The 72,089-nt window shown below is 44.4% G+C and overlaps 2 protein-coding genes and 2 pseudogenes across 4 annotated transcripts; all 4 read left to right on the top strand.

Annotated features, from left to right (window-relative positions):
- The first annotated feature begins 9,458 nt into the window (after positions 1-9,458).
- On the top strand, positions 9,459-17,014 carry LOC136547256 (3-ketoacyl-CoA synthase 11-like; annotated as a pseudogene).
- Positions 17,015-49,650: 32,636 nt separating this feature from the next.
- On the top strand, positions 49,651-52,990 carry LOC136547255 (palmitoyl-acyl carrier protein thioesterase, chloroplastic-like; annotated as a pseudogene).
- Positions 52,991-55,063: 2,073 nt separating this feature from the next.
- LOC136544564 (uncharacterized) lies at positions 55,064-65,335 on the top strand. Its single transcript, XM_066536683.1, has 13 exons — positions 55,064-55,276; positions 58,243-58,400; positions 58,505-58,678; positions 59,647-59,930; positions 60,072-60,163; positions 60,273-60,524; positions 60,829-60,983; positions 61,084-61,260; positions 61,820-61,978; positions 62,100-62,270; positions 62,740-62,754; positions 64,193-64,348; positions 64,919-65,335. The coding sequence occupies exons 1-13, from the start codon at positions 55,186-55,188 to the stop codon at positions 65,333-65,335; spliced, it is 2,301 nt and encodes a 766-aa protein (XP_066392780.1). The 5' UTR covers positions 55,064-55,185.
- Positions 65,336-67,044: 1,709 nt separating this feature from the next.
- On the top strand, positions 67,045-71,871 carry LOC136542627 (alcohol dehydrogenase-like 2). 3 transcript variants are annotated; one of them, XM_066535144.1, is made up of 11 exons: positions 67,045-67,123; positions 68,959-69,096; positions 69,192-69,328; positions 69,716-69,762; positions 69,851-70,188; positions 70,283-70,365; positions 70,551-70,626; positions 70,732-70,799; positions 70,947-71,042; positions 71,153-71,314; positions 71,423-71,871. In XM_066535144.1, exons 1-11 carry the CDS (start codon positions 67,060-67,062, stop codon positions 71,570-71,572), a joined length of 1,359 nt encoding a protein of 452 aa, XP_066391241.1. In that variant the 5' UTR covers positions 67,045-67,059; the 3' UTR covers positions 71,573-71,871. The 3 variants fall into 3 exon arrangements, with proteins under 3 accessions (XP_066391241.1, XP_066391240.1, XP_066391242.1); XM_066535143.1 differs by lacking the exon at positions 67,045-67,123 and adding an exon at positions 67,443-67,689 and having other exon boundaries at positions 70,295-70,365; XM_066535145.1 differs by lacking the exon at positions 67,045-67,123 and adding an exon at positions 67,443-67,689.
- The last annotated feature ends 218 nt before the right edge of the window (positions 71,872-72,089 follow it).

Genomic DNA, 72,089 nt, shown 5'->3' with positions numbered 1-72,089 from the left:
TTTGAGATCATGGAGAACAGTAAGAGATCTACTGAGGTGGCCCTCAATGGATCTGCATCATCACGCCAGCGCCTTCATCGCCAAGAAGGTGCAACTTGGGATGCTCCCATCATTCCAGAGCAGAGGGCCGACTCTGCTCAGCTTTTGGGGTCATCTTCAGTACCAATTCGCCGCTAGCTCCCCCGCTATCCGAGGAGGCATATCGACAATGACGATCTGCTAGCCTCCATCGATAGGACTAACCAGAATCTAGCCAGCTACCTCTCCCTTGTAGAATCGGCTTTGGCCATGATTCAAGGCCAATCTCCCCCTAAGGCTAGCCCGGTGGGGGAAAGGTTGGACATGGCTGAAGCCAGAATCATAGGTGAGACGTCTACCACAATTTCTCTGTCTTCTTCTTAATTTTTCCCTCAAGATTTCTAATCATTCTTTCCTTAAATCTCTTAGATCTAACTGCTCAGTTGGAAAGCCTTCGATCAGCCGTGGATCATGTGGTGGGATTTGTTAATGCTAGGGGCACCGTTCCGATGGTTTGCTTGCACGACATCCTGAACCGTGTTAGGGAGGTCGCTCTTCATGGTGTTTGTCATGGTGCTACCATGGCGTTGGCTGCTGCATAAGCCCGCTCTGGCCATAATCTTTGGCTTCTTCCCCATGGTTTTGCAGACACGGCACACCCTAGGGATCATGAGCGCTTAGTTGAGGATTTCTTTAATGCCGCCAACTCTGTAGCCTTCAACACCCTGGTCGATGATATAGTAAGCAAAGTGTTTTTCGACCCGTAGCTTGTAATAGGTGATATTTAGCAAACAATTTCCTCGTCTTGAGTGATTTTCCTTTGTTTCGTACTTCATATTATACGCATCACTCCGTCCATGTTTGCTTTGCTCCTATAGGTGATACACATCATACCGGCTTTTACCCCTTTGGGTTTATTTTTGCACTAGAGGCGATACCTTTCTGATATCGGTTATTAGAGCTGACGACCAAACAAATTGGTTATTAAGTACTAATCCAAACGCTAGGGTAATATTTCTTTAGATATTTCCCATTGATTGCTCGGTCAAATTCTTCCTCTCCTCTTAGTGTTTCCAAAATATAAGCATTACCAAGCGCATAATGTTTGATCCGATAAGGTCCTTCCCAGTTAGGTCACCATTTGCCGAATTTACTGTCCTTTGACCTGATCGGCAATTTCACTTTCCAGACCAAGTCTCCTTCAGAAAATTGCTTAATCTTGACCTTTTCATTATAATATTTTGCATTCCTTAGTTTATTGGCTTCGATGTTTTCAAGAGCACACAGCCGAAGGCAACTTAAGTCCTCTAAGTCATCTATCATAAGATTCTTGTAGACTTCGGCTGATAAATCATTTTGCAATGTAACACGCCTCAATCTAGTCTAAACTTCCTAAGGAAGAACTACATTATGGCCATACACAAGTTCATAAGGCGACATTTTAATCGATCCATGACAGGCCATCCTGTATGCCCATAGTGCTTCATTAAGCGTTGAATGCCACTTCCTTGGTTGTTCTTTAATCTTTTTCTTGATTAGCTTAATCATAATCTAATTGGACGCTTCTACCTAGCCATTAGCCTAAGCATAGTAAGGAAAAGAATTTAGTAGCTTGATTCTCATACTGGCAGCAAAATCTCTAAACTCTTCTGATGTGAACATTGTCCCGTGATCGGTAGTTATAGTTTGAGGAATCCTGAAACAATACACAATGTGCTCCCTGATAAAATCAATCATGTTCTTTGAGGTTACCATCTTCAAAGGAATTGCCTCAACCCATTTAGTAAAGTAATATGTTGCTACCAATATGAACTTATGTCCTTTGCTTGAGGACAGAAAAGTATGGCCAATTAAACCAATTCTCCAACCTCGAAACGGCCCTGGCTTGATTATTGGATTCATGGCTGACGCAGGCGATTTCTAGACATTATCAAAACATTGACTAACCTGTCACCCCTTGTAATATTCAAAACAGTCTTTCAATATCGTTGGCCAGACATATCCAATTATGCGAATAATCCACTTCATCTTATAAGCCGATTGATGGGCACCACATATTTCTTCATGCACCTCGCCCATCAACACCTTAGCTTCCTCTTGGTTTAAGCATTTGAGCAACACCCCATCGGCTATTTTATAATATAGCTGATCATCTAGTAAAACTTAGTCGATTTATACCTTAGCTTTCTGGTAACTTTCCATGTTGGATTCCTAAGGTAGTCGGCTATTTCAATTCTCCAATCATCACTCGAGGTCTCACTACTCAAAACTTCTTAAAACACTCGATAGCCTGAAGCACTTTGATCTAGATGATTAGCTTCTTGATTCTGTGTTCTCAGAATATTTTGAAAAGAGACATGAGGAAACTCTTTCAGCAACCTTTGACATTCATCATAATATCTCCTCAAAGTATCTGCTTTGCACTCATATAGGATGATCAACTGATTAATAATTAACTATGAACCTCCAAATACTTCAATTGCTTCAACCTTTACTTCATGAAGAAGTTAAAGTCCCTTAAGAATAACTTCATATTCTGCTTGGTTGTTGGTAATCATTGATTCAATTAGAAGAGCAAACTCAAAACTTGTCCCTAGAGGCGAAATAATAACATGTCATTGATAACATGTGCTTAATCACATCAGCCTTGGAAACAACCGTACACTAGGCTGATAATAAGTAGTGTCGCAACTTAGTGCAAAAGAAATATAAGCACAGGCATAACTTTTCGGTGGGAGAATATCTTGTCTCTAGATCTAGTGGACTTCTACTCAGATAGAAAACAACTCTCTCTTTTCCTTCAAATTCTTGCATCAAGACCGATCCAATTGTCTTGTCATCAACTGATATGTACAATTTAAAAAGGCTTACCTTGCTGAGGAGGGACTTGCACAGGTGGGCATTTTATATATTCTTTTATCTCTTCAAACGCCTTTTGTTGTATGTTGCCCCACTTAAATTCTTGATCATTTGTCAACTTCACCAAGGGAGAAAACGGCAAAACTCTTTTCGACAAATTTGAAATGAATCTCCTGATGAAATTAATCTTACCAAGTAAAGATTATAACTCTATTTTAGTAGTCAGGGGAACTGCCTCATCAATTACTTTTATGCTTTTTTGACCAACTTCGATTCCTCTCTCGTGGACCATAAAACCCAAGAATTATCCAGCTGACACTCCAAAAGCACACTTATTAGGATTTATCATTAGACCATGTTTTCTTGTGCATTCCAGAGTCTCTCGCAAATAAGCTAGATGCTCTTTGTACCCTTTGGATTTTATCATCACATCATCAATGTAGATTTCAACAATCCTGCCGATCAACTTTTGAAAAGTGTAATTCATCGCCCTTTGATAAGTTGCACTGGCATTCTTCAGACCAAAGGTCATCACAACCCACTCGAATAAACCGATTGCACCGGGGCACCTAAAAGCGGTTTTTGCTATGTCTTCCTCAGCCATGAAAATTTGGTTATACCCTGCATTGTCGTCCATGAAGCTAATAACCTTATGCTCGGCTGCTGCATCTACTAACATATCAGCTATCGGCATCGGATAACTATCCATGGGAGTGGCTTTGTTCAGATCCCTGAAATCGATGCAAACTCTTAATTTTCCATTCTTATACACCGGGACAACATTCGATATCCACTCTGCATATCGGCATGGTAGGATAAACTTTGCTTCTAGTAACCGTTCAGTCTCATTTTTGATATCATCAAGCACGTTCAGGTTGAATCTCCTTGGAGCCTGTTTAAATGGCCGATATCCAGGTTTGATTGGCAACCGATGTTCGATAATTGACAGGTCTAGACCAGGCGACTCATAGTATTCCTAAGCAAAATAGTCTTTAAATTCCTTTAACAAATCAACTAACTCTCGTTTATACTCAGGATCCAACTTGGCACTTACATACGTCGGCTTAGGTCTATCTCCAGAACCAATATCTACTTCTTCTAATTCATCGGCCGATGTGAAACCATGTCCTAGTTTGCCATCTGTACCATCTATTAGATTATCCAGTAAGACAAATTTTCAAAGTCGACTGCTCGGATCGGCTGTTGGCTTTCATCGTTGATTCTAATGAAGCCTCCTTCCCATAACTTGCCAGAAAAGCATTCAAAGTCTCCTAGTTCCTAGAATACTGGATCGGCTGTTGCAATGCTCACAGACTCATCAGCGCGAACTAGTTCGACATCATCTCCATGCCATTGAATCAAACACTAATGCATGGTTGATGGTACACAATAGTTCGCATGAATCCAATCACGACCAAGGAGCAAACTATACGACCCTTTTCCATCGATGACGAAGAATGTGGTGAGCAGAGTCTTACTCCCGATTGTTACTTCGATGTTTATTGCCCCCCGGGTCTTAGATGCATTACCCCCAAAGTCTTTAAGCATCATGTCGGTCTCAATCAGATCTCTTGGTCCCTTGCCAAGCTTACAAAAGGTGGTGTAAGACATGAGATTGACAGAAGCACCTCCATCTACCAACATCTTGTTCATCGGCTTCCCATCAACCAAACCTTTTACATATAAAGCTTTTAATTGCTGATGCTTGACTAGTTTATCAAATATTGCTTGTTGTATAATCGTCAACTTAGCAACTATCTCCTCATACTCCAATTCATCGAAATCTGAATAAACTTCTTGATCTACTGGAGCTTTGAACTTTGATGGCAACAGAAAAGCCATTTGAATATTAGCCGATGGTTGCTTTCTATCGGCTGTTCGCTTAGCACGCCATACTTGAGGATGACCGGATGCCTGAGCCTGTTCCAACTCTCTATTCCTTAGGCGTTGCACCCTTCTCTTCTGGCTTCTTGTCAAACCTCTTGGACATCATTGGCCTTCCTGCCAAACATACTTTCTCTCGTTGCCTTCTTCTTCATAATCAGCTCAGTCTTGATCAACAACTCTTTTTCCAAGCTGATTATGAATATTTCCATTTTTAAGCGCCGATCCATGTTATCATGATGATATGCATTTTGAGCATGGATAGACCGGCGGTTGGCTTGAGATTGCCTAAACTCCCAATACTGATCACTGCACTCTAGATAGCTATTCCTGGTAGGCAACTTCAAACCTTCATTCTAGCAATATTTGAAGAAATGATAATTTCAATGCAATTTAGCTTGCTTTCTTTCATACCTTTCTCTTTCCTATTGACGTTGGTATTCTTGCTTTTCTAACCAACGCTGATAATCATTTTCCTTCTGCCACTGCCATTTATTCAACATAATTCGAGATGTGACCCGTAGCTTTGTTGCCCCACCTTTTGATATTTCTCCCTACTCATATCGGCTCTTTTGCCTGTCGCGATGTCTTCTAATTTCTCTATATTCGTCAGCCGATATTTGCATATCAGGATCGACTGTTCTAGCTTCCCTTCATTTGGTTGATGTTAGGACCTTAGTCTTTCCTTTGAGCAGCCTAGCATCGACCATGTTTTGATCTCCTGGGAAAGGATTATCATCAACTTTCATTTTTCGAGGCGTATTAAATTTGAGTCTTCCTTGCTGAATAGTCCTCTATATATGCTGCCAAAAAATTCTACATTCATTAGTGGAATGAGAAGTAGCGTTATGAAACTTGTAGAACTTCTTATTCTTCAACTGATCTGGGGGCAATATAACATGATTATTGGGCACCTTAATTTGTCCCTTCTCAAGCAAAAAATCAAAGAGCTTGTCTGATTTTGTGACATCAAAGTCATAGCTCTCCTGTTCTCCAAGGATTTGACACCATTACTGTCTTTTTGCCTCAATTCTATTCAGCCATAGCAACCTCTTCTTCTTCATCTTCATAGCCGTCATCGACTGAGTATGGATTATAAGCTTTGGCCACTATGGTACTTTTATGGAATCGAGTATCTCTGTGCATACTCTAGAATTGGTTATTGAGCGCTGCCACTCGTTGAGCCAATTGACCCAAGTTGCCAAATTTATGTCCCAGCAGCTTTTCTTTCTGTGTTGGCAACATCCCTTGAACGGCCAAAGCAGCTAGCTGATCATCAGCCAAGTTTAATGAGAAGCACAAATTTCTAGTCTCCAGGAACCTCTGAAGAAACTCAGTGCCCAATTCATTAGTTTTCTATCTTATAGTTGTTGAATTGGTAATCTTCTTTTTTCTAGTCCCAGTATAAAAATATATATGAAATTTCTTTTCTAGGTCAGCCCAGTTGGCGATGGAGTTGACTGGCAATGATGAAAACCAAGTGAAGGCTGGCCTTGATAGTGACAGGGAGAAGAAACGAACTCGATGGGCCTCCTCAACTAATGCCTCGCCCAATTGTATAAGATATCGACTAACATGTTCTATCATGCTTATGCTGTCCTGGTCAGTGAACTTGGCAAACTCTAGGAGCCTGTAATTTGTAGAAAGGGTGACCAAATCGTACCATTCTGGATATGAGCGTTTGTACAAGAAGGTCAGTCCTTTTGGCTTCAGACCGAACTAATTCTTCATCATCTCTATCACCTTTAGCAACAACTCATTAGCATGTGAATTTGGATTTCTCTGCACCTGTTGACCCATCTATGGATTGAAATCCCATGTGCCTTGATACCCTGGATTCGGAATCATGTGAAGGGTGTAATAATCTGTGCCATAATAATACCCTTATGGAATCTCTATCTGCTGGGTCCTTTGCTGGTTTCCTGCTTGGAGTCTCTGATTATATACATGAGGATCTATATCCCTACGGATCCTTTGAATTGATGGTGCTATTTTTTGAGCCGACGACGGTATGTGGCCCGATGTGCCAAAATTAATCACCTGGTTCTAACCTTGCCCCGCCGGCTGTTGCACATGTTGCACTGATGATCTAGGATTATACTGTATCTGATTCATAGTAGTATCTTGAGCTTATTTAGAAGAATTCTGAACTGCCTAGACATCATCATTACCAGCTGGTGCTGCTTCTTAATGGTTGGTATCGACTTGATTAGTCCTTAGGTCGATGGATGTTGAATGTTGTAATAAGCTGGCCTGACCTGATCATCTGGAAACCCATGAAACACTTCTTTCATGGCGTTGTGGAATGTGTCCAAGAAAGCTTCATTATGGCTTGATATGACATCATGAACAGATTTGTTAACAGCTTCCGTGAAGAAACATCTGTCTTTAGCTTCAACTGCATCTGACTACCCATGCAATAGAACTCTTGGTAGTGGATATTTCTGAACAATTGTGTTGTCACATGTTTTGGTGTAGGACAACAAACACTTGTTTTGAAATTCTTCTATAGCTTTGCTGATGACACCTTTATCTCCATCAGGTAGGTCTTCGTAATGTACCATAAGGATGTCATTGTTGTTGTAAACCACCATGATGATTATGGGTCCATCGAGCATGCCAAGAACGTGTGTTGACACTAAAATTTTGTCCCGTGCCGAGGGCACACGAGCAAGCCAAATGGGTCTGCTTGATGGAGCTATAGATCCGCCTAGCTTCAACATAGGGGTGGTCGATCCTGCGTACTCCTCCTAAGACATGCCAGTCAATTTGACCCTACAATTAACAAGGAGAGAAAGCTAATTAGTAATTTAAGGCGGAACATGCCTGTGTTTCCAGACAGTCCCGAATGTGCGGCTTTGAGAGCCGATATGAAAGGAGATCGACTAAAGAGTCGATTCCAACATACTCATAAGAATAAATCAGTTAAAGCTCATAGGGTTGTGTAAGAAAAATTAGTTATCATTCAGGATGAATATCGTTATTTAGACAAATATTAGTCAATGGCATCTGAGCTATTAGTTCTCTACTGTGCTCTTGGCCTTGGCTAGCCCATAGTCCATAACATCGAGTGTAGATCTCGTGCACATGTAGGAGGAATAGGCATGACCAAGGAACCACAGCCGACCACCCATAACGCAAAGCGTGGAGCCCGTAGCATATGTAGGGAGAGATCGGAGACTGGGTCTTCTCCATAGAGCACAGAACAAGACATGTGCTGCTCAGCAGTTGGAGAAATATCTTAGAGATTTGGAGAAACGTGTTTGGAGATTTGGAAAAACCTGTTTGGCGAAATACGTTGGAGAATTGGAGAAACGTGGTCGAAGAGTTTATGGAGATCACGTATTGGAGTTCGTTAAGGAGTAGCTTAGAGCTGGCAACCGCAAATCCAGATTAAACCATAATGGAGAAATAATGGAGACAAATTATGGAGACCAAAACTTTACTCATCATGGAGAGGAGGATACATATCTGGAGCGTTTCAAGGATAGAAACGCATAAGGAGCTCGATGTGCCATGAACTAGGAATATTGATTCTGTCCAAGTCACATAGCCGGTAAGACCGTGGTCGGGTAACCTCTATGATGACGTAAGGCCCTTCCTAAGGGGAGGAGAGCTTGTGCATCCCTTCGGTTTTTTGCTTTCTACGGAGAACAAGGTCGCCGACAGCAAGTGAACGACCTTTGATGTTGCGGTTGTAGTATCTCCACAAGCCTTCTAGATATTTGGCTATGCAGACATAGGTGATCAGGCGTTCCTCCTCGGGTCTATTGACGTCCTCAGTTCGAATAGCTGTGGCTTGCTCTTCATCATAGTGTTCCACCCTAGGTGCTCGAAAGGCAATGTCCGCTGGTAGTATGGCTTCTGAGCCATAGATCAAGAAATATGGAGACACACCGGTGTTGCGACTAGCTTGAGTACGTAGTCCCCAGACCACAACTGGTAGCTCTTTGAGCTGTCTGCCCAGATGCTTTTCTTCTTTCTGATATAGCCTCTTTTTTAGGGCATCAAGGATCATGCCGTTTGCCCGTTCGACCTGGCCATTGACTCTAGGATGGGCAACGGAGACGTATTTGATGGAGATGCATCAGTCTTCGCAGAAGTCCCAAAAATGATGGCCAGTGAATGTGGTTCCGAGGTCGGTGATAATGCTGTTTGGGAGACCAAATCTGTGGATGATATCTTCGAAAATCTCGACTGCCTTCTTTGTCATAGCTGAGACAAGCGGTTTATACTCGATCCACTTGGAGAACTTGTTGATGGCGATGTACACATACCGGAAACCACCTGGCACTAGCTTGAAAGGCTTAATCATGTCCAGTCCCTAGCATGCGAAAGGCCAGGAAGCTGTGATGGTCTATAGTTCTTGTGCCGGCACATGTATTTGCTTGGTGAAAAACTTGTGACCATTTCTGTTCTGAATTGCTGTTCTTTGGCACCTAAGATAACTGATAATTCAGATTTAAGGAAAAAATATGAGGGTTACTTTTCATTCATTTTTGTTTGGTCGATTTTTGTGGCAACTTCTTGACTCGGATGTTGAAGAAATTAAGGAAACGCATTGCATTTTTTTAGCTAGCCATATCTCTACTCAGATCCTTTACACAAGCAACAAGGCACAACATTGTGAAGTTTCATCTCGGCGTTGTTGTTTTTCTCGTTTTACTGGCCTGACCGAACTCTGTTACAGAGGGGCCATGGAAAACCCGGCGCCGCCGACCGATCCGGCCGCTACCACAGGCGCCACGCCGTCGCCGTCGCCGTCGCGGTAGCTGCCGAACTTCCAGCAGTCGGTGCGGCTAAAGTACGTGAAGCTAGGGTACCATTACCTCATCACCCATGGCATGTACCTGCTGCTGACCCCGCTGATGGTGCTGGTCGCCGTGCACCTCTCCACACTGTCCCCGCGTGACGTGGCCGACCTGTGGGCGCACCTCTACCTCAACCTCATCTCCGCGGTGGCCTGCTCCACACTACTCATCTTCCTAGGCACGGCTTACTTCCTGACCCGCCTGTGGCCCGTGTACCTGGTGGACTTCGCCTGCTACAAGCCGGGTCTCGAGCGGCGGTGCACGCGCGACACCTTCATGCGCTGCTCTAGGCTCACCGGCTGCTTCACGGACGCTAGCCTCGAGTTCCAGCGCAAGATCCTGGAGCGCTCGGGGCTCGGCGAGGACACGTACCTTCCCCCCGCCATCACGCGGGTGCCGCCCAACCCGTCCATGGACGAGGCGCGCGTGGAGGCGCGGGAGGTGATGTTCGGCGCCGTGGATGAGCTGCTGGCCAAGACAGGCGTGAAGCCCAAGGACATTGGGATCCTGGTGGTGAACTGCAGCCTGTTCAACCCGATGCCATCGCTGTCGGCCATGGTGGTGAACCACTACAAGCTGCGCGGGAACATGGTGAGCTACAACCTCGGTGGGATGGGGTGCAGGCGTGCAGCGCAGGGTTGCTGTCCGTGGACCTCGCCAGGGACCTGCTGCAGACGCACCTGGGGTCGTACGCGCTGGTGATCAGCACAGAGAACATCACGCTCAACTAGTACTCGGGCAACGGCCGCTCCAAGCTGGTGTCCAACTGCCTGTTCTGGAGGGGCGGCGCGGCGGTGCTGCTCTCGAACCGGCTATCCGACCGACGGCGGGCCAAGTACGAGCTGGTGCACACGGTGCGCATGCACAAGGGCACCGACGACCGGTGCTTCAGCTGCGTGACGCAGGAGCAGGATGGCGAGGGCGTCCTGGGCGTGTCGCTGTCCAGGGACCTAATGGCGGTGGCGGGCGATGCACTCAAGACCAACATCACGATGCTAGGCCTGCTGGTGCTGCCGCTGTCAGAGCAGCTGCTGTTCATGGTCATGTTAGACACGACAGTGCTTCTAAACCATAGATCGGGGTAAGCATCTTACTTAGGGTTTTGCTTTCCGTCGTTGGCAGCACTCTTCTTTAGATCAGATTAGGTTTTCCTGTAGGTCAGATCAACCTCGTAGTTAGAGTCATGATCCCTACCTTTTATAGTGCTGTGCGATAGGGATCCACCAACCATATTAGGGTTGGACGCCCCCAATCAGGACGTAGAGACAAGGGTGGGCCTATTGGTGGAGATCGACTAACATTCTCCCCTTGATCTCACTACCATCTTTCATTTCATATCATTTCCTTGTGTTCATTCCATTACAGATTAGCGTATAGAACATGTTTCATCGTCACGATCAATTGTCGATAGATTTAACATCTACAACACACCACTCTGTTCTGAAATAGATACTTGACTTTGGACCTTCTTTTGTCCAGGAATTTTAGGCTTTTCCTTAAGCCCATGCCAGCTACATGTTCTCTGAACACGTTGGGTGGTAAGCCTTTTGTAAGCGGATCCGCGAGTATCTTTTTGGTACTTATATACTCAAGACTTATGACTTGATCCCGGACTTTATCTTTCACAACATAATACTTTATGTCAATGTGTTTGGCAGCACCACTTGACTTATTGTTGTGAGCATACTGTAGTGCCGGATTATTATCGCAGTATAACTTAAGTGGTCTATAGATATTGTCAACCACCTTCAAACTGGGTATGAACTTCTTTAGCCAGTTTACCTGCCCCGTTGCCTCATAACACGCTACAACCTCGGCATATATTATGGACGATGTAGTGACGGTTTGCTTTAAGCTTTTCCATGAAATAGTTCCCCCTGCGAGAGTGAACACATATCCTGACGTGGATTTTCTATCATCTCCCGCATAATCATAATCTGAATATCCCACTATATGAAGTAAATCAGATCTTCTATACGTCATCATGAGGCCTTTCGTTCCTTGCAAATAATGCAAGACTTTCTTTACCAATTTCTAGTGTTCTGTTCTAGGATTGCTTTGGAATCTGCCAAGTAACCCAGTAACAAATGTCAAGTCAAGGCACGTACATACTTGAGCATATTGCAAGCTTCTGACAGCTGAAGCATATGAAACCGCTTTCATTTGATCGATCTCATATTGGTTCCTGGGGCATTGAAAATCTCCATATCTGCCGCCCTTTACTATAGGAGCAGGTGAGGGACTACATTTGTGCATACTAAATTTCTTTAAGATTCTTTCTATGTATGCCTTTTGTGATAGTCCTAATACCCCTTTACTTCTATCTCGGTGAATCTTGATCCCTAGAACGAATGAGGCTTCACCAAGATCTTTCATATCAAATTTTGAAGACAAACACTTCTTTATCTCCAGTAGTAGATTGACATCACTACTAGCAAGTAAGATATCATCCACATACAGGACAAGAAAGATAAACTTTACATTCTTAAACTTTGTATAGGCATAATTGTCCTCTACATTCTCTTTAAATCTAAAATTCTTTATTGTCTAATCAAACTTCAAGTACCACTATCTTCAAGCTTGTTTTAATCCATAAATTGATTTCTTTAGGCGGCATCCCATTCGTTCTTTTCCTTCCATGATAAAACCTTTCGGTTGTGCCATGTAAATATTTTCCTCCAAGCCTCCGTTGAGAAATGTCGTCTTTACATCCATCTGATGTAATTCTAAAACGTAATATGTCACTAATACCATTATGATTCTAAAGAAAATCTTACATGAGACTGGAGAAAATGTCTCATTGTAATCAATGCCTTCTCTTTTCGTAAAACCTTTTGCCACAAGTCACGCTTTATATCTCTCTATATTCCTTTGAGAGTCAAGTTTTGTTTTGTAGACCCATTTATAGCCTACTGTTTTGGCTCCTTTAGGAATTATTTTCAAGTCCCAAACATTATTGGCATTCATAGATTTAATTTCATCTTCCATGGCCTCAAGCCACTTTGATGAATGATCACTTCTCATGGCTTCTTCAAATGAGGTGGGATCTGCCTCAATTTGAAATTCCTCAATGTTGTATACTTCATAGTCAGTAGGAATAGCTGATTTTCTAACCCTTTGAGACCTTCTAGGGGCCTCCACATGTGGCACATCTTCTGTTTGAGGCTATTGTTGCTTCCCCTCATATGTGGCAATAGATTCTATAGGATCCTGAAGAATAGGTTCTTTATCGTCATTCATTGTTGCCACAGATGGAATAACAACAGGTGCTGACATCACAGTATCTTACACTATCGGTGCAGCGACAGCAGGCAGTGAGAAAATTGGCTCAGGAATCATCGGAGTTGGCGCATACACCTGCTTCTCTTCAAGATTAATTTCTCGAGCTACCATGCTCCCCCTCATCAATTCATCCTTTAGGAAGACAGCGTGTCTCGTTTCCATAAATTTTGTATGTCTCTCTGGACAGTAGAAATGAAAATCTTTTGACTTTTTTTGGTAGCCAATGAAATGGCAACTTACTGTTTTGGGATCTAGCTTCCCAATGTTTGGGTTAAATACTTTAGCCTCAGCAGGACTCCCCCACACACGTAAGTGATTTAGTGAGGGTACTCTTTCTGTCCACAACTCATATGGTGTTTTGGGCACCGACTTACTTGGTACTCTATTGAGAATATGAATGGCGGTTTTTAACGCTTTCATCCACAGGCTCAACGGTAAGATAGAGTAACTTATCATACTGCGCACCATATCCATCAGGGTACGATTGCTTGTTTTAGCTACTCCATTCTGTTGAGGTTCGCCCGATGTAGAATACTGGGCTACTATGCCATTCTCCTGTAAGAACCTTGCAAAAGGTCCAGAAACTTGGCCATATGGGGTATGCCGACCGTAGTACTCCCCCCCACGGTCGGATATGACTATCTTAATCTTTAAATTGTGTTGGTTTTCAACTTTTGCCTTAAATATCTTAAATTTATCCAATGCTTCTTTTCTTTCTTTGATTGGATAAATATAGCCATAATGGGAGTAATCATCTGTGAATGTTATGAATGAATCATAACCATCCACACTCTTTATAGGAAACTAACCACAGATATCTGTGTGAATAATCTGTAAAATTCATGTGCTTCGTTTAGCATCTTTCTTAATTTTCTTTACATACTTTCCTTTTATGCATTCTCTGTATTGTTCTAAATCTGAGAGCTCTAATGGAGAAAGAATATTATTCTTAACTAGTCTTTCTATTCTCTCCCTCGAAATATGGCCTAAACGACACTGCCATAATTTTGACGAGGCATCGTGAGCTCTCTTATGCCACCATTTCTAGAGTAACTCTCTGTCACTAGCTGCTTTATCAGCTAGATAGCATATGTCTTTGAAGAGCCAGTGAACTGACTCTTTATTCTATTGAGGTACTGGTGACCGTGTCACACTCTAGGATTGAGCCCACAATTGCAGGCTTAATCGTGTTCTTTATCACAGCCAAACATTTTTTGTTGGCAGTGACCCACTTCCTATGCTTAAGGTCATAGGACATCTTTTGAGATTCAAAATCCCTTTCTTTAGTTACCCAAGCGACATCAGTCTTGTTTGTCTCTCTCATCGGTGCCACAGAATCAGTGGGACACGGTGAGGTGACTACCCAGTCCTCCTCAGTTAAGATGAAGGCCAGGTCAATCTTTTTCTTCTACTCCTTGTAGTGGGGATCTCTAACAATTGCATGTCTTGATTTCGACGTTGGTCAAAATTAAAACATACAACTGTTCTTATACACTAACTCTACATCACCATTGTGCAGAAATAGAATTAATGCATAAATCATTACAATTTACAACTATTCTTATACACTAACTCTACATCACCGTTGGGTAGAAATAGAATTAATGCATAAATCATTAAAATTTACAACTGTTCTTATACACTAACTCTACATCACCGTTGGGCAGAAATAGAATTAATGCATAAATCATTAAAATTTACAATATTGTTATTAACAATGTTGGTCAGAAAATAACAACATCATATTCATGTCAAAATCCCTTTTTCTCCAATTAAATATCACGTTGGTTCAAAATAACTTGAGAATAAACAATTTCTTTAGCAGCGAAAAAACTCTCTTTTTCTCTAATTAAATGTCACGTTGGTTCAAAATAACTAGAGAATAAATAATTTCTTTAGCAGCGGAAAAACTCTCTTTTTCTCCAATTAAATATCACGTTGGTTTAAAATAACTGTAGAATAAACAATTTCTTTAGCAGTGGAAAAACTCTCTTTTTCTCCAATTAAATATCACGTTGATTCAAAATAACTAGAGAATAAACAATTTCTTTAGCAGCGGAAAATGTATACTCAATTTCTTGAATTTTACCCACAGGGAAAATTACTTTTTCTATTTTTGTTTGAGCTATTTTTTCCTTTTTCAGAAATAAGCAATTACTGGAAAATAAAAATGAAAAAACTGATCTTGGGCCGGAACTCGCACAGTGGCCCGGCCCAGCACTGCCCTTTCAACCGTGCGTGCGTGCGCTGCGCTGACCCAGGCCGCAACCTAGGCCTGGGCCGGCAAAGTAGCCCGGTGCGCTTGCCCGCCTGGGCCAAAAGTCAGTCCAATGAATATGGACCGTCAAATTTCATTGGACGGACGCGCGCGTGGGCCGGGTGAACAAAACCTCAGCGATGATGTCGTCACCCCAAACCCTAACACATTCTCTTCGTTCCCTTTCTCTTTCCTCAGCCCACAGCCGGTCGCTTCCTCTCTCAGCCCCGCAGCGCAGAGAGTGAGCACAGAGAACGAAATGGCCATGGCGCCATCGTCGACGCCCTCGCCGGTGCGTGCGTTCCCCAATAGGTGAGCACGCTGCCGTCGAGTGGCCTAGCGGTGGTGCCCTACCACGTGCGTGAGGGCCATGCCCTAGTGGCAGCGATGCCTTCTTCTCGCGCGTCGGTGAAGCGGAAGCGCGCCTGTTCATCCCGCGCGATGGCGGTGTCGACAGCGGCGAGGTAGGCCTCTGCCCTTCCCTTTCTTCTTCCCCTTCTAGATCTAAGTCTTATGATTGGGGATTAGGGTTAGGATTAGGGTTTTGTTAGGGTCAGGATTAACCCGATTTGATTTTTCTTTCGGTTTGATTCGAGATCGGCGAGATAATCCCCTTCCCCTCTTCCCCTTCTTCTTCTTTTGGATCTGCTTTCTAGATTTTCTTCTCGGATTCAACCGATTGGGGATTAGGGTTCACTGTTGTTCTTCCCCAAGACTGATTCATGGGTTAGGGTTCGGCTTTGAGATCATTTCCAAAAACCGACACCCTTTCTCTTCTCTGTGTTTCACCCGATTAGAGTTAGGGTTAGGATAACCCTCTTTCTTCTTAGATCCGAACAGGGTCATTTCTTTTCTTTCCATGCGCCGACGAAGACGGCGGTGCGACACCTTTCCCCACGCGGTGGTGGTTGTGACCGGGAGTTCAGTGACGTCCGCCACCCCCCGGTCTCTTTATAATTTTCTTTTACCCGGTTAGGGTTAGGGTTTCATTCCGAAATGGATCAAAACCTTACGATTTCTTTGATTTCTTTTTAATGCTTTACCCCATACTAGGTCTACACATTAGGCAACCATGGCTCTGATACCATTGTTAGACACAACAGTGCCTCTAAACCACAGATCGAGATAAGCATCTTACTTAGGGTTCCTCTAGTTCACCCTAGCGCAGTTGCGCTGTAGCCTCATGGACGCCGATGTCGAGGGAGCTCGGTGCGATGGAGTCCAGCGTGGTGGTGATGATGCAGAGGCGACAATGGAGTCGGTAGGGCTTCTCATCGCTGGCAGCACTCTTCTTTAGACTAGGTTAGGTTTTCCTGTAGGTGGATCACGGTGGCTCAGATCAACCTCGTAGTTAGAGCCGTGATCCCCACCTTCTTTTATAGTGCTGTGCGACAGGGGCCCACCAACCATATTAGGGTTGGGCGCCCCTGATCAGGGCGCAGAGACAAGGGCCCACCTATTGGTGGAGATCAACTAATAGGCCACACTGGTCGCCAAGAAGGTGCTCAAGATGAAGAAGGTGAAGCCATACATCCCGAACTTCAAGCTGGCCTTCGAGCACTTCTACATCCACGCGGGGGGGCACGCTATGCTGGATGAGCTAGAGAGCAACCTGTCGCTCATGGACTGGCACATGGAGCCGTCGCGGATGACGCTGCACCAGTTCGGGAACACGTCCAGTAGCTCGCTCTGGTACAAGCTAGCCCATAGCGAGGCTAAGAGGAGGATCCACCGGCGCCACCGCATGTGGCAGATCACATTCAGGGCGGGGTTCAAGTGCAACAGCGCCGTGTGGAGGGCGCTCCGCTCGGTGAACCTAGCAGAGGAGACCAACCCGTGGATGGACGAGATCGATATGTTCCCCGTGGATGTTCCCAAGGTCTCCAAGGTTTCTAGCGAGTGAAATGCACCACCGATCATGGTTAGCGATAGTGCTTACTATTCCTTTGGAGTTTGCAATTGTTTGGGTAAAGGATCTGGTGGGAATTTTCTTTAGTTTACATCACTAGGAAAGGCGATGATTGACTTCTCTGAGTTCGGATTATACATAGCATTCATGTTGTTTCTGTATGGCCCTTGGCCCCTAGCCTATCTAGCAGTTGATGGTTCTATGTTCTGACAATTCCACACTCTCTGATGTTTGATCTGAGCCTTTCTACTCTTCGATACATAAACCATCTCAACTCACTAGCTCCGTCTGATTTTAGCTTCATCTCATTTTACCTGAACCAAACAAAGGACATGTCGCTGAGCATCTCAAAACTTTCAAATAGCACCATCGAAGGGGAAGCTTCAGTGTAACTCATAAGAATAAATCAGTTAAAGCTCATGAGGTTGTGTAAGAAAAATCAATTATCATTCAGGATGAATATCGTTATTTACACAAATATTAGTCAATGGCAATAAGATATCAACAATAATTAGTTTATGCTAAGCTAATGACTGCAAGTAACCAAATCCCTTTTATATAAAAGAAATAACTCATCATCATTTAACCATTTAATAAAGATAAATCTAATGAACATATTAGATCTCATCTATCGCTATGACCAGTGGGGCATGAGGCAGAATCATACAGGCTGTAGAAACAACAATAGATTCGACGACCCTAACTTATTACTAATATCAGTGGGGCATGAGGCAGAATCATGCAGGTCGTAATACAATAACAAGATCATGGGGCTAACACATCTTTCGACCTATCTTTATTTCAATGGTCTCGTGACATGAACTGTTTGTGAAAGCACTCGATATCGGCTAAAACAGTCGATTCAGGCATAGCGCACAGTTAAGGTCATGCCCTATCAGGAATAAATCTACCAAATAATGATCCCCACTCAATGGTGCTAATAGTGGGGTGTGAGGCAGAATCACACAGGCCGTGATAACGGGCCATAGAACGGTTTTCGCTAGCCAATAGATCTACTCAAGATCAGATATGTCTTAACCGCACACTATGCATGACCAAGATTGATATAAAACAGCCAATAAAATATAACTCATCATTTAAAGTGCAAATTAGATCAAATTTAGATTAACAAACGATGGGTTAAAATGATATAAGGTCGATCTATATCAATCCCAATCGGGCAAAGTGATATTGCTGTAATCAAATAAACAATGAAAGTAATAAACAATATCGATAACTTAATGAATCTATCTGAAGGAACGCCGCCCTTAGATAGAGCTGATAACTTGACCTTAATCTAGTTCGAGCAGTGGAGGTCGACCAGATCGATGCAGCCATACTTGAACTAAACAAGAGTTGATAACTAACTTATACCAGAGTCACAGTGGAGGTCGACCGGATCGATGCAGCCATACGAATAGAAGTATAAGCCATGACGGTACTTATAGATAAGCTAGAGGTCGGTCGAACCGATGTAGCCCTGCTCGCTAAAGAACTCACCGAGATCTACTCTACTCCTACTCCTAAGGGGTGGCCGGAGCCAAAAAAAAGTAAGTAACTTGTATTGGATTGATTGTGTGTCCTTTACAATAGTTGAGGTCCAATATTTATATCCAGAACCTACGCATGATTCCTACCTAAGCACGACTCATCACAATTTTTGGCCCTAGAGAAAACATTCCGAATTTAAGATAACTTGGAATCTAATCTTTCCCTTTTTGTAGAGTCCAACATGCTTTGTCCCGGCGCCGATCGTAGCCTTTGTCGTTATCTGCTGGCGCTATCTGAAGAAAGTCAATTCTAGTGTTGCATTCGAATCAGCTGATACCGACCTGCACGCAATTGATTTCTTGATGACATAATCTTGGGAGCTTTTGAGTCCCTGCGATTCTTCTTCCAATTTTTGGTGTAAACACATGCCTCCCAATTTTGGGATAAACGTAATTTTATTCCAAAATTATCACGTCCGTATCCCCGATAGGTCCATAGCCATAGGTAGAGAATCTTGATCTGGGGTCTACTATTTGTCGTCGTCTATGTCAGCTCATGAGTCCATGCTTCAAAACTTTTATGAGAGCATCATTGCTTCACGGGCACTTGGATTCATCTTTCTAGGCCAGCTATAAAATGTCTATCCGACTCTAGCTAGAGCAACTCAATAATTCAGCTATGTTTCTCTTCCATCTGCTCCCTTAAGTGCTTCTGACTCTACCGGACACTCCATGGTCTATTCTTTTGCTATGAAGATCTTGAGCGCCTTGTCGAGCAAGAGGATCAGCTACTGCGTTTAAAAGAATTCTTGTGATATCACCTGAGTCTTCTCCCCATGCTCGTAGAGCTGTTCTAGTGTTTGTAATGGCTAAAATGTGTGGACACCTTCCCCTTATTCGTTCCATCAAACACCCACCGGGAAAGCCACATGCTTCTTTCCCACAGTTTCCTAGTCACTGAGAAATCAGCTGGGCATCTATTAGGCGGGTGGCCTTTCCCCTTCTCCTGGCATAATTTTATCAATAGACAATGTGACTCGGTTCACGATGACCTTCGGCCTTGTGGGGACCCAGACTCCCTTCAATCCAATGAAGCCTTGGTGGGTTGATCTCTGGTCAATGTAAATTCTTCGTATCCATCCCATGATATTTTGTAATTTGGAGAAGCAATAAGTCTGAATCTGTTATCTCTTCGTTATCTGTCCCCTAAATTTCTGGAGTGTCGATCCATTTCCATATCTAATTTCAATTTCACACCCCCAGCAAAATCTATCTTCTCGCCTTCCCAGGCTATATATAAGAGCCATGGCTGTGGATCAAAAAACAACCCACTTCATCTCAAACCTTCTGCGTCCTTAGTATAGTTCCTGTTTTTCCGTAGGTTTGAGATCATCGAGAACAGTAAGAGATCTATTGAGGTGGCCCTCAATGGATCTGCATCATCACGCCAGCGCCTTCATCGCCAAGAAGGTGCAACTTGGGATGCTCCCATCATTCCGGAGCAGAGGGCCGACTCTGCTCAGCTTTTGGGGTCATCTTCAGTACCAATTCGCCGCTAGCTCCCCCGCTATCTGAGGAGGCATATCGACAATGACGATCTGCTAGCCTCCATTGATAGGACTAACCAGAATCTAGCCAGCTACCTCTCCCTTGTAGAATCGGCTTTGGCCATGATTCAAGGCTAATCTCCCCCTGAGGCTAGCCCGGTGGGGGAAAGGTTGGACATGGCTGAAGCCAGAATCATAGGTGAGACGTCTACCACAATTTCTCTGTCTTCTTATTAATTTTTCCCTCAAGATTTCTAATCATTCTTTCCTTAAATCTCTTAGATCTAACTGCTCAGTTGGAAATCCTTCGATCAGCTGTGGATCACGTGGTGGGATTTGTTAATACTAGGGGCACCGTTCCGATGGTTTGCTTGCACGACATCCTGAACCGTGTTAGGGAGGTCGCTCTTCATGGTGTTTTTCATGGTGCTACCATGGCGTTGGCTGCTGCATAAGCCCGCTCTGGCCATAATCTTTGGCTTCTTCCCCATGGTTTTGCAGACGCGGCACACCCTGGGGATCATGAGCGCTTGGTTGAGGATTTCTTTAACACCGCCAACTCTGTAGCCTTCAACACCCTGGTCGATGATATAGTAAACAAAGTGTTTTTCGACCCGTAGCTTGTAATAGGTGATATTTAGCAAACAATTTCCTCGTCTTGAGTGATTTTCCTTTGTTTCGTACTTCATATTATACGCATCACTCCATCCATGTTTGCTTTGCTCCTATAGGCGATACACATTGTACCGGCTTTTACCCCTTTGGGTTTATTTTTGCACTAGAGGCGATACCTTTCTGATATCGGCTATTAGAGCTGACGACCAAACAAATTGGTTATTAAGTACTAATCCAAACGCTAGGGTAATATTTCTTTAGATATTTCCCATTGATTGCTCGGTCAAATTCTTCCTCTCCTCTTAGTGTTTCCAAAATATAAGCATTACCAGGCGCATAATGTTTGATCCGATAAGGTCCTTCCCAGTTAGGTTACCATTTGCCGAATTTACTATCCTTTGACCTGATCGGCAATTTCACTTTCTAGACCAAGTCTCCTTCAGAAAATTGCTTAATCTTGACCTTTTCATTATAATATTTTGCATTCCTTAGTTTATTGGCTTCGATGTTTTCAAGAGCACATAGCCGAAGGCAACTTAAGTCCTCTAAGTCATCTATCATAAGATTCTTGTAGACTTTGGCTGATAAATCATTTTGCAATGTAACACGCCTCAATCCAGTCTAAACTTCCTAAGGAAGAACTACATTATGGCCACACACAAGTTCATAAGGCGACATTTTAATCGATCCATGACAGGCCATCCTGTATGCCCATAGTGCTTCATTAAGCGTTGAATGTCACTTCCTTGGTTGTTCTTCAATCTTTTTCTTGATTAGCTTAATCATAATCTAATTGGACGCTTCTACCTAGCCATTAGCCTAAGCATAGTAAGGAAAAGAATTTAGTAGCTTGATTCTCATACTGGCAGCAAAATCTCTAAACTCTTCTGATGTGAACATTGTCCCATGATCGGTAGTTATAGTTTGAGGAATCCTGAAACGATACACAATGTGCTCCCTGATAAAATCAATCATGTTCTTTGAGGTTACCGTCTTCAAAGGAATTGCCTCAACCCATTTAGTAAAGTAATATGTTGCTACCAATATGAACTTATGTCCTTTGCTTGAGGACAGAAAAGTATGGCCAATTAAACCAATTCTCCAACCTCGAAATGGCCCTGGCTTGATTATTGGATTCATGGCTGACGCAGGCGATTTCTGAACATTATCAAAACATTGACTATCCTGTCACCCCTTGTAATATTCAAAACAGTCTTTCACTATCATTGGCCAGAAATATCCAATTATGCGAATAATCCACTTCATCTTATAAGCCGATTGATGGGCACCACATATTTCTTCATGCACCTCGCCCATCAACACCTTAGCTTCCTCTTGGTTTAAGCATTTGAGCAACACCCCATCGGCTATTTTATAATATAGCTGATCATCTAGTAAAACTTAGTCGATTTATACCTTAGCTTTCTGGTAACTTTCCGTGTTGGATTCCTAAGGTAGTCGGCTATTTCAATTCTCCAATCATCACTCGAGGTCTCACTACTCAAAACTTCTTAAAACACTCGATAGCCTGAAGCGCTTTGATCTAGATGATTAGCTTCTTGATTCTGTGTTCTCGGAATATTTTGAAAAGAGACATGAGGAAACTCTTTCAGCAACCTTTGACATTCATCATAATATCTCCTCAAAGTATCTGCTTTGCACTCATATAGGATGATCAACTGATTAATAATTAACTATGAACCTCCAAATACATCAATTGCTTCAACCTTTACTTCATGAAAAAGTTAAAGTCCCTTAAGAATAACTTTATATTCTGCTTGGTTGTTGGTAATCATTGATTCAGTTGGAAGAGCAAACTCAAAACTTGTCCCCCGAGGCGAAATAATAACATGTCATTGATAACATGTGCTTAATCACATCAGCCTTGGAAACAACCGTACACTAGGCTGATAATAAGTAGTGTCGCAACTTAGTGCAAGAGAAATATAAGCACAAGCATAACTTTTCAGTGGGAGAATATCTTGTCTCTAGATCTAGTGGACTTCTACTCAGATAGAAAACAACTCTCTCTTTTCCTTCAAATTTTTGCATCAAGACCGATCCAATTGTCTTGTCATCAACTGATATGTACAATTTAAAAAGGCTTACCTTGTTGAGGAGGGACTTGCACAGGTGGGCATTTCATATATTCTTTTATCTCTTCAAACGCCTTTTGTTCTATGTCGCCCCACTTAAATTCTTGATCATTTTTCAACTTCACCAAGGGAGAAAACGGCAAAACTCTTTTTGACAAATTTGAAATGAATCTCCTGATGAAATTAATCTTACCAAGTAAAGATTATAGCTCTATTTTAGTAGTCAGGGGAACTGCCTCATCAATTACTTTTATGCTTTTTTGACCAACTTCGATTCCTCTCTCATGGACCATAAAACCCAAGAATTATCCAGCTGACACTCCAAAAGCACACTTATTAGGATTCATCATTAGACCATGTTTTCTTGTGCATTCCAGAGTCTCTCGCAAATAAGCTAGATGCTCTTTGTACCCTTTGGATTTTATCATCACATCATCAATGTAGATTTCAACAATCCTGCTGATCAACTTTTGAAAAGTGTAATTCATCGCCCTTTGATAAGTTGCACTGGCATTCTTCAGACCAAAGGTCATCACAACCCACTCGAATAAACTGATTGCACCGGGGCACCTAAAAGCGGTTTTTGCTATGTCTTCCTCAGCCATGAAAATTTGGTTATACCCTGCATTGTCGTCCATGAAGCTAATAACCTTGTGCTCGGCTGCTGCATCTACTAACATATCAGCTATCGGCATCGGATAACCATCCATGGGAGTGGCTTTGTTCAGATCCCTGAAATCGATGCAAACTCTTAATTTTTCATTCTTATACACCGGGACAACATTCGATATCCACTCTGCATATCGGCATGGTAGGATAAACTTTGCTTCCAGTAACCGTTCAGTCTCATTTTTGATATCATCAAGCACGTTCGGGTTGAATCTCCTTGGAGCCTGTTTAAATGGCCGATATCCAGGTTTGATTGGCAACCGATGTTCGATAATTGACAGGTCTAGACCAGGCGACTCATAGTATTCCTAAGCAAAATAGTCTTTAAATTCCTTTAACAAATCAACTAACTCTCGTTTATACTCAGGATCCAACTTGGCACTTACATACGTCGGCCTAGGTCTATCTCCAGAACCAATATCTACTTCTTCTAATTCATCGGCCGATGTGAAACCATGTCCTAGTTTGCCATCTGTACCATCTATTGGATTATCCAGTAAGACAAATTTTCAAAGTCGACTGCTCGGATTGGCTGTTGGCTTTCATCATTGATTCTAATGAAGCCTCCTTCCCATAACTTGCCAGAAAAGCATTCAAAGTCTCCTAGTTCCTAGAAGACTGGATCGGCTGTTGCAATGCTCACAGACTCATCAGCGCGAACCAGTTCAACATCATCTCCATGCCATTGAATCAAACACTAATGCATGGTTGATGGTACACAATAGTTCACATGAATCCAATCACGACCAAGGAGCAAACTATACGACCCTTTTCCATCGATGACGAAGAATGTGGTGAGCAGAGTCTTACTCCCGATTGTTACTTCGATGTTTATTGCCCCTCGGGTCTTAGACGCATTACCCCCAAAGTCTTTAAGCATCATGTCGGTCTCAATCAGATCTCCTGGTCCCTTGCCAAGCTTACAAAAGGTGGTGTAAGACATGAGATTGACAGAAGCACCTCCATCTACCAACATCTTGTTCATCGGCTTCCCATCAACCAAACCTTTTACATATAAAGCTTTTAATTGCTGATGCTTGACTAGTTTATCAAATATTGCTTGTTGTATAACCGTCAACTTAGCAACTATCTCCTCATACTCCAATTCATCGAAATCTAAATAAACTTCTTGATCTGCCGGAGCTTTGAACTCTGATGGCAACAGAAAAGCCATTTGAATATTAGCCGATGGTTGCTTTCTATCGGCTGTTCGCTTAGCACGCCATACTTGAGGATGACCGGATGCCTGAGCCTGTTCCAACTCTCTATTCCTTAGGCATTGCACCCTTCTCTTCTGGCTTCTTGTCAAACCTCTTGGACATCATTGGCCTTCCTGCCAAACATACTTTCTCTCGTTGCCTTCTTCTTCATAATTAGCTCAGTCTTGATCAACAACTCTTTTTCCAAGCTGATTATGAATATTTCCATTTTTTAAGCGTTGATCCATGTTATCATGATGATATGCATTTTGAGCATGGATAGACCGGCGGTTGGCTTGAGATTGCCTAAACTCCCAATACTGATCACTGCACTCTAGACAGCTATTCCTGGTAGGCAACTTCAAACCTTCATTCTAGCAATATCTGCAGAAAGGATAATTTCAATGCAATTTAGCTTGCTTTCTTTCATACCTTTCTCTTTCCTATTGACGCTGGTATTCTTGCTTTTCTAACCAACGCTGATAATTATTTTTCCTTCTGCCACTGCCATTTATTCAACATAATTCGAGATGTGACCCGCAGCTTTATTGCCCCACCTTTTGACATTTCTCCCTACTCATATCGGCTCTTTTGCCTGTCGCGATGTCTTCTAATTTCTCTATATTCGTCAGCTGATATTTGCATATCAGGATCGACTGTTCTAGCTTCCCTTGATTTGGTTGATGTTAGGACCTTAGTCTTTCCTTTGAGCAGCCTAGCATCGACCATGTTTTGATCTCCTGGGAAAGGATTATCATCAACTTTCATTTTTCGAGGCGTATTAAATTTGAGTCTTCCTTGCTGAATAGTCCTCTGTATATGCTGCCAAAAAATTCTACATTCATTAGTGGAATGAGAAGTAGCGTTATGGAACTTGTAGAACTTCTTATTCTTCAACTGATCTGGGGGCAACATAACATGATTATTGGGCACCTTAATTTGTCCCTTCTCAAGCAAGAAATCGAAGAGCTTGTCTGATTTTGTGACATCAAAGTCATAGCTCTCCTGTTCTCCAAGGATTTGACACCATTACTGTCTTTTTGCCTCAATTCTATTCAGCCATAGCAACCTCTTCTTCTTCATCTTCATAGCCGTCATCGACTGAGTATGGATTATAAGCTTTAGCCACTATGGTACTTTTATGGAATCGAGTATCTCTGTGCATACTCTAGAATTAGCTATTGAGCGCTGCCACTCGTTGAGCCAATTGACCCAAGTTGTCAAATTTATGTCCCAGTAGCTTTTCTTTCCATGTTGGCAACATCCCTTGAACGGCCAAAGCAGCTAGCTGATCATCAGCCAAGTTTAATGAGAAGCACAAATTTCTAGTCTCCAGGAACCTCTGAAGAAACTCAGTGCCCAATTCATTAGTTTTCTATCTTATAGTTGTTGAATTGGTAATCTTCTTTTCTCTAGTCCCAGTATAAAAATATATATGAAATTTCTTTTCTAGGTCAGCCCAGTTGATGATGGAGTTGACTAGCAATGATGAAAACCAAGTGAAGGCTGGCCCTGATAGTGACAGGGAGAAGAAACGAACTCGATGGGCCTCCTCAACTAATGCCTCGCCCAATTGTATAAGATATCGACTAGCATGTTCTATCATGCTTATGCTGTCCTGGTCAGTAAACTTGGCAAACTCTAGGAGCCTGTAATTTGTAGAAAGGGTGACCAAATCGTACCATTCTGGATATGAGCATTTGTACAAGAAGGTCAGTCCTTTTGGCTTCAGACCGAACTAATTCTTCATCATCTCTATCACCTTTAGCAACAACTCATCAGCATGTGAATTTGGATTTCTCTGCACCTGTTGACCCATCTATGGATTGAAATCCCATGTGCCTTGATACCCTGGATTCGGAATCATGTGAAGGGTGTAATAATCTGTGCCATAATAATACCCTTATGGAATCTCTATCTGCTGGGTCCTTTGCTGGTTTCCTGCTTGGAGTCTCTGATTATATACATGAGGATCTATATCCCTACGGATCCTTTGAATTGATGGTGCTATTTTTTGAGCCAACGACGGTATGTGGCCCGATGTGCCAAAATTAATCACCTGGTTCTGACCTTGCCCCGCCGGCTGTTGCACATGTTGCACTGACGATCCAGGATTATACTGTATCTGATTCATAGTAGTATCTTGAGCTTATTCAGAAGAATTCTGAACTGCCTAGACATCATCATTACCAGCTGGTGCTGCTTCTTGATGGTTGGTATCGACTTTATTAGTCCTTGGGTCGATGGATGTTGAATGTTGTAATAAGCTGGCCCAACCTGATCATCTGGAAACCCATGAAACACTTCTTTCATGGCGTTGTGGAATGTGTCCAAGAAAACTTCATTATGGCTTGATATGACATCACGAACAGATTTGTTAACAGCTTCTATGAAGAAACATCTGTCTTTAGCTTCAACTGCATCTGACTGCCCATGCAATAGAACTCTTGGTAGTGGATATTTCTGAACAATTGTGTTGTCACATGTTTTGGTGTAGGACAACAAACACTTGTTTTGAAATTCTTCTATAGCTTTGCTGATGACACCTTTATCTCCATCAGGTAGGTCTTCGTAATGTACCATAAGGATGTCAATGTTGTTGTAAACCACCATGATGATTGTGGGTCCATCGAGCATGCCAAGAACGTGTGTTGACACTAAAATTTTGTCCCGTGCCGAGGGCACATGAGCAAGCCGAAAGGGTCTGCTCGATGGAGCTATAGATCCACCTAGCTTCAACGTAGGGGTGGTCGATCCTGCGTACTCCTCCCGAGACATGCCAGTCAATTTGACCCTACAATTAACAAGGAGAGAAAGCTAATTAGTAATTTAAGGCGGAACATGCCTGTGTTTCCAGACAGTCCTGAATGTGCGGCTCTGAGAGCCGATATGAAAGGAGATCGACTAAAGAGTCGATTCCAACATACTCATAAGAATAAATCAGTTAAAGCTCATAGGGTTGTGTAAGAAAAATCAGTTATCATTCAGGATGAATATCGTTATTTAGACAAATATTAGTCAATGGCATCAGAGCAGTTAGTTCTCTACTGTGCTCTTGGCCTTGGCTAGCCCATAATCCATAACATCGAGTGCGGATCCCATGCACATGTAGGAGGAATAGGCATGACCAAGGAACCACAGCCGACCACCCATAACGCAAAGCGTGGAGCCCGTAGCATATGTAGGGAGAGATCGGAGACTGGGTCTTCTCCATAGAGCACAGAACAAGACATGTGCTGCTCAGCAGTTGGAGAAATATCTTGGAGATTTGGAGAAACGTGTTCGGAGATTTGGAAAAACCTGTTTGGCGAAATACGTTGGAGAATTGGAGAAACGTGGTCGAAGAGTTTATGGAGATCATGTATTGGAGTTCGTTAAGGAGTAGCTTAGAGCTGGCAACCGCAAATCCAGATTAAACCATAATGGAGAAATAATGGAGACAAATTATGGAGACCAAAACTTTACTCATCATGGAGAGGAGGATACATATCTGGAGCGTTTCAAGGATAGAAACGCATAAGGAGCTCGATGTGCCATGAACTAGGAATATTGATTCTGTCCAAGTCACATAGCCGGTAAGACCGTGGTCGGGTAACCTCTTTGATGACGTAAGGCCCTTCCTAAGGGGAGGAGAGCTTGTGCATCCCTTCGGTTTTTTGCTTTCTGCGGAGAACGAGGTCGCCGACAGCAAGTGAACGACCTTTGATGTTGCGGTTGTAGTATCTCCACAAGCCTTCTAGATATTTGGCTATGCAGACATAGGTGATCAGGTGTTCCTCCTCGGGTCTATTGACGTCCTCAGTTCGAATAGCTGTGGCTTGCTCTTCATCATAGTGTTCCACCCTAGGTGCTTGAAAGGCAATGTTCGCTGGTAGTATGGCTTCTGAGCCATAGATCAAGAAATATGGAGACACACCGGTGTTGCGACTAGCTTGAGTACGTAGTCCCCAGACCATAACTAGTAGCTCTTTGAGCTGTCTGCCTAGATGCTTTTCTTCTTTCTGATATAGCCTCTTTTTTAGGGCATCAAGGATCATGCCGTTCGCCCGTTCGACCTGGCCATTGACTCTAGGATGGGCAATGGAGACGTATTTGATGGAGATGCATCGGTCTTCGCAGAAGTCCCGAAAATGATGGCTAGTGAATGTGGTTTCAAGATCGGTGATAATGCTGTTTGGGAGACCAAATCTGTGGATGATATCTTCGAAAATCTCGACTGCCTTCTTTGTCATAGCTGAGACAAGCGGTTTATACTCGATCCACTTGGAGAACTTGTTGATGGCGATGTACACGTACCAGAAACCACCTGGCACTAGCTTGAAAGGCTTAATCATGTCCAGTCCCTAGCATGCGAAAGGCCAGGAAGCTGGGATGGTCTATAGTTCTTGTGCCGGCACATGTATTTGCTTGGTGAAAAATTGGCATCCTTCACAATGTCGGACAAGGTCTTCTGCATCGGAGATGGCTGTGGGCTAGTAAAAACTAGCTCAGAAAGCTTTGCCGACCAGGGTTTCTTGAGGCCACGTGGTTGCCATAGGAACCAGAGTGAATTTCAAGAAGTAGTTTCACTCCGTCTTCTTGGGTGATGCATTTCTATAGTATCCCTTCCTTGGCACTTTTCCTCATCAAGTTTCTGTCCACCAGCACGTAATGCTTGCTTCATTGGATCAGGCACTCGGTTTCAGTCTTGTTGGCGGGTACGTTAGCGCTGGTGAGGTACTTGATGAACTGTTCCCTCCAATCGGTGGTCGGTGAAGGTACTGCAAGTACCAACTGCTTGGCAGGGGGAACTTTCTGAACTTCCTTCTCTTCCTTAATGGATGGCACCAAAAGATCTTGAACGAAGACCCTAGGTGGAATCATGGCATGAGAAGAGCCTATCTTGGATAGGTGATCAGTGAGCTAATTCTGATCTCGTACCACATGGTGGTACTCAATACCATAGAATTTTCCTTCAAGCTTCCTGATTTTGGCGCAATATACATCCATCTTTTCACTGGACAGGACCAGTCTTTATTGAGCTGGTTGATGACCAGCGCGGAGTCCCCGTATACCATGAGGCATTTGATGCTGAGCTCAACGGCTATACGGAGTCCATAGAGACACGCTTCATATTCAGCAGCATTGTTGGAGGCTGGAAAATGTATTCAGAGAACATATCAGAGCTTGTCCTTGGTCAGCATAATAAATAGAATGCCCGTACCAGCACCGTTGATGTTGAGGGCGCCGTCGAAGTACATCACCCAGTGCTCAGGGCAATCAGCGGCGATGGGCTCTATAATCTTGGTCCACTCAGCGACGAAATCAGCGAGCGCCTGAGACTTGATGGTAGGCCTACTTCTGAATTTGATGGAGTAAGTGTCGAGCTCGACAGCCCATTTGATGATGTGGCCGTTGGCCTCTTTGTTGCAGAGAATGTCCCTAGAGGGAACTCGGTGACCACGGTGATCTAGTAATACTCGAAGTAATGACAGAGCTTGCGTGACGTGATTAGGATAGCGTATAACAACTTCTTAAATTGAGGATAATGAGTCTTGGGCTCGTTAAGGACCTCATTGATGAAGTAGACCGGTCGTTGCACCTTATAGGCATGTCTGACCTCCACGCGTTCGATGATGATAGCTATGCTAACGACGCGAGAAGTGACGGTGATGTAGATCAGTAGAGTTTCATCTGGTCAAGGTGCCGTTATGATCGGAGGCTTTGTTAAAAACAACTTGAGCTGCTTGAAAGCTGTATCTATCTCCTTTGACCTAGAAAAGCGCTTAGAGGCCTTTAGGAGTTTGAAGAAAGGTAGTCCCTTTTCGCCGAGGTGTGATATAAAGCGGCTGAGAGCAGCCATGCAACCTGTAAGCTTCTGTATATCCTTGACACATGTTGGCCGTTTCATGTTGATGATGGTGGAGACCTTGTCGGGGTTGGGTTCGATGCCATGTGTGCTGATGATGTAGCCCAGGAGTATATCGAATGGAACTCCAAAGATGCACTTTGAAGGGTTTAGCTTCCATCGGTACCTTTTTAGGTTGGCGAATGTTTCTTCGAGGTCGACGATGAGATTATTGATGGTCTTGGACTTGATGACCACATCATCGATGTTAGCTTCGACGTTGTGACCGATCTGCTGATTGAGGCACATCTGGATTGCCCTTTGGTAGGTTGCCCCGATGTTCTTGAGTCTGAAGGACATGGTGGTATAGCAGTATGCACCAAAAGGCGTGATAAACGATGTCTTGATCTGGTCTTCTTCCTTGAGGGAAATCTGGTGATAGCCAGAGTAACAGTCGAGGAAGGAGAGCAGTTCACAGCCGACGGTGGAGTCTACAACCTCATCTATTCAAGGCAGACTGAAGGGGTCTTTAGGGCAATGTTTGCCAAGATCAGTGTAATCAACGCATATTCTCCATTCTTTATTCTTTTTTTGAATGAGAATAGGGTTTGCTGACCACTCAGGATGATACACTTCTTTTATGAATTTAATAGCTAGGAGCCATTTTATTTCTACCCTAATAGCCTCCTTCTTGTCTAGCATGAATCATTAGAGTTTTTTCTTGATTGGTTTGGCAGTCGGCAAGATATTCAAGGAGTGCTCGATCTTCTCCCATGGTATCCCTGGCATGTCTGTAGGTTTCTAAGCAAAAGAGTCAGCATTGGCACGTAGGAAGAAGATGAACACGCTTTCCTATTTGGAGTCAAGGTGAGCCCTAATCTTCACGGTCTTGGAGGGGTCGTCAAGGCCGAGGCCGACTTCCTTGGTTTCTTTAGACTTGGCGAAGGCGTGAGGGGGTTCCAGTGATGGGATCTCCAGGTCATCGGTGGGCACCGTCTTAGTGTTGGTGACCACCCTAGCCATCTGGATGGAGAGGTCGGTGGCTTCGGTGAGGGCGAGACTCTCTGTCTCATAGGCGTAGGCGATGAAGAGGTTGGCCCATAGGGCCAAGACTCCTATAGGTGAAGGCATCTTCAGCACTAGATAAGTGTAGTGCGGTACAGCCATAAACTTGGCCAGAGCTGGCCGACCAAGTATGGCATGATAGGCGGTGTTGAAGTCAGCGATGTAGAAGTTGATGTGCTCGACGTGATAGTTGCTTACCGTGCCGAACTATACTAGTAGGGTGATCTCTCCAAGCGGTTTGGATGCCCTGCCAGGTACCACACCCTAGAAGGAGGAGTCTGAGGGTGTGAGATCTATTATCTCGAGGCCCAACTCCTTTAGGGCCTCGGCGAAGAGGAGGTTCAGAGCGCTTCCACCATCGACGAGCACTTTTCTAAAAAAGCACTTTCTAGATGGTTGCGTCGAGGATGAGGGGGAAATGCCCCATGTAAGGGATATCCACCCACTGGTCGCCCCTACTGAAGGAGATGGGGACCTCGGACCTAGGGCGATAGTTGGGGTTGGCGGCGGCGTCTTCCATAGTGACGGTGAGCACCCGACGGGCGGTGAGCTTCCGTTCTCTTCTACTCTCGGTGGAGGTGAGACCCCCGAAGATGGTGGTAGCCACCTTGTCATGATCCTGTAAGGCATTGTTATTGCCCCTAGGTGGTCGGCGGCCTCCGGCGCCATCGTTGTTGTTGTCGTCTGGCTTTCTAGCCTAGAATTCCTTTGCCAAGCCGAGGCAGTCCTTCATCTTATGCTTGGCATTCTTGTGGAGGGGGCATGGGCCCTCGAGGATCTTCTTGTACTGCTCGTCATAGTTGCGCTTGGCTTGAGGTTCTTTGACGGCGGCGATGATATGGTCTGGTCAGCGTCGGCGATATTGACCAGACTTGGAACCTTCTGGCTGATCACGGCCACTGTCCCGATGGTGACTATGGTCGTCGTAGCGGCGATCACTATGGCACCGGTCGTCGGGGCGATTATCACTACAGTGAGCTAGGCAATGAGTGCCTCCTTCCTCGTTGAAGCGCACTTCTGCTTCTTCAGCATTGGCGTACTGGTTGGCGGTTGTAATCATCTCGCCAATCTTCATTGGTGGCTTGAGGTTGAACTTGGAGCGGAGGTCGCGGTGATGGAGTCCATGGATAAAGGCGATGATGACATCAGCTTCCGTGATGTTAGGAATGAAGTTCCTCATCTCGGAAAAGCGTCTGATGTAGCTACAGAGGAGCTCAGACGGCTTCTGGTAGATGCGGTTCAGATCATGCTTGGTGCCCGGCCAAACACACGTAGCCATGAAGTTGTTGGTGAAGACCTTCTTCAGCTCTTCCTAGGATCCAATGGAATCCAAGGCAAGGCTCGTTAGCCAACTCATCGTAGCTAGCGTGAGCATGACTAGAAGATAATTCACCATGACGCCGGTATCTCCCCCAGTAGTGCGCACAGTAGTGGCATAAGCCTATAGCCACTATGTGGGGATCATCCTTCCCTCGTAGGGCTCAACCCCAGTGATTTTCAAACCACGAGGCCACTTGAAAGGTCCTAATGGCTAGAGGGGGTGAATAGCCTAATAAAAATTTCTACAACAACACTTAACAAAATGGTTAGACAATTATGATGCGAAGCAAGTGTTGCACTAGCCTACTCAAAATACAAGCCACCTACCACAATTCTAGTTTAGATAGTATCTATTCACACAATAGCTATGACACTACCCTATGTTAGTGTGCTCTCAAAGGCTAACTAAAGAGCCACACCAACCAAGCAAGCAAGCTCTCACAACTAGCTACACTAAAGAGCTTGTCAACTAGTTTGCGGTAAAATAAAGAGAGTGATCAAGAAGGTTATACCGCCATACAGATGAAGAAATCAATCAATCACAAGGATGAATAACAATGAAGACTAATCACCTCAGAATCAATGATGAACACAATGATTTTTATCGAGGTTCATGCTTGTCGGCAAGCTACTCGTTGTGGCGATTCACTATCATTTTCATTTTCATGTTAAAGTGTTCTTTAGCATCTTCTAGCATGTCAAATAATTCATCCTTAGTAGGTTCATCGTTATCACCATCATTATCATTTTCATTTTCATTTTCATGTTCATTATCATCATCATATTCTTCATCACTTTCATCATCACAAGATTGTACCTTAGTGGCCTTAGCCATGAAGCATGATGAAGATTCGAAGAGAGAAGGCTTCTCATTGATAGCAATGCTTGTAAGAACCTTCTTCTTGGTGGTCTTGTTATCATCACTATCATCATCATCATCACTTGAGGAAGCATCACTATCCCAAGTGACTACATATGAACCACCCTTCTTTTTCTTGAATGCCATCTTGTCCTTCTTCTCTTTCTTTTCCTTCTTATCCTTCTTCTTATTCTTCTTGTTGTCATCATCATTGTTGCTATTGTATGGGCATTGAGCAACAAGATGATCTTTGCTTCCACACTTGAAGCACCTTATTGACTCTTCTTTGTTCTTGGATGAAGACTTCTTCCTTCTAGCATGGTAGCCCTTCTTTACCATGAACTTGCCAAATCTCTTAACAAAGAGAGCCATCTTCTCATCATCATCATCATCCCAAGATTCATCTTCTTCACTTGATGTCTCTTGCTTAGCTTTGCCCTTTGATGATGTGGCTTTGAATGCCATGCTCTTCTTCTTGTCATCCTTCTTGTCATCTTTCTTCTCCTTCTTTTTTTCCTTCTCATCATCATCTCTATAAGTATCATCGGTCATTATATCTCCCAATACTTGGTTTGGTGTCATGGTGTCCAAATCGCTTCTTACTAGAATGGTGACCAATGTGCCAAATCTTGAAGGTAAGCACCTCAAGAACTTATGGGAGAAGTCCTTGTCCTTCACCTCTTCTCCAAGTGCTTTGAGATCATTGACAAGCACTTGAAGCCTATGGAACATCTCTGGCACACTCTCATCCTCCATCTTGAAGCTTGCAAACTTCTCCTTGAGAATGTAAGCCTTTGCACCTTTCACAGCTAGAGTGCCCTCAAATGATTCTTCCAACTTCTTCCAAGCCTCATGAGCCATCTCAATATTCTTGATTTGCTCAAATGTTCTCTCATCAATTGCATCATGAATAGCACTTAGAGCAATGTCATTGTTTTGGAGAAGCACTTCTTCGGCCACGGTGGGATTCTCCGGATCACCAATCTCAATTTTAGTTTCTACCACCTTCCACACCTTTCTATTGATTGACTTGACATGTGTGGTCATTTTTGACTTCCAATAAGGATAATTTATGCCATCAAATTGGGGTGGCTTCTTGGTGTTGTTGATTTGAGCCATTTTAACACCGAAGGTTGTTAAGCCTCAAATAACGGTGACCTCGGCTCTGATACCATTTGAAAGGTCCTAATGGCTAGAGGGGGGTAAATAGCCTAATAAAAATTTCTACAACAACACTTAACAAAATAGTTAGACAATTATGATGCGAAGTAAGTGTTGCGCTAGCCTACTCAAAATGCAAGCCACCTACCACAATTCTAGTTTAGATAGTGTCTATTCACAAAATAGCTATGACACTACCCTATGTTAGTGTGCTCTCAAAGGCTAACTAAAGAGCCACACCAACCAAGCAAGCAAGCTCTCACAACTAGCTACACTAAAGAGCTTGTCAACTAGTTTGTGGTAAAATAAAGAGAGTGATCAAGAAGGTTATACCGCCGTGTAGATGAAGAAATCAATCAATCACAAGGATGAATAACAATGAAGACCAATCACCTCGGAATCAATGATGAACACAATGATTTTTACCGAGGTTCACTTGCTTACCAATAAGCTAGTCCTCGTTGTGGCGATTCACTCACTTGGAGGTTTATGCGCTAATTGGCTTCACACGCCAAACCCTCAATAGGGTGCCGCACAACCAACACAAGATGAGGATCACACAAGCCACGAGCAATCCACTAGAGTACATTTTTGCTCTCCACCGGGGAAAGGTCAAGAACCCCTCACAATCACCATGATTGGAGCCAGAGACAATCACCACCCTCTGCTCAACGATCCTCGCTGCTCCAAGCCATCTAGGTGGCGGCAACCACCAAGAGTAACAAGCAAAATCCGCAGTGAAACACGAACACCAAGTGCCTCTAGATGCAAATACTCAAGCAATGCACTTGGATTCACTCCCAATCTCACAAAGATGATGAATCAATGATGAAGATGAGTGGGAGGGCTTTGGCTAAGCTCACAAGGTTGCTATGTCAATGAAAATGGCCAAAAGTATGAGCTTCAACCGACCATGGGGCTTAAATAGAAGCCCCCACAAAATAGAGTTGTTGTACCCCTTCACTAGGTACTGATCGGGGTGACCGGATGCTCCGGTCCTACTGACCGGACGCTGCTCCTTAGCATCCGGTCGTCTGATGGCGGCCACATGTCTCCTGCGTTCAACGGTGATCGTTTGATCTCAATGATCGAAATGTTGACCGAACGCTCTGACAGAGCTGACCGGACGCTGGACCCTCAGCGTCCGGTCGTTTACAGTAAGGGTCCAAAATGTGTTTTTGCCAACCGGACACGTCCAGTCATGCTTGACCAGACCCTGCCAGCGTCTGGTCACACTGTGACTTTTTACTGTGCTGACCGACAACACGACCGGACGCAGCCCTTCAGCGTCTAGTCAGTTGACCGACGCCAGCATCATTGCGACCAACTCCATTTCACCTCTAACTTCTTCACCCTTGCTCAAATGTGCCAACCACCAAGTGTATCACCTTGTGCACATGTGTTAGCATATTTTCACAAACATTTTCAAGGGTGTTAGCACTCCACTAGATCCTAAATGCATATGCAATGAGTTAGAGCATCTAGTGGCACTTTGATAACCGTATTCCAATACGAGTTTCACCCCTCTTAATAGTACGGCTATCAAACCTAAATGTGATCACACTCTCTAAGTATCTTGATCACCAAAACAAAATAGCTCATATGGTTTGTACCTTTGCGTTGAGCTTTTTGTTTTTCTCTTTCTTCTTTTCAAGTTCAAGCACTTGATCATCATCATGGTATCATCATCATCATGCTATGATCTTTGTTTGCTTCACAACTTGTAGTGTGCTACCTATCTCATGATTACTTGATAAACTAGGTTAGCACTTAGGGTTTTATCAATTCACCAAAACCAAACTAGAGCTTTCAATCTCCCCCTTTTTGGTAATTGATGATAACCCTTTCACAAAAATATGAATTGAAATTCAATTGAATCCATGTTGCTTGCCCAAGCATATTTACTATGTGTAAAAGGATATGGATAAGTTTTATGAACCCCAAATAGTAGCAATTGCTCCCCCTACATATGTGCTAAGAGTTTGGATTGTAGCTTGCACATATGCTTAGATAGGAAATACAGGAGTCAATGTCTACCACATGATGCTAAGGTATAAAAGATGGACCTTTGACGCGTGATACCAATTGGAGTGCACCAATATACCATCCTTAGCACCATGGTTAGCTCAATACCACTTGGAAATATTTGGAAAATAAAATTTATCTAGTGATTTCATTTCATCATTCAAATCAACAACTAGCATACACCACACAAGCATACATATTGAATTTTAAGACTTGTGACATGCAAGAAAACATATGAAATGCACATTCAAATGCACCATACAAGTTTATGAGCTTGCTCCCCCTACTTGTGTGCTCAAAATTTTAATTTATCCCTTTCCTTTTTCACTTTTCTCCCCATATGTCATATATCAAGTATATCTTTATGTTTCTCTCCCTTTATGATAGTTCTCCCCATTTTTTACTATTTTTACTACTATCTTTGTTTCTCTCCCCCTTTGTCATCAATGACCACAAAGGTTCAAAATATAGATAGTATTACTTGTAGGGTCGAGATTATCAATGTCAATCAATGGGGTGAGAATCATTTTCCCAAATTTGGTCCAATCTAGATCATGTGCCAAAGATATTTAACTCGGTTTGATCCAAGGACAAGCTTCTTCACACCTTCAAATAAGGGTTATCTTGTACCATGTTGAGTTAAATACTTAGAGCTCATTTTCTAGATCAAACACTAGGTTTCAAGCCCATAAACATGTCATATGCTATCACTAGATCCTGTCAAGCATAGAAGCAATAGTGATACCATATAGACATTAAAATTATTTGATTTTCATGAATGAGCCTAATAAAATAGAACCACTAGAAAGGTCCTAATAAAATTGAAAATGTGACTAGATGCACTAATCATGTCCTTAGCAAAGATGTATGTCATGCCAATCAACTTTTACCTTGGATTGCTCGAAGGAGAGGCATGTCATATAAGTGGGGGTGCATCAACACATATTTGAGAAATCCAATATGTTCAACTCATTCCTTAGCTTGTAAAACATTTTCTCATCCAATGGCTTGGTGAATATATCGGCAAGTTGATCTTCGGTGCCTACACTCTCAATGCAAATGTCCCCTTTTTGTTGGTAATCTCTTATAAAATGGTGGCGGACATCTATGTGCTTTGTTCTTGCATGTTGAACCGGATTGTTGGTTAGCTTGATTGCACTCTCATTATCATATAGCAATGGCACTTTCTTGAATTTGATTCCAAAGTCACTCAAAGTGGCCTTCATCCAAAGTACTTGTGCACAACAACTACTGGCGGATATGTATTCGGCTTCAGCGGTTGATAATGCAACACTATTTTGCTTCTTTGATGACCATGAAACAAGTGATCTTCCCAACAATTGACATGTGCCCGAGGTGCTCTTTCTTTCAACCTTGCATCCTACATAATCTGAGTCGGAGTAACCAACTAGCTCAAACTTTACTCCTTTGGGATACCACAAACCAACATTTGGTGTATGCTTCAAGTACCTCAATATTCTCTTAGTAGCCTTCAAATTACTTTCTCTTGGTGAGCCTTGAAATCTTGCACACATGCATACACTAAACATGACATCCAGCCTTGATGCGGTCACATAGAGTAGGCTTCCAATCATAGACCGATACAACTTTTGATCCACTATATTTCCACTTGCATCACTATCCAAGTTGCCATTTGTTCCCATTGGTGTGCTAATGACTTTGCTATCAATCATTCCAAACTTCTTGATCATGTCCTTGATGTACTTGCCTTGACTCACAAATGTACCATTCTTCAATTGCTTGATTTGAAGACCAAGAAAGTAACTCAATTCTCCAATCATGGATATCTCAAACTCATTATCCATCATCTTTCCAAACTCATCACAAAAGTCTTGATTGGTTGACCCGAATATGATATCATCAACATAGATTTGCAACACAAACAAGTCTTTTCCAATCTTCTTGATGCTTGCTTTAGAGAGTAGGAAGTCCCTCAATCTCTCATACCATGCTCTAGGTGCTTGCTTCAAGCCATACAATGCTTTCTTTAACTTGTACACATGGTTGGGCTTTTTGTCATCTTCAAAACCGGGAGGTTGCTCAACATATACTTCTTCATTGATGTAGCCATTGAGAAATTCACTATTAACATCCATTTGATAGAGCTTGATGGTGTGGGCACAAGCGTAGGCTAGCAAGATTCTAATAGCTTCCAATCTAGCAACAGGGGCATATGTTTCTCCAAAGTCAAGACCTTCAACTTGAGTATAGCCTTGTGCTACCAATCTTGCTTTGTTCCTTACTACTATCCCATCTTGATCTTGCTTGTTTCTAAAGACCCATTTGATTCCAATCACATTGTGTCCCTTTGGTCTTTCTACCATCTCCCGTACTTGATTTCTTGTGAAGTTATTCAACTCTTCATGCATAGCATTTACCCAATCAACATCCTTCAATGCTTCATCTATCTTCTTTGGTTCAATAGATGATACAAATGAGAAGTGCTCACAAAATGATACCAATCTTGATCTTGTTTGTACACCTCTTGAAATATCACCAATGATAATGTCCAATGGATGATCCTTTGCAATATTGGTTGGTTGGAGGATTGGAACTTGATTGCTTGCACTTGCTTAATCATTGGGTTGAGATGATGTACTAGCCACTTGATCTTGTTCATTTTCATGAGAGCCACTTGTGCTAACTTGATTTGTATCATCTTGGACATTTGAGTTAGAGAGCACTTGCACTTGATCATCTTCATCATCATTCACTTGCCTAGGCCTTAATTCACCAACATCCATGTTCTTCATGGCATTTGAAAGTTGAATGCCTCTAACATCTTCTAAGTTCTTATTCTCTACTTGTGAACCCTTGGTTTCATCAAATTCAACATCATGAACTTCCTCAAGAGTGCCACTATCCAAATTCCAAACTCTATATGCTTTGCTTGTGGTGGAATAGCCAAGTAGGAATCCTTCATCACATTTCTTGTCAAACTTGCCCAATCTTGTGCCTTTCTTCAAGATATAGCATTTGCAACCAAAGACTCAAAAATATACAATATTGGGCTTTCTACAATTCAAGAGCTCATATGATGTCTTTTCTTTCAATCGGTGACAATAGAGGCGGTTGCTACAATAGCAAGCCGTGTTGATAGCTTCGGCCCAAAAGGATTGACTCACATTGTACTCACTAAGCATAGACCTTGCCATATCAATGAGTGTTCTATTCTTCCTCTCAACAAGGCCATTTGATTATGGAGTGTACTTAGCCGAGAATTGATGTCTAATTCCAAATTCATCACATAACTCATCAATTCTAGTATTCTTAAACTCACTACCATTGTCACTTCTAACTCTCTTGATGGTTGTTTCAAATTCATTGTGAATGCCTTTGACAAATGATTTTAATGTTGCAAATACATCACTTTTGTCCACTAAAAAGAATACCCATGTGTATCTAGTGTAGTCATCCACTATCACAAAACCATATTTGTTACCACCGATGCTAGTGTATTGTGTTGGCCCAAACAAATCCATGTGCAATAACTCAAATGCTTTACTAGTGCTCATCATGCTTTTCTTAGGATGGGTGTTTCCAACTTGTTTGCCGGCTTGACAAGAGCTACAAAGTTTATCCTTTTCAAACACAATATCCTTCAAGCCTCTAACCAAGTCATGCTTAACCAATCTATTCAATTGTTTCATTCCAATATGACCAAGCCTTCTATGCCATAACCAACCCATGTTAGACTTAGTGAACAAGCATGAGATAACTTAGCTTCACTAGCATTGAAATCAACCAAGTATAGATTTTCATATCTAAAACCTTTGAAGATCAAGTTAGAGCCATCTACACTTATGATCTCTACATCATCTACTCCAAATATGCATTTGAATCCAAGATCACACAATTGAGCCATGGATAGCAAGTTGAAATTCAAGCTCTCTACTAGCAACACATTGGATATGTTCATGTCATTGGATATTGCAATCTTACCAAGCCCTTTGACCTTGCCTTTGCCATTGTCACCAAATGTGATACTATCATAGCCATCATTGCCATTGGTGTTGATTGAGTTGAACATTCTTGCATCACCGGTCATGTGTTGAGTGCACCCACTATCAAGAACCCAATGCCTTCCTCTAGCTTTGTAATTGACCTATAAAAGAAGATCAATTCTTTTTAGGTACCCAAACTTGCTTGGGTCCTTGAAGGTTAGTCACTAAGCTCTGTGGTACCCAAATGGCTTTCTTCTTTAAGCCCATCCATGGTTTACCAATGAACTTAGCCTTCACACCATTTGTACCCTTAGTAAGCATATAGCATGAATCAAGCTTAATGGAGGATACATTAGCATTTTTGCTCTTCTTTTTGCATTCTCGCTCTTTGTGACCCACTTGCTTGCAACTAGTACAAAACCGACCATTGTTCTTCACAAACTAGTCTTGTGAGGAGCAAAGGCCGTTTTGCCTTTCTTGGGGGTATAGCCCAATCTCTCTTTGTAGAGAGAAGCTCTTTGGCTACCCAAGCACATAAGCAAGCGGTCCTCACCACCATAAGCCTTAGCTAAGGTGTGAGTGAGCTTAGTGACCTCCTTCTTGAGGTTCTCATTCTCAACCACTAGTGAGGCATCACAAGTGAGACCATCACTACTAGATGAGGTAGAAGTGGAAGTGCTACAAGAAGGATTAGTAGGAGCAATAATGATAGGCATAGATAGTGATTCATCAATTATATCACACGTTAAACCTACATCACAAGTTTCAACATGCTTCTTTTTATCTTGTTCATTAAGCAAAGTGGAATGAGCCTTTTCAAGCTTTTTATGAGCCTTGCCAAGCTTCTCATGGGCTTCCTCTAGCTTCTCATGAGTTGCTTTGAGCTCATCAAGGGCTTGCTTAAGGGCTTTTACCTCCTTATTCAAGCTCTTGCATTCCCTTCTCTTAATGTCAAAGTGTTCTTTAGCATCTTCTAGCATGTCAAATAATTCATCCTTAGTAGGTTCATTGTTATCACTATCACTATCATTTTCATTTTCATGTTCATTATCATCATCATATTCTTCATCACTTTCATCATCACAAGATTGTACCTTAGTGGCCTTAGACATGAAGCATGATGAAGATTCGAAGAGAGAAGGCTTCTCATTGATAGCAATGCTTGCAAGAACCTTCTTCTTGGTGGTCTTGTTATCATCACTATCATCATCATCATCACTTGAGGAAGCATCACTATCCCAAGTGACTACATATGAACCACCCTTCTTCTTCTTGAATGCCATCTTGTCCTTCTTCTCTTTCTTTTCCTTCTTATCCTTCTTCTTGTTCTTCTTGTTGTCATCATCATTGTCGCTATTGTATGGGCATTGAGCAACAAGATGATCTTTGCTTCCACACTTGAAGCACCTTATTGACTCTTCTTTGTTCTTGGATGAAGACTTCTTCCTTCTAGCATGGTAGCCCTTCTTTACCATGAACTTGCCAAATCTCTTAACAAAGAGAGCCATCTTCTCATCATCATCATCATCCCAAGATTCATCTTCTTCACTTGATGTCTCTTACTTAGCTTTGCCCTTTGATGATGTGGCTTTGAATGCCATGCTCTTCTTCTTGTCATCCTTCTTGTCATCTTTCTTCTCCTTCTTTTCTTCCTTCTCATCATCATCTCTATAAGTATCATCGGTCATTATATCTCCCAATACTTGGTTTGGTGTCATGGTGTCCAAACCGCTTCTTACTAGAATGGTGACCAATGTGCCAAATCTTGAAGGTAAGCACCTCAAGAACTTATGGGAGAAGTCCTTGTCCTTCACCTCTTTTCCAAGTGCTTTGAGATCATTGACAAGCACTTGAAGCCAATGGAACATCTCCAGCACACTCTCATCCTCCTTTATCTTGAAGCTTGCAAACTTCTCCTTGAGAATGTAAGCCTTTGCACCTTTCACGGCTTGAGTGCCCTCAAATGATTCTTCCAACTCCTTCCAAGCCTCATGAGCCATCTCGATATTCTTGATTTGCTCAAATGTTCTCTCATCAATTGCATCATGAATAGCACTTAGAGCAATGTCATTGTTTTGGAGAAGCACTTCTTCGGCCGCGGTGGGATTCTCTGGATCACCAATCTCAATTTTAGTTTCTACCACCTTCCACACCTTTCTATTGATTGACTTGACGTGTGTGGTCATTTTTGACTTCCAATAAGGATAATTTATGCCATCAAATTAGGGTGGCTTCATGGTATTGTTGATTTGAGCCATTTTAACACCGAAGGTTGTTAAGCCTCAAATAACGGTGACCTCGGCTCCGATACCACTTGAAAGGTCCTAATGGCTAGAGGGGGAGGGAATTGCCTAATAAAAATTTCTACAATAACACTTAACAAAATGGTTAGACAATTATGATGCGAAGCAAGTGTTGCGCTAGCCTACTCAAAATGCAAGCCACCTACCATAATTCTAGTTTAGATAGTGTCTATTCACACAATAGCTATGACACTACCCTATGTTAGTGTGCTCTCAAAGGCTAACTAAAGAGCCACACCAACCAAGCAAGCAAGCTCTCACAACTAGCTACACTAAAGAGCTTGTCAACTAATTTGTGGTAAAATAAAGAGAGTGATCAAGAAGGTTATACCACTGTGTAGATGAAGAAATCAATCAATCACAAGGATGAATAACAATGAAGACCAATCACCTTGGAATCAATGATGAACACAATGATTTTTACCGAGGTTCACTTGCTTGCTGACAAGCTAGTCCTTGTTGTGGCGATTCACTCACTTGGAGGTTCACGCGCTAATTGGCTTCACACGCCAAACCCTCAATAGGGTGCCACACAACCAACACAAGATGAGGATCACACAAGCCACGAGCAATCCACTAGAGTATCTTTTGGCTCTCCACCGGGAAAAGGTCAAAAACCCCTCACAATCACCACGATCGGAGCCAGAGACAATCACCACCCTCCGCTCAATGATCCTCGCTGCTCCAAGCAGTCTAGGTGGCGGCAACCACCAAGAGTAACAAGCGAAATCCGCAGCGAAACATGAACACCAAGTGCCTCTAGATGCAAACACTCAAGCAATGCACTTGGATTCACTCCCAATCTCACAAAGATGATGAATCAATGATGGAGATGAGTGGGAGGGCTTTGGCTAAGCTCACAAGGTTGCTATGTCAATGAAAATGGCCAAAAGTATGAGCTTCAACCGGCCATGGGGCTTAAATAGAAGCCCCCACAAAATAGAGCCGTTGTACCCCTTCACTGGGTACTGATCGGGGTGGCCGGACGCTCCGGTCCTACTGACGGGATGCTACCCCTCAGCGTCCGGTCGCCCGATGGCGGCCACGTGTCTCTTGCATTCAACAGTGATCGTTTGATCTCAATGGTCGAAATGTTGACCGGACACTCTGATAGAGCTGACCGGACGCTGGACCCTCAGCGTCCGGTCATTTACAGTAAGGGTCCAAAACATGTTTTTGCCGACCAGACGCGTCCGGTCATGCTTGACCAGACCCTGCCAGTGTCCGGTCACACTATGACTTTTTACTATGCTGACCGACAACACGACCAGACACAGCCCTTCAGCGTCCGGTCAGTTGACCGACGCCATCATCATTGCGACCAACTCCATTTCACCTCTAACTTCTTCACCCTTGCTCAAATGTGCCAACCACCAAGTGTATCACCTTGTGCACATGTGTTAGCATATTTTCACAAACATTTTCAAGGGTGTTAGCACTCCACTAGATCCTAAATGCATATGCAATGAGTTAGAGCATCTAGTGACACTTTGATAACCATATTCCGATACGAGTTTCTCCCCTCTTAATAGTACGGCTATCAAACCTAAATGTGATCACACTCTCTAAGTGTCTTGATCACCAAAACAAAATAGCTCCTATGTTTTGTACCTTTGCCTTGAGCTTTTTGTTTTTCTCTTTCTTCTTTCCAAGTCCAAGCACTTGATCATCATCATGGTATCATCATCATCATGCTATGATCTTTGTTTGCTTCACAACTTGGAGTGTGCTACCTATCTCATGATCACTTGATAAACTAGGTTAGCACTTAGGGTTTCATCAATTCACCAAAACCAAACTAGAGCTTTCACCACTAGAGTGTTTGGAGTGCCCTCGTGAAAGCTGAGGGCCCTTCAGGGTTGTCGGCGCCACGATCTGCAGCATTGCCGGCATTGAGTGGCTCGAGAGCTGAGTCCGGGTTACCGTACTCTTGCTCGTACTCCTAGCGACGGCGTACTTCTTCTTCATGGTGACTGAAACGATGTTCGTCGATACGTCGTTGTGCATCTTGGATATTGTTGAGGTGCACTCGGACGTCCTAGTCGACCTCCTGGTCGTGTTGGCAAAGGTGCTTGACGCGGTTGTCCCTAGCTCCCCCCTAGAGGGGTTGCCTGTCATCGTGATGTTGGTCGGTGAAGCATCTTGGGTGGTGATTGGATCTTAGCATGGCTGATCGGCAAATCGAGCTTGTGGAGTATGAAGGTCTCTGATCCTGGCGGATCTTGTTGACCTGGTAGTGCGCCGCTTTAAGCATGGCGGTGACCTTGGCGACCTCTGGTGTCTACGGGAGCTGAGCAAGCTCGTTGGCAGCCACGGCTAGGTTGGTGCTTGGGGTCTTGTAGATGTTGTGGCCGTCAACTCGGACAAACATCATCATTGAGGTTGCGGTGGAGTTGGCGTGGCCTTCCTTGCGAGTCGAGCTAAGCCTCGGCCATCGCAAGGGCAGCCTCATTTGCTCGGCGCTATGCGCGGTTGATGTTCCGGTTCTCGCGAGTGGCGTGTTCCTCCACGGTTTTGCCTTTTCGAGGGTGCTGTCAATGCTGACGTTGAAGATTCCGCCTCCACAGAAGGGCGGGAGAGGAAGTTGTTCGGTGGTGGTTTTGGCGAAGGTTTCTGTAGAGCCCTAGGACTCAGAGTCCAGATTCTCCTCTAAGATGGTTTGGAGGGATACTTCAGGGCGTCAGCCAACATGTAGCATGTTTATAGTCGGCGGGAGCTGGTCGGCGATCTAGTCAGCGAGAGGATGGACATCTCCAACCTAGTCAGCGAATTTGCCCCTTAGGGCATCTTGGTAGGAGGCGGCGATGTTGGCGAGCCCGAAGGGCAGAGCCGCAACCCCTAGAGTTTTTCGAGCAGCCTCCGATAGATCTAGATCGGATGGTAGTCGGCGCTGAACCAGAGTGTCCAGAGCCGATTCGGTGATGGAGAGGCAATCGACGAGCTTCTGACCAACCTGATCGATGGATGCGATCAGATTGTCATTGTTGATCTACCTCCTCTGGTAGCAAGGAAGCGGGCGGCGAGTTGTTGATGAAGGTGACCTCGGAGGCAGTTCCAAGATCAGATCTGTAGTCGTAGGTGTTGGGGTGATCGATGTAGAATCGATCTGCACTAGCTCGATGAGCTCTCTAACTTTGTCAATGTTGATGATCCACGAGATCGATCCGACCGTGAAGATCTGGCCGGGCTGTGGGAGGGACGAAGAGCCTACGGAAAAAGTCATATTGTTTGACAAGGAAACAACATGCACACCCCTACTTGGCGCGCCAACTGTCGATAGAATATCGTCGGCAGTCCTCCAAGGGGTATCCCACGAAGGTAGATTGATCGGCAGAGAGACCTGTAATAAAAAACAAGAAGGCAACAGAGACACACGAGTTAGACAGGTTTAGGTCGTCAGTATAACGTAATACTCTACTTCTGTGGTCTGTTGGATTGTATTGGCTACCGTATGATATGGCGTGAGTTTGTAGGGGTCCCTGCCCGCCTTATATAGTCCAGGGGGCAGGGTTACAAGTTGGTTAGATCTGAGAGATAACTAGAAAATAATAACAGATTACATGAATCATGGGATCAAATATATCCTAACAGATCTCGTAGTATCTTCTAGATATCTTCCTGGTGTCTTGCGGGAGACGCCGAGCAGCGTCGTGCCCCGCAAGGCTTCATCTTGTGGGCTGGGCTGCCCCTAGGGGCGTAGCCCATGTGGTCTGCCATGGGTATCTGGGGTCGTACCCCCACAGCCGCTCGAGCCGCCGTGCCGCCGAGCACGCCAAGCGAGCTACTAAGTGAGCCGCCTCAGTCGTAAGCACTCTCCATGGTCTCCACATTTCATCACAGTCTCCAAATTTCGCCACAATCTTCAATTTTCGCCACGGGTCTCCAATTTTTGCCACGATCTCCAAATTTTGCCACGGTCTCCAAATTTCTCCATGGTCTCCAAATTTCGCCACGATCTCCAAATTTCGCCAGTCTCCAAATTTCTCCACGGCATGCAAATTTCACCACGGTCTTCAAATTTCTCCACGGTCTCCAAATTTTGCCATGGTCTCCAAATTTCTCCACGGTTTCTAATTTTCGCCGCGGTTCTCCATTTTCGCCATGGTTCTCCAATGCTCTCCGTGCTCTCCAATTTTTCTCCATCTTTAAGTGCTCAGCACTCTCTAAATTTTAAGGATTTTATTCTTTTAACAAAAATAAACAAAGTCAAAATAAACATAAACTGCTCTACGGGGTATAAAATTCACTAATACATTGCTCCTGATAAACTTCGCTCTGTTTTCTTCATCACCGAGTTCATATATTTTATTTTTAAATCATGTACTACCCGTCCTACATATTTGTATTGCAGGATCATCGTCTAGGTGGTCGCACCATCTAGCCTTTGGATTTCTTCGCCGATCAACTAGTCGGACCACTAGGTTCATGACTTCATCGCCGACTAGTTGGTCGGACCGTTCGGCATTCACTTCTACTCGGTGCTCACTTCGCGCGCCGACCTGTTGGTTGGATTGCTCGGTACTTGATTCTTCGCCAGCCAACTGGTTGGATTGTCTGTCACTTCATTGTAAGTTATGCTGGGGGCTCGGTAGCTAAGCCGGGTACTTCGTCTACCGATTCGCTTGTTGGATTACTATGTTTTGTCGACGCTGCATGTCATATGTGATATCAAGGTTTTCCATGTTGTCCAGATCAGGGTGCTGATCTTGGGCGGTACGTCAAGGGCTTTGATAAGTATATCTATCGCAGCAATCCAATGCTAAGCACTTTCCATTTTCTCCATGTTTTACAGCTCAGTATTATTGAATTTTACTCCACGTACCCAGTGCTAAGCGCGGGGACTTCATCCTTTATACTTAATTCTTTGATCCTGCTACAAGATGTTTATCTAAGTGTGTACACTTCACCTTGTGGTGAATGTACTATTTTTTTCTTCTTACTAGTTTTTAGCTAAGCTAGGGACTAGCTGTGCTCCCGGCTAAGCTAGAAGTTGATTATCCTGACTAAGTGATCGTTGTAATTCTTTGATCCTGACATCAGGTGTATTCTTCATCTACTGTCAGGCTCGGGAACTATAATATATATATTGCATCTTGCGGTGCATATATCAGTACTAATATCCTCTTTGCATAAGTCATGAATGATGATCATCTGATTTCGTCAACGAAGCCTAAGTGTGTACACTTCACCTAAGGTGGAGAATTTTTAAATTTTAAACTTGAGCTCCTTATATCCTTCTAGCAAGCCTTACTTGGCTAAGTTCAAGATCAGGTCACCTGGAAATTGGGTGGCTTCAATTTCCATCGGTCGGATTACCAGTTAAATTAGTCGGCACTTCGTTCTGTTGATTGGATTACCAGTTAAACTGGTCGGATTACCGGTTAAACTGGTCGGCACTTCGTTTTGTTGATTGCATTACCAGTTAAACTGGTTAGATTGCCAGATTTGTTGGCTGACTCTAAGTTAAACTGCTCGGACTTGATCAAGACAACGTTGCTCAGCGGATACAAGATGCTCAGAGACTAGCTGTGGGGGTATAACCCTAGGTACCCACGGTAATGGACATGGGCCGCACTGCTAGGGGTGGTCCAGCCCATAAGAAGACGTGTGATGCAAGACACTGATCGACATGCATCACACGATTTTAGGAAGGAATCTTTAAGATAGAGAAGGATCTATTCAGATATGATAGATATCGTATTCCTTATAAATACTTACCATATACCTGGATAGATCTAGATCTAACTGACTTGTAACCCTACCCCATACTATATAAGGCGGGTAGAGACCCCCTCGAATTCATCTCATATTCAATACAATCTAACAAGGACACAGGACGTAGGGTATTACGTCGATCAGACGGCCCAAACCTGTCTAAATCGCTGTCTCTGCGCCTCGTGTCACCGTCCGGTTTCTATTACGCGTACCTCCACCGATCATCTACTACCGTGATATACCCTAGGTCTGGCGACCAGATTTCGTCGATAGTTCGTCTCTGTGGCTCCTTCTCGAGCGCAGTCACCCTCTACTCTACCGGATGTTTTCCGGGACATATAAATGTTCCCTTTTGGGTAATTGGGATGGAAATTCTTGGTTAGCAAAGGGGAAAACAAACCAGACGAGTTTAGTTCATTTTGTTGGAAAGAAATAGCAATTCAGCTGAAAGTCTTGCTTCTTCAATCAGTATGACTGAGGTTTTACCAGCATGCTATTTTTTCCACTTGCGTTATTCCAAGAGTTTGCTTTGACAAATCGGTAGCAGCAGTGGACTAGTGGTCCCTTCTCCATATTCTAGGATTCTGGGAAGTTTCTGTTCAAAGAATTCTCCCCCCTGGCCCCTACAATCGATTAATAATCATAAAAATTGCTATCTTTTCGGAAATCTAAGGTTATTTTCCTCTGAAATCCAGTTCGAGTTCTCCGTGCAGTACTTTGATTTGACCGGGCGCGGGAGCTCTGTGGCCGTATCCATCCATAACTCACTCACTAATGGCTGCCTCTGTCGCCTCATCAGCGTTCTTCCCAGTGTCGGCTTCAGCGGCCAAGAACGCCCCGAGCAGGTCCAAAGACAACAACCTGTACATGAGTGGGGTCGCCGCCAACATGGGCGCGGTGAGGTCCTCAGCAAGGGCGCGCGCGCCGCCGCCGCCGTCCCCAAGGTGAACAGCGGCGGCAAGGCTGCGGTGACTAACGGTGAGGACGACGCATCCCGCTCCTGGGCTCTGACTCCGAGGACATTCTACAACTAGCTGCCAGACTAGAGCATGCTGCTTGCGGCCATCACGACCATATTCCTGGCAGCCAAGCGGCAGTGGACGCTCGTCGACTGGAAGCCCAAGCGCCCCGACATGCTCATCGACACGTTCGGCTTTAACGAGTAGGTGTTTCGGCAGGACTTCTCCATTCGATCCTATGAGATTGGGGCCGACAGGACGACATCCATAGAGACGCTGAAGAATCATTTGCAGGTGAGTCATGTGAGGCAATAACGTCTGATTGTGTTGTAAGGTGCCCATTGTGGATGCTAATATTGTTTTTTGATCCTGTTTCTACATTTAGGAGACGGCCCTTAATCTTGTCAAGAGCGCTGGGCTGCTTGGTGATGGCTTTGGTTCGACGCCAGAGATGAGCAAACGGAACTTGTTCTGGGTTGTCAGTCAGATGCTGGTCCTAGTGGAGCAGTATCCATGCTGGTACACACTGCAAAATATTTTGGTTATTCGAGTCCTCAGGCTGAATTGGCTCTAGTTTTTGTTTAAGTGATAGCTTTTTAAAAATGAAGTTATGTTAATAATGTGAACTTGTCAAGCCAACCAGCTAGGGGTCAATTCTGGTTTCTTGCTTTGTTGCAAGCTTGCTGTGCTACGATAGGTAGGAGAAACCCCCCCTCCCCTCGTCGTTGCTGCGAAGTTTGAGATCTGTTCAGTGGCTTCAGAATATTTGATTGGAAATGTGATAATGATGTTAGGTGAGAACCTGGGTGTGAACTATTCATGCGAGAAATTGGGGGCCTGAAAGTCGTTGATGATAATTGTGACAGTGATATTTGGAAGTAGGTGGTTGATATCTGTTTTAATTGAAAAGTCAGCTTGGAAAAGTCTCCAATAAATTATTCTTCTGATTATTAACGTGATAATTTTGAAAGACGATATATGTTACAACTCATCTATTTCACCATGTACTTCATTAACCTAGTTGCATTTGGGTAATTTAAGGCTCTGTTATTTTTTGAATCAGATGTTTTTTTAATTTTTATGCAGGGGCGATACAGTTGGTATAGATACATGGGTCAGTGGTCATGGTAAAAATGGAATGCGTCGAGATTGGTATTTACATGATCGCTACACAGGCCAGACTATATTGAGGGCTACAAGGTTTTGATCTTGATTTTGTGCTCGTTTAAATTAATAGCATTACAGCATAGACAAATTACGGGCTGTCCTCCCTGTCATATTGCTATTGTTTTATGCATTTATTTTTGTTCTTGCTGTACAGATCCATAACCTGTTAGCATTTTGTTGTTTGGCCATTTGCATTTCGCTGATACTTTTTCCTCATTCTTTGGTGAAATAAATAGTAAATGGGTTATGATGCATAAGCATACTAGAAAACTCATAAGGATTCCTGATAAAGTGAGGACTGAAATAGCACCATATTTTTTTGAGCGCACCGCTATTGCTGATGAAGACAGCCGCAAACTTCCAAAATTGCCAGGGAATGGTGAAGCCAGGGCTAGAAAATACGTCCAAAGGGGTTTGACTGTAAGAATTGTACACGCCATAAGTTGGTGTCGTATGTTATGGTTGGTAGTGTTTGTTACTTATGTAATTTAAGCTTGTTGGTATGCAACATAATGCAGCCTCGATGTTCTGATCTTGATCTAAAGCAGCATGTCAACAATGTTAGATACATTGGGTGGATTCTTGAGGTAAAAACAATATTACTTTTTGTATGCATCTTTATGTTGTTCAGTTTATGTTAGGATCCTTATGAACTGGATCCTTGAGATTAATAAATTGGTCTTTGCAATGTACATAACATTCATTGCTCTATTAATTTTGGTCCTGAGTAGTTTATATATGGTGTTGGCAATTATTTGGATCACTTGCTTTGTCGTTAAGCCTGTCAACTTATTGGCAGGTGATAAAATCAATTTTCGTACAATTTGAACATTTATCATATTCAAACACTATGATTTAGTGACTTCCTCTGCTGTAAGGCATCCTATTTCATGTATAATAGAACATTTAGAGGTCCTTTTGATGTTTGTCGTTGCCCCTTTCAACGGCAAATAGGGCCTCAATGCTCTTATCTGGCTTTTTGTTTTTTTGCGATGTATGCCTAACTGTCTTGATGGAGAATAAAGAAATCATGGTACTCCTCCGTTCAAATTATAAGACGTTTTGACTTTTCTAGATATATTGTTTTTTCTATGCATTTAGATATACACTATGTCTAGATACATAGTAAAAGAAATTTATCTAGAAAAGCTAAAACCTTTTATAATTTGGAATGGAGGGAGTATTTGTTATGTTGCTACATTTCAAAATCAAACTGCCTTCAGAATTTAAAGGGCACAATTATTGTTGATACTCCTTATGTTGTTCAATAGCTAAGTTGTCTGTCTGAATACACTATTTCCTAAAATATGGCATGTTTTTTTTGCCACAAGAGGTCATGGAATGCTGTTTTCAGATAAATAATCTGTTCAATTGGTCATTCGGTACACAATCATATGCTTTTATTTCTGTTTGTGCCCTTGATATGTGAAGCTTGAAACTGGAATTCCTGTTTGTAGTTTCTTACGCAAATTCTTCATCTAATCTTGGGTTTGCAGGATGTAGAATCCAGGATAGTCTACTGAAAGTTCGCCTTCCCTGCTCATTTAGCCCTAGGAGTTTTGTTATAATTGAGCTCTTCCTTTTGCTTGTGCTACTCGGCATTTCACAAGTTTACATAATCATGTTGCCTGGTGTTTACCTTTTTCGTTGATAGAAAGGTTAGTGTTTATTTACTGTATTTTCACCATCCTCTGATATTTTTGCACTCATTTTCCCACCAGAGTGCTCCAATCTCCATATTTGAGAATCATGAACGGGCTAGTATTGTCCTAGACTATAAGAGGGAGTGCAGTAAGGACAATGTGTTGCAGTCACACACCACAGTGTTCACTGACTGCACTGATGGGTTAGGAGAAACAAGTTTTCAGTGTGAGCATCTTCTGTGCTTTGAGTCAGGGCATACCATTGTGAAGGCTCGGACTATGTGGAGGCCAAAGAGAACCAATGCCATGGGAATATTGACTCCAGTCTTAGCTGGCAAATTTTAGCTTCACGGACTATAAGCTAGACAGTATTTTTCTCTCACACCAAACCAGCCAAACAAGTCAGCAGTAAATAATCCATGATCGTTTACGATGAAATGAACAGGCTATAGATTGCTAGGGAACTAGTGCTTTGCGTTTGGAACAGACAAGACAGCAAGTCATCCTGTTATGATGCAGCTTACATGACCTAGGTTATGGTGGGAAGAAAAGAAGGTGAAACAACGAAGCAGATTTCTGTAGCGCATGTATGATGCTTTCTTTTCCCATACCATCTTCTTGACTTCTTGTAGATAACTTTGGGTTGATTTAACTTTGGTTGCTAGATGCAATTCTTCAATTTCACCCAAGATTACCTTGTGTGTGTGTGTGTGTGTATATATATATATAGTACTGTTCTAGCAGACTAGCTGTCCGAGTATGATGCTGAAGTAGGCACCTTCCAGTACTCATTGGCTGCAAGGCTGTGTATATACTAGCGCCCGGACGTCACGCCCGCGTCTACATCCCGTTCCCGTAAGCTCTACCCTACATATCGCTTGACCCGCGTGACATCTGCGCCCCCACCCGACCCCACGCAGCGTCAGCGCCCCCGCCCGCCCCCATGCGGCGTCAGCACCCTACTCGACCCCTTGCGCCCCTCCAGCAGCTGCAGTAAGCAGATTACATTGCAACATGTGCAACATCTCAATGCATTTTTAAAATATTCATATGCAATACTTAGAACATACGTCTGAAGACAGATGAAACATTTGAAACAAACACTTACAAAAAACACCTGGATACTTTTGAAACATTCAGATGTAATACTTAGAATACATGTGTGAAGACAGATAAAACACTTGAAACATGAATCTGAAACACTCATAAAAACAACAGAAAACACTTGAAAACCATTACAAACATACGCAACATCCAGATAAAACACTCGTAATATATGTGTGAAACATATGCAACATCATGATAAACACACTTGCAACATACATCTAAAAAACCGATAAAACATTAGGAACGGACGTTTGCAACATACGTATACAACCATTGCAACATATGCAACATCCCGATTTACTTTTGCAACATTTATATGAAACACTTGCAACATCTATACGAAACACTTGCAACATGCCTTTGAAACATCGAAACACTTGAAATATACGCTGGCAACATGTGTTTTTAGCGCAACATCTACTTGTTGCTTGGACGATTGGAGGCTCGTCGACGCAGAGCTCGACGCCGGCGCGGAGCTCGATGCTGCGGAGTGGCGCTCAGCTCTGGTGGAGAAGGCGGTCGGCGCGGTAGAGAACGCCACGACGGGAGGATGGCCCGATGGAGAGGAAAGATGGTGGGCGGCGATGCTGGAGCGTGGTGAAGAGAGAGGTACTAATACAGAAAATCTTCTTCACAGTGTTTCACTTTGGGGCTGCGAGGCGGTTGGCCTGGTTGCCTGCCTCAGTTATTCAAGGCAGGACAGCCAAACCAGCAAACGTCTCGTTAATACTTAATCGAGACCGACATTATAAGTTGACCATCCCGATTGATATCGATTAATCGTCCTAACGCAACCTTAAGGTTGTCCGCCTCATTAGTCGGTCATTTATAACGTGTCGTCTCAGTAAATCAGCCAAGCCCGCTAAAAAATTTCACCCGCACTCGTGCCTGACAGCTGCGGTAGCGCCAGTACCCACTACGCTCCGTTCTCCGTGCCTGGATGGCAAAACAACTAGTGCCGCACCTAGATTCCAAAACCTCTATGACGTGGCGTGATTCTAGTGGGCACGCGCTTGTCTGCCACACAACGGGCCACACGGATCACCGCCACACCGCTGCGCCATGGAAAACTGTGCCGTCCTTTGAGTACCCAAAGTGCCCGTGAATCCATCTGTGCTTCTTCACGTGGAAGACTGGACGGCCCGATCGAAGGCCACGCGAATCATCTTACCGTTCATTTCATCTGTGCTTCTTCATAGAGAAGAAATGTATCCTTCCCCCTCTCACGTACGCCGCTCTCTCTCTCTCTCTCTCTCTCTCTCTCTCTCTCTCTCTCTCTCTCTCTCTCTCTCTCTCTCTCTCTCTCTCTCTCTCTCTCGCACACTGCTCTCCTCGTGTACGCCGCGCTCACTCTCTCTCGCGCGACCCCGGCGGCGACGCTTCTCCCTCCACTCCGGTCGGCCCTCCACCCCCACCTCCAGCCGGCCCTCATCATGTGGAGCTCGGACGAAGACTCCGGGGAGGAGGAGATGGAATTGCGTCCTGTGAAGACTACACCGGGGGTTTGGGTTCTCAAGGACTTAGGTATCGATCTGATCGAGAAATTTAATGTTGCCGGCCTATCTGTTTGTTTGCGTCCTCAAGCCCGTGTTGCCGTTTCCATCTTTGCTAGTCTTTTTTGTTTCTTTTCTTTGTCATTTCGCGAAATGATATATGATGCTAGAGTATTTTCTTGCCCCTCCACACCCGAATTTTTCCTGCACCCAATCTTCACGCTCGCTCTTCTTCAACACCGGCGAGGCGAGATCCGCTCCCATCTTCTCCATTTCTAGCGAGATTTATCTCGTCCAGCCCATTTCAGTGACTTAGGAGTGAGTTAGGGTTAGGGATTTAGGAGTTGGGTTAGGGTTTGGGGATTTCGAGATTGGAGGAAAGCTGGGGAGTAAGGCCGGCCCGTCGGTGGGGGGTGGAGAACCGTCGGATATAAATAGGAAAAAGTCTACTTAACCCCCCTACCTTTCATACATGGTCTACTTCACCTTCCAACTATGAAACTATTTTACCCCCTGAATTTTCCAAAACCGTCTATTTTACCCCCTCCGGGCGGTTTTTTACAGCGGTTTTGCTACAGTAATTGTGGGTTTTGCTGGTTGTGTGCTGCAGCGGAGCATCACATCAAACAATCTTAGGTAATGTTTAGTTCCCAAAAATTTTCAAGATTTCCCATCACATCGAATCTTTGGACGCATGCATGAAGCATTAAATATAAATAAAAAATAAAACTAATTACACAGTTTAGACGAAATTCACGAGACGAATCTTTTAAGCATAATTAGACTATAATTGGATACTAATTACCAAATAACAACGAAAGTGCTACAGTACTATTTTCAAAAAAAAATCGCGAACTAAACCAGGCCTTAAAAGACGACCAGAATATCAGCTTTATCGGTGGCAGAGCAAGCACAAGGCAATGCAAGGCCAGCAAGACGAGGGTCCACAGTCCACACGCAAAGAGAAAACACTCCTCCCGTCCTCCGGATGACCGAATGAGAATCCAGGAAGCAAGAACGTACTAGGGCCTTGTTTAGATTGCCTCAAAATTTCAAGATTTTTCACTCTCTCCATCATATCAATTTTTAGATGCATGTATGAAGTATTAAATATAGGTAAAAAAATAACTAATTACACAGTTTGGTTGTAAATCACGAGACGAATCTTTTAAGCCTAGTTAGTACATGATCGGACAAAGTTTGTCAAATACAAATGAAACATGCTACAATGTCCAGATTACAAAAATTTGCAATCTAAACAAGGCCTAGTACAACTACGGGCAGGGCAGGAAGGCAAAGGATCTGACGCAGGCAGTCTGGATGAGGAGTGAAGACAAATGAACCACTTTTAACTTATTTCAGCTTATTCTTTCTCACATAAGGTCGTTAAATCATTCGAAATCAGTCAAAATCATCTCAACAGTGGATCAGCCGAACAGTAGCAAAGGAAGCTGGCAGTGGCAGGCATTTGGCTCTGCTCACGTGTACTGCCATGCCTGCCCGGCCTGTCGGGGAGCCGTCCGTGCTGCGCGCCGCAGGCAGCAGAGGCAGGCAGCGCAGTTCGTTCGTTCGTTCTGGGCTTCTGGCTCTCTGCCGGACCGGCGACCACGACCAGCGCCCGTCAACGGAACTGTCAGATTCTGCTTCAGCACTACTGTCCGGCCGCAGAAACAGGTTAACGACGAAGACGCAAATCCTTGTGCCTCCAAGACGCAGTCCCTGTCCCGCAAAGATGGGCACGGCAACGGAACCGGAACCGAAACCGGAACGGGCAGCGCCATCTGCGGTGCCCAGGCGCCCCGGACCGATGTGTCGGCGAAGGACAGCTGCATGCCGTGCGGTCTCCGGTCCGCTCAAACGCCCGCGCCCGCGGAGGAATGTTCGTCCACAAAGAATTCGTTCCTTCGCAAGCTTCTGTTTCTACTAGAGGATAAGAGGACGACTAAAAAAACAGCATGTTTTTCGATGGATGAATTTATATAGGAAAAAGTCTACTTAAACCCCCACCTTTCATACATGGTCTACTTCACCCCCCACTATGAAACCGTCTGTTTTACTACTTGAATTTTCCAAAACCGTCTATTTTACTCTCCGAACGGTTTTTGACTGTGGTTTTGCTACAGTGATGGTGGGTTTGAAATTTTTTCCCGGTGAATCTTTGAAAAATCACAGTAAATCATAGAAAAATCATAAAATAAAAAATCTAATTTTGTTGGACTCCATATGAGTAGATCTACATAGTGAATATATAATACGGTATGCTTTAGTACAAATTTTTTACTGTAGCCTTAGATTAATTAAAAAATCTAATTTTGTCTGTAATTAATTGGAATAATTCATAGTTGCAGCTTCTATGGTCCAATTGTGGTGAAATTTTTATGGTACGCTAATTATTGTATGCTTAAACTATAGTAAAAATTTCGTACTCATTAGACTATATATAACTTAGTTATAGATAAATTCTAATTAATTACAGATAAAATTGGATTTTCCAATTAATCTAACAAAAAAATTTGTACTAAAGCATACCGTATTATATATTCACTGTGTAGATCTACTCATGTGGAGTCCAATAAAATTAGATTTTTCATTTTATGATTTTTCTATGATTTTTCAAAAATTCACCGAAAATAAATAAAAAATTCAAAACCACCGGTACTGTAGCAAATCCACCGTTGATGTGGCAGACCCGCTGTTACTGTAGCAAAACCGCCGCTGAAAACCGCCCATGGGGTAAAATAGACGGTTTTAGAAAGTTCAGGGGGTAAAACAGACGGTTTCATAGTTGGAGGTGAAGTAGACCAAGTATGAAAGGTGGGGGGGTTAAGTAGACTTTTTCCGATATAAATATTAATGTAGATCCTAGGGGTACAGATTATACATCCCCACAACAAACATAATTCATGTCTTCATACTGTTGCATCAAAAGATTTAATGATTCTTCAAAATATTAATTGTTCTTTTTTCCCTTATGTTGTTACTTCTTTCATTCGAAAGATGAGTTGGCAAAGAAATGGGGCTGGGAAATGCTGCTGCCATTCAAGTGTAACCCTGAGTGGTCTGACTATTGCAACTACCTTGGGCAATATTTCAAGCGCCATCACAGTGTTATTGCTGAAGTTACTGGCATCAGCTTGGTTGATGCGGCCGTAACTGTAAGTATTGAACTGTGCCCCTCTTTTCTGAACCATCAGTCGAAGCCTGCTCCTAATTGTTTTTTGCTTGTCTTGTTTCCTATGTTAAACTGTCTGTCAAGTAGTGTCTCAAGAAGGAGGGTGAACTTGTGTCTTTGTGGGACCGTAGAATGAAAGAATGCACGGATGAGATCTTACCCATAACCACTTTCATTCTGAGTAGCCTTATCCAGGAGTTTGCAGACAAAGTCAAACGCACAGGAGAGAGACTTTCTGATGTTTCCACCGCAGCTTTGTTGGTATGTACCACAACTGTCCTTAACAGACCAAACAAATCACACCACAGAAATGTATTCCTCTCTCTGCATCCTAATGACCAAATGTGTTCTCGCAGTCAATTAGCTAAGTAGAGCAGGGAAAAAAAACTATTTGGAACTATTTCAATATCTCTGCTCAGTTGTCACCATGACAGAGAAACTATTTGTACTCATTGTAACAAGATAATATTTGATCTATTACATGCAATCTTGAAAATACTACCGGGTCCTCATAATCCAGGTAGCTGTACAAACTACAAATTGGTGTGAACTACCACAATGTGACCAAGGATTCCTGTCTTACCGCCACAGTTTATATTTTATCTGATATCTGATTTCAAGTCATTGGTTTTTGCACATCTAGTGACCAAGTTGAGTCTTTTTAGTGCACTCACAATGAGCATATGTAAACCTGTCTGCCTAGCACTAAAAACAGTTCCCTTGATCTATCTGACATTTGGCTTCCTGTTATTAATTAACACTCCCAAAAACTTAATATGTTGTATGACTAGTTGCTAGAGCATGGCCTGTGCCTTGCATGCTTACTGTTTCACCTGCTATGGATTGCTTGGACTCACCATCACAACCTTCAGTAAAGTATATTGGCTCCTTGGATAGCATTTTGATTATGTTATTTGATTTTTTATGATACACTTGTAAAACAATCGATTCTAGTGTATCACCAAGGAGGCTGACCTGATCTGTGAGATGCTGAGTGTTGGTGCCAAGCCTGCTGAATACTTAATCATTCAAAGCACTGAGATCCGTATGTGCGCTTTAAGCCTTACGAGCCACCAATTGTGTGATTCTGTTCCTGCTGCTGCTGCTATGGTGGTACGACCCTGCCTGCATCACGCCTCTTAATGTTATATCCATTCCTTTCTTTGTTTGCAACCAACTTATGTGACCTAACCGCTAAGTGATGGGGGGTTTACTGGCTTGAATTCAAGGGAATCATGAAGGAGACCAATAAAATATGTGACTGGATAAGACAAAACCGTAAGCCTTTCGACGCGTTCGACAGGGACTTGGATAATGATTTCGAGTTGGGTCGCCAAGTTCGGCAGGGAACCCTGTACTTCATGATCAGCATGCTGGAAAAGTCTCCCTTTTCTGTTTCTGCTGCTGCTGCTGCTGCTGAGCACAAACCTGTTGAGGAAAAATCTTTTAGTGGAAATATTCCTAGAAATGATGGGAATGACATTGCTCCTGCTGAAGCAGCAAACTCTACAGGGTATGGATAGTCTATCCTTTCTTGACACAACAAAGTGTAGATAGTGTTTGATTATATTATCTGATAATGTAAGAGAGTTAGGTTGATTATTTTCGACGAGAAGCATTGTGACACTGTATCATTTTGCTGTGCAATCACCAGGGGCAACGCACAAGATCAGGAAAAGATCACAGACGCAGATATTAGTAAGAAGAGGAGGATGGAGGATGCGGACAAAGAAGCAAATGACCAAGGTATATCCCTTGTAATTTTTGTCAAGTGGTGAAATCGCAAAATTCTGGTAAATGACTTATATTTCTCTTGTAGAACTCCTCACGGGCTTTTGTTTTCTCATTGAAGCAGAACTTGGCCCCTGCCGAAGTGGAAGTAAGCTAAGCACGAGGGGAGGCAGACACTGCAACCTTGGGCACGGAGATGATCATGGAGTGCGTCTTCGGCTAGAGTACCTCGCGCAGAGCTCGCATGACATCAGGAAGATTCAGATGGAAATCTGCACTGACAAGGATAGGATGGCCTTAGATTCTTCGTTCGAAGATTTGGAAGAGGGCGATGATGCAAAGACTGTACCACCGGTTGGGATTGTCAAGTTTGTTGGTATTGATCTGATCGAGAGATTTATATGCTGATGTATTCCTGTTCCCTTTTGCTCGTTATCTGGCTTGCGTGCTCATGTTTAAATTTCTCAATGCTGTCTGCCTATCTGTTTGTTTGCGTCGTAAGCCCATGCGTGTTGCCGTTTCCTTAATCACCCCCCCCCCCCCCCCCCCCCCCCCCCCACACACACACACACAAATCGTGGTTATTTATATCCGATCAACAAGCATGATTCATTGTCTTAATACTGTTGTTTCAAAAGGTTTAATGATTCTTTTTCCCTTGTTGTTACTCTTTTGAAAAGATGTGTTTGAAAAAACATGGGGGTGGGACAGGCTGCTGCCATTGAAGAGTTCTGTTGAGTGGTCTGACTATTGCAACTATCTTCGGCAGTATTACAAGCGCAATGCCAGTGAAGTTGCTGAAGTTACTGTCAGCTTGGTTGCTTCGGCCGAAGTTGTAAGTATACAACTGCCCTTTCTAAACCATCAGTCAAAACCTCCTATTTTTTTTCTTTGCTTGTCTTCTTGCTATGTTGAATAAACTGGTTGTCAAATAGTGTCTCAAGAAGGAGGAGGAACTTGTGTCTTTGTGGAACACTCGGGTGCTGCGTTCTCCGTTTGTGCTCTTGCCTGTCAACACTATCGTTCAGAGTAACCTGATCCAGAAGCATGCACATTCAATCATATTTGCTGAAGAGGGCGGACTTCCTGTTGCTTCCACTGTTGCTTTTGCGGTATGTGCCTCAAACTGGGCGTAAACAAAGCAAAAAATTGTATCGTATTCACCGCAGTACTACTACTCTCTAGTCCTACTGACCAAATGTGTTTTGCTGTTGACAACTAGCTACTGACCAGATCAGAAAGGAATAAAAGACATGACTTTTTTTTTTTTTTTTTGGGGGGGGGGGGGGGGGGGGGGGGGGGGGGGGTTGGAGGAGGGTTTCTAGTCCTGTCTTTCACAGTTCTATTTTATCAATATTGAAATACCTGCCTATGGCACATTTGGTGACTGATTGCGGCTGGTTCTTTTAGTAAAATTGGCAACCAATGTACTGTCATCTAACGTTTGTGATCTGCTTCTTGCTGCAAAACGGTGCTCGATCTAAGCTTTTATCTTTTTATTGTTGCAGACTATATCTATTTGTTGTGGTGCCATTTTAATTGTGCCAACTTGGCCCTGAGCCCTACATGCTCACTGTTTCGCTACTCCTTTTATCCAACTCAGCACATGCACTTTCAGTAATGTAGTACTTCTTTTATGGCTTTTGACTAATGCAAAACTTTGGTTTCAAGTGTATTATCAAGGAGGCTGACCTGATATGTGAGCTTCTAAAGCATGGTGCTGAACCTACTGATGGCATCATCCAGCAGAGCAGCATGATCCGCATGTGCGCCTTGAGCCTTATGCACCTACAAGGATCCCGTGCCATTGATGCCGCCGCCGCCATGGTGGTAAGTGCCTGCCCGCATCACGCCACCTCTGCCAAAACACTCTTAGGTTTAACTAGCATCCTCCATCTCTTCTATGTTTAATACTTACCGGCACTTACTGCACCAATGGCTTCAATTAAAGGGCATCACAAAAGAGTGCAAATTGATGTGTGATTGGATAAAAAAAGAGGACAAGCTTATCACCTTCAGCTTTTTCACACGGCATGAGCCTGAGGAATGCCGCTTGATTCGCGCCAGAACCTTGGACGTTATGCTCAGCATACTGAAAGAGTCTTCCTTTCCTTCTTCCAAGGTTAGTGGAATGGGTGATCAGAATGGTGCTGCTGTTGGATTTCTTTTGGCTGCTCCATGTTTTGGTGGGGCAGTCCAGTTATTAAATGCTGTTATGCGTTTGTAACATAGGATTTATTCATTTAGTTCTAATTGTCTTCACATGATCATACAAAATGTTGAGCAGGTTAGCTCGGCATGGGATGAGCCAATCGGTTGGCCAAGGATAGCATAGATTCCTTTTTATTCACTTAGTATTTATAATGCCGCTTGTGTCCTTCTGTTTATCAAATTCGACTTTATTCATATCATTTAATGGTAAGCCTTGTGCAAGTGTTAAAAATTTTAGTCTCATTGGTGGTAAACATGCCAATCACTCAGGAATAAATTGTACATGTTAATCTTAGGTTATCATGATGGTTCTAGCACCTATTTTGTTTTCATGTGTAGTACTTGATTAACTGATTCATGATATTTCTTTTCTACTGCAGATGTGGCTTGATCTGGTGCAAAGTTCAGCTAGGCGCTAGACGGAATCTAGGCGCTAACCCATTGCCTAGCGCCTAGTCGGGAGTACTCGGTCCTAGGCGCTCCTAGACGTTTTTCTAGGCGTTTTGGCAATATAGCCATAAATTTATATATATATATATATATATATAGAACTACTATCCTGTAGCTGGCTATAGAATAACTTATTCTGTAGCCACTTTGAGTTATGATAATTACTATGTTAATTTACGAGATTATAGTAACTCCTTACTAAGTGGTTTAATATAACGTTATGGTAAATATCCCCATGTGTTATAGTAACCCAACTATCGTAAATATGTATTGACATTATGGTAAATTAGTATATAGAATTATAGTAAATGGAGGTGGCTACAGAATAACTTATTTTGTAGCTGGCTACTGAATAGCCTCTCCCTATATATCGTAAATTTGTAGCTGGCTACAGAATAACTTATTTTGTAGCTGGCTACTGAATAGCTGGCTACAGAATAACCCAACTATCGTAAATTTGTAGCTGGTTAAGTCCAATTTACACCCTCCAACTTACAGCAAAGTTCGGATTTCAACCTTAAACTTCAAAACCGGACAACTTTGTCCCTCCAACTCTCGAAAAAGTTCAACTTTCGACCTTCGGACGGTTTTGTGGATGAACAGTAACTTTTGATGTTTTCGGGATCGCCGAAATTTTATATTATTTTTTCGAGCATCTTAACGCCCTCAAATGAAAAAACTCAAAACTACAAAGTTGTAGACCTCATCGAGGTCTACAATTTATATATAAAAATTATCTTCATCCGACATCGTATTGAAGGGTTTTCTATTTTTTGAAATTTGAGTCTCATCACGCGATAAAATATGGTGCTGAAATTTTATATTATTTTTTCGAGCATCTTACTGTCCTCAAATGAAAAAACTCAAAACTACAAAGTTGTAGATCTCATCGAGGTCTACAATTTACATATAAAAATTATCTTCATCCGACATCGTATTGAAAGGTTTTCTATTTTTTGAAATTTGAGTCTCATCGAGGTCTACAATTTATATATAAAAATTATCTTCACAAGCAAGGAAGCACATGTCTATCGTCCTGTTCGTTTGGGCTGGTTTGCTTATAAGTCATGGCTGAAAGTATTGTTGACTGATTTGGTGTGAGAAAAAAATACTATTCGTTGACCGATAAGCCATGACTTATAAGCCAAATACGACCAAGCGAACAGGTGCTTTCTACGTATGGCGTTCTGTTTGCGGACTTAGCGTGCATGATAGCTTGGGTTCTTCATGCAACTAGTGCACATTTAGTGTTTGAGACACCCTGCCCTGCATGACACAAAATTGATAACCCTGTTTCATCACATTCTGAGCGGCAAGTGAACAGCTCCAGTTGAAGACCTCTTTCCCTCCTACAGGCTGTTGCTGTCTGGTCTGTGATAGCAGATACGGCACACCAGCGGCGTTCATGGCATTGCCAGTGCAGACGCTCTGCACGTCCTGCCTGTCAGGCCCTGCGCGGCGATGAACGACGCCGACGAGCACAGGCACACAGCGGAGAAGAAGAACAACTCACACACACGCGCGAACACCTGGAACACAGTGAATACAGAGTTTGGTGCTGCCCAAAAACCACAGCGTTTTTTATCTTCATTTCTACTTTTATTGTGCAATACAAAGAGCAAAGCTCTTGGTGGCTGGCCCCACACCACGCTCACGAAAAAATAATATAAAATTTTGGCGCTCCTGAAAATATCAAAAGTTATTGTTCATCCACAAAACCGCTCGGAAGGTTGAAAGTTAAACTTTTTCGAGAGTTGGAGGGCCAAAGTTATCCGGTTTTGAAGTTCGAGATTGAAATCCGAACTTTGCTGCAAGTTGGAGGGTGTAAATTGGACTTAACCCTTATGTATATAACTAGTAGTTAGTAAATTAGTCAATAGACAGCTAGTTGTTCAAAAAAAATAGAAAACACTAAGTTGTGACTTATCTGGATGATTTCAGCAACCTCCCATCCATGAGCACACCATATCAGCAGCTGGTAATTACAATACAAGTGGATAGGACAGTAATACAAGTGCACAACACCAGGGGCGGATCTGCAGCCCAGGCCTCTAGGGCCCAGGCCCTAGTCGTTGGGCCATCAACACCATATACCTCATGTAATTTCAGCCCAATAATGAAGGCCCAGGCAACAGCAAACCTAACCCTCCGCGGCTCCGCCTCTGCTCCTATCCGCCTCCCTCCATCCCTCGCACGAGCGCGCGCCCGCAGTCGCACCCGCGCCGCCGCACGGGAGGAGGCGAGGAGCCTGCCAGCCGCCTATCGACGCCACCTAGCCGGACAGCGCTGCGCCGCACGCCATTCCGCGGAGCACCAAGCTCTCCCGTCGCGCCGCTGCCCAGGCGCCATCCCATCCTGGCCCCGGCATCCCGCAGGCGCAGGGTGCGGGCCACACCACCGCAGAGCGCCGCGCCGGCCGTCCCTGCCCTCCAGGCTCCAGCTCCAGCTGGCTCGAGCCCGGCGCCGGCGGCCCCTGCCCTCCAACAGTACAGCTCCAGGCCCCTTTGGCCGCCTAGTGCCGCCTAGCGCCGCGATGCGCGACTATGCCCCTAGTCGCGGCGACGGGCTTCGCCCAGCGAGGCGCGCGTAGTCGCCGCCTAGCCGAACTTTGATCTAGTGGCTAATAACTAGAAACAATGATGGTGGGCAGCTCAATGGATGAAGTTTCTTTTGGCTCGAACACTTTGTTCACTAATTTGGGCGTCTAGGTTAAGCACAGTACTCGTTTCGGAGTACTCCCTCCGTCCCAGTTTATCTGTCATCGTAGCGACAGTAGAGTGTCCCAATTTATCTGTCGTTGGCTACTCGTGTCGTACTGGTAGTAGCTGTACCGCAGCGCACCACGCGTTGTCGACCAAGGCAAGCCTTATCCCTTCCCTCCCCCTCCCAGCCTCACACAGCAGCTTCACACACCACAAAAAAAAAGCATCCTCATCCCCATCCTCATCGGCCTCATCCCCAATCTCGGCGGATCCGCAAGCTTGCCGTCGCGGCCGCCCTCCGGCGACTCCCCTCCGCCAACATGGTCTAGCGCCGGGTCACGCGAGCAAGGAGCACGGGCTGCTACTCCGCGCGACGCCGCCAAGGCTCTACAGCAGCGCACTGCGCCTGCCTCCTCCGACCACGCCTCGCCCTTGCATCCTGCGTCAGCTCACGGGAGCTGGGAGCACCGGCCCCTCCTCCACGCGACACCGCCGAGGCGCCGACGACCATCCAAAAGCGCAGGGCCCGAGCACAGTGGTCGATCCGACACGCAGAGGCACGCCGCTCGTGCTATCCGCAAACGTAGCGGATTATATTGGGTGCGTACTCCGTACTTGCTACTAGTATACCATGAACGCATGAATTGTTTAGTATTCTGGTGAAATCCTCGGGGTTACCATACTGAGATCTAGAAACTAGTACAAGGCATGGCCGCTTTTTCCCAGATCTTTGCTCTTTGCATTGCGTATACTAGTAGATGCCTTTTGGAATACTCTACCTGCAGCTATGCTCGTTGGATGCAAAATCAAGCTAAGGTGCCAGCTTAATACTACTGCGTGCTTGCTAGTAGTAGATGCATGTTAGCGTAAGAGCAACTCCAAGAGTTTGTCTAAAACTAATAGCCAAATTCCTTATTTTAGCCATTGTGTAAAATAAAAAAGTCTAAAAAAAGGACTCTACAATAGTCTAGCTATTTTGTGTCTTGTATATTTGAAAACATGCTATTTCTGGATAGGGCCAAAAGAAATTCATGAGGGGGAGGGGAGCGCCAAACAGAAATTCATGCAGGGAAGAGGGATAGCTAGTGGCTGCTGCGTCCTGTGTGCTATTTGTAGCTAGAGAGAAATAAGGGATACATGACTTCTTATTTTAGATTACCGGATACAATATCTGTTGGAGTCCTGTTTTTCCACAAAAAAGTCTAAATATAGACTCCAAAACAAATATACACCATCCGTTGGAGTTGCTCTAACACTGTATTCATTTTTGTGTGGGCCATATGTAAGTTTGCCAATTCATTTTCTTTTTTTCCCTCTTTCCTTTATTTGTTTTTCTTTCTCCGGTAGATCGAGATCGAAGCTCCCGGTTCCTTCTTTCGGACCGCTCTCGGGAGGCGGGTCTAGGTGGGCGGGCGGGCGGCGTGCTAGCCCGGCGTGGCTGAGGGTTGTGGCAGTGCGGTGAGGGACTGAGGGACGCGGCAGTGCAGCGAGCGGCATGGAGATGACGACGTGGCAGCTCCAGGCTCTAGTGCGGCACGGGGGCGGGAGATGCAACGGCTCGGGTGTCAAGCGACGCGGACATGCGCGAGAGAAGCCCCGACAATTGATAGAGGTGGGTCCCACTCTATCGGGGGAGATGCAGGTACCCCTTTATTTAGACTATCTTCAACAAGCAATACCTAAATCAACAACCCATTCCCAGATTTGGGTTCTACACAGTAAATAGGTCACCGAACCGTCCCCTCCCTTCTCCAACAGCCCACCTCCCTCCCCGCGACCGATCCAGTGGAGCGTGCCACGGAGGAGGCCGGGCCTCCTCTCTCTCCGATGCTTCCTCTCTCTCCCTCCCCGACGCCCGACGTCCTCCCGGCGAGCTCACCGCGCCTCACCGCGCGCCCACCACGCCCCACCGCGTCCTCCCTGCACCCCACCACGCTCACCGCGCCATGGACGGCGGCGGGAGGCCCTCGGCGCGGTGGCCCGACACAGTGACCCCAGGCGCGGCGGCGTTGGCACGGACGGGCCCTGGTGCGGCAACCCCGGCGCGGATCCAGTGGCGCGGTGGCCCCGACGATGTAGGCCCTCCTCCTCCTCCTGGATCTAGGGTTCCGGCGAGCTACGTCGCGGCTGCGCGGCGTGGCTGCGTCGGCCGGGCTCCCTCCCTCCCTGCGAGATCCGGTGAGCGCCGCCCGTCTCCCTCCCCGCCGAGCTCCGCCCGCCTCCCTCCCTGCCTCGCCGTTGTCGTCGTCGTCGTCGGGCCTGCCTCGCCGGCGAGCTCCCTCCTCTGCACGGCCTCCCTCCCTCCCAGCGAGATCCGGTGAGCGCCGCCCGTCTCCCTCCCCGCCGAGCTCTGCCCGCCTCCCTCCCCGCTCGCCGTCGTCGGGCCCGCCTCGCTGGCGAAGATTTTGCATCTTGGGAGAAAGACGACGCAAATAAGCGTCTCGGGTGGCCTCGTCCCCAAAATGCATGATGTGTTTGCGTCATCTGTTGGAACCGGTTTTCAGCAGCTAAAAACACTGTGCGTGACCCATTTTAGGTTTGCGTCGCCGTTTGCATAAGGTGTTGGAGACGGTCTTAAGGGAAGATGTAGGAGTAGTGTTTTTTTTGCCCCCAAATAAAGAAACGTTACAATGAAACTACACTGTCTCTTCTGATATGACAGGCTTACGGGGATGAAGAGATTTATTAGAAAACTGCTGGAGATGCTGACAAGCTTTGATTTCCACGGTGCCCTCTTTCTTTGGTAGTGTTTAGTTCCACTCCATTTTACAAAATTTTTCAAGATTCCTCGTCACATCGAATCTTTGGACGCATGCATGAAGCATTAAATATAAATAAAAAAATAAAACTAATTACACAGTTTAGACGAAATTCACGAGATGAATCTTTTAAGCTTAATTAGACTATGATTAGACACTAATTGACAAATAACAACGAAAGTGCTACAGTACCATTTTCCAAAAAAAATCACCAACTAAACAAGCCCTTTGGCGGTTATGCCCTTGTTTAGTTCCAAATTTTTTTTCCCAAAAAGTGATACAGTACCCATCACAACGAATCTTGCGATACGTGTATGAAGCATTAAATGTAGACGAAAAAAAAACTAATTACACAGTTTGGTTAGAAATTGCGAGACGAACGTTTTGAACCTAATTAGTCCATGATTGAACATTAATTGCCAAATAAAAACGAAAGTGCTACAGTAACCTAAATTCCAAAATTCAGCCAACTAAACACGCGCTATGTATGACAGCTCGGTGACCTATCGTCGGCAGGCCGGTGAGGGCTCGACGCCGCACCCGCAGCTACTGTTGAGCCACCAGATTTCTGAACCTAGCTGAGCAGACAAAACCTACCTAACCAATTTCGTCCTTCATTTATTATAGAAGAAGAGTAAAAAATACGTTTTGCTTTACCCCCACTTGACACGCCTGCTGTTTGCCACAGCTTCACAAGAAGCAGTCACAAGACATCATCGCACCGCTCTCGCACCTCGAGCGAGCGAGCGACCGAGAGCTGTGGCTTCGTCTGACCGGGAGGCCTCGGCGATGGAGCAGAGCGTCGCGAAGCCCATCAGATGCAGAGGTACGTGTGCACCTGCCTTCCCGCGCTTCCGTCTCTCCTGCTTCCTTGCTTGTAGTTGTATGGACAGCACCCTTTGAACTGTGATCGTTGCGCAGCGGCGGTGAGCAAGGAGCCGGGGCAGCCTCTGGAGATGGAGGAGGTGGAGGTGGCGCCGCCGCGGGCACATGAGGTCCGCGTGAGGATCATCTGCACCTCCCTCTGCCACACGGACGTCACCTTCTGGCGCATGAAGGTACGGATGCCGGGCCGACCATAGGCTGATTCTGAATTCTGTTTCCCTCCTCTCTTGGACTTCGTCGCATTCGCGTATGTTGATCTTGCGCTAGCTAGAAGCCGAGTAGTAGCAGCTCTGTGCTTCGCTCGGCTCTTTGGAGGGGGGAAAAGGATAAAAGAAAATCAACTTTTAAGGTTCAGTATCATCTATGCCAATGTCGAATGATCTGAACCTTGAAGTATTAAACTTTGTCATGTTTGAGTAATTAAGAAGCATCAGATTCTGTCCTGGACTTCCATATGTGCACAGTTGTACTGAAATCAACCTGTAGGGTTGGATCGAGATCCAGCGACAAATTTTTGCAGTTTTGTATGTCACGCACACTGTTTTTGTTCCTTTTTGCAGGATTTCCCGGCCATGTATCCGTCCATCCTGGGGCACGAAGCAGTAGGGTAGGCTTTACATCCAGATAGCCACAATTCGATTGGCATGGCATTTGCGGTGTGTTGATTCATGATTCGTGTCCACTGTCGTGTCCAGAGTGGTGGAGAGCGTGGGGGAGCATGTGCAGGAGGTGGCCGTGGGGGACACGGTGGTGCCGGTGTTCCTGCCGCAGTGCGGCGAGTGCGACGACTGCCGGTCCGCCCGCAGCAACATCTGCTCCGTGCTGACGTACCGCCCGGGCCTCATGCCGCGGGACGGCACCACGCGCTTCTCGCTCGCCGCCACGGGCGAGCCCGTCCACACCTTCCTGTGCGTCTCCAGCTTCGCCGAGTACACGGTGGTGGACGTCGGGCACGTCGTAAAGCTCGCCGTCGGCTCCGCCCCCGCGCTGCCGCCGGAGAAGGCGTGCCTGCTCAGCTGCGGCGTCGCCACGGGTACGGTGCTACTAGCTCGCGACAGCATTGGACACTGGACATCGGAGTTGGAGTAGATCCACCACGCTGACGCTGACGCTGATGCCGCGTGCAGGTGTTGGTGCAGCTTGGAAGGTTGCGGCAGTGGAGGCCGGTTCAACTGTTGCTGTCTTCGGACTCGGCACCGTCGGCTTAGCAGTAATGACACCAAACCCTGATACTACGACGATATCACTACCTTTTCTTGCTGATCATTATTGAATTGCAAAGACTACACACGCCAATGCTCCCCTTATGTCTTATCACACATAAAGCCTACCTGTTCTTGATAGTAACAGGACATCATCGTGACGGCGACTCCTGAACTGAATCACTGAATGCAGGTAGCGCAAGGGGCCAAGATGCGTGGTGCCAAGAGAATCATTGGGGTGGATCTGAATCCTGACAAACTGGATATCGGTACTTCACTTTAACAACGACTCTTGCATCTCCAGATCTTCCGAGAACCAACGTGATTTTGTTGCATCGAACTGTTGTTTGTTTTGTCGATTCCTTTAATTGCAGCAAAGAGGCTGGGGATCACCGACTTCGTGAATCCAAATGAGACCGGGGGGAAGAAGACTGTCAGCGAGGTCTGTATCTGTAGTTCTGTACCAACGAAACTATCTTAGCGACGGACAATCATGTCATGTCATTTTCCGCCCATTCGTTGAGGTCGTACTCCTAGGTTTGGTTGCCTTGTCGTGCCTTACCGAGCCATCTGACGATCTCCAACCCAGGTGATCACGGAGATGACCGGCGGCGGCGCCGATTACTGCTTCGAGTGCGTCGGCTCCACTTCACTCATGGCGGAAGCCTTCAAAAGCTCTCGGAAGGTACGGTACCCGTAAGTCGTCTGGCAGGTGGCCGCGGGATCGGTTGCGATTGCGATACGATGCCGAGTACTGACTAGTGACCAGCTAACCCCAATGACGGTACCGTGCAGGGCTGGGGGAAGACGGTCATCCTGGGCACCGACGCCGGCGCGGCGGCCGTCAGCATATCGTCGTCGGACATCAAGCGGGGGCGGTCCGTCACCGGCGCGCTCCTCGGCGGGATCAAGCCCAAGGACGACATCCCCGTGCTGGCGCACAAGTACCTGGACAAGGTGATCATATCGACCACCTGCACGGCTGCACCTCCTCTCGAGTCCTCGTGCGCTTCCCGACCGAGTAACTGATTCGATCATTCTGTCCTGTTTTTTCCTCTGCGTCAGGAGCTGGAGCTGGACGAGTTCATCACCCACCAGGTGGGCTTCCACGACATAAACCGCGCCTTCGACCTGCTCCAGCAGGGGAGGTGCCTCCGCTGCATCATCTGGATGGACAACAACGGCGGCGCCAAGGACACCGTCGCGCGCGCATGACAGACTTGACAGTGCCCTGTTGGTTCGTCACCGTCGTCGTCATAGGTTTTCAGAGGGGGTCATGTCTTCGCGCTAGCTGTTCTCCTTCACCATCATGTATTCGATCGTGTTGCGCTGGACTTGAGGTGCTCCTCCGTCATTCCTTGCAATGCATCAAGGATGCATGCATCGCTACTCTGATGCGTGCTAATACTTCGCGCGGTCACTTGTATTTTGTAACAGGAAATAAACCCGCGTAGCCACTCGCGGCGGTGACGTGTTAACATTGTTTCTAATAAGTCTGTCTTGCACTCTTGGTAGCCAAACTTTAAATAAACCCAAATGGTTAGCCAGACTTTTCCAAGTAATCCCTATGACTTCGAAACGGAGGGAGTACCAAATTAATTATGGTAATGCTCTTTACCAAGCGTTCGGTCCTTAGCCAGACTTTTTTAAGTTTGATGAATCCAAATTATAATATTGTACGACTTTGAAATGGAGTGAGTACCAAATTAATTATGGTAATTCTCTCTATCGA

Source organism: Miscanthus floridulus, chromosome 3 (assembly GCF_019320115.1).
Source record: "Miscanthus floridulus cultivar M001 chromosome 3, ASM1932011v1, whole genome shotgun sequence".
NCBI lineage: Eukaryota > Viridiplantae > Streptophyta > Magnoliopsida > Poales > Poaceae > Miscanthus > Miscanthus floridulus.
The sequence above is the reverse complement of the archived record's forward strand: the minus strand, read 5'-3'. Positions and strand labels throughout refer to the sequence as shown.

Excerpts from the sequence above, each read along its gene's own strand:
- LOC136544564 (XM_066536683.1), top strand. The coding sequence starts at position 55,186 with ATGTGGAGCTCGGACGAAGACTCCGGGGAGGAGGAGATGGAATTGCGT. Across the intron at positions 58,401-58,504 it reads TGGTTGATGCGGCCGTAACT|TGTCTCAAGAAGGAGGGTGA; the intron begins GTAAGTATTGAA and ends TCTGTCAAGTAG. Across the intron at positions 61,979-62,099 it reads ATGCCGCCGCCGCCATGGTG|GGCATCACAAAAGAGTGCAA; the intron begins GTAAGTGCCTGC and ends CTTCAATTAAAG.
- LOC136542627 (XM_066535145.1), top strand. The coding sequence starts at position 67,458 with ATGGACGGCGGCGGGAGGCCCTCGGCGCGGTGGCCCGACACAGTGACC. Across the intron at positions 67,690-68,958 it reads CTCCCTCCCTGCGAGATCCG|CTTCACAAGAAGCAGTCACA; the intron begins GTGAGCGCCGCC and ends TGTTTGCCACAG. Across the intron at positions 69,329-69,715 it reads TCACCTTCTGGCGCATGAAG|GATTTCCCGGCCATGTATCC; the intron begins GTACGGATGCCG and ends TCCTTTTTGCAG.